Source organism: Ostrea edulis, chromosome 6 (genome assembly GCF_947568905.1).
Source record: "Ostrea edulis chromosome 6, xbOstEdul1.1, whole genome shotgun sequence".
NCBI lineage: Eukaryota > Metazoa > Mollusca > Bivalvia > Ostreida > Ostreidae > Ostrea > Ostrea edulis.
The window spans coordinates 17137100-17198047 of NC_079169.1; the positions used below are offsets into that span (position 1 = coordinate 17137100).

At 36.4% G+C, this 60948-nt stretch overlaps 5 protein-coding genes across 12 annotated transcripts in view; 3 read left to right on the forward strand and 2 right to left on the reverse strand.

Moving 5' to 3' along the window:
* Window positions 1-1028, forward strand: part of LOC125646749 (protein unc-93 homolog A-like) — an 8421-nt gene extending 7393 nt beyond the window's left edge. Inside the window, exon 3 of the mRNA XM_056141715.1 lies at window positions 514-1028. Within this exon, the coding sequence (XP_055997690.1) occupies window positions 514-800 (287 nt within the window). The 3' untranslated portion in view covers window positions 801-1028. The remainder of the gene's footprint in view (window positions 1-513) is intronic.
* Window positions 1029-10878: 9850 nt separating this feature from the next.
* On the forward strand, window positions 10879-33668 carry LOC125646874 (protein unc-93 homolog A-like). Of its 2 annotated transcripts, none has more exons than XM_048873466.2 (4): window positions 10879-11006; window positions 27743-28752; window positions 31083-31350; window positions 33275-33668. In XM_048873466.2, exons 2-4 carry the CDS (start codon window positions 27868-27870, stop codon window positions 33559-33561), a joined length of 1440 nt encoding a protein of 479 aa, XP_048729423.2. In that variant the 5' UTR covers window positions 10879-11006; window positions 27743-27867; the 3' UTR covers window positions 33562-33668. The 2 variants fall into 2 exon arrangements, with proteins under 2 accessions (XP_048729423.2, XP_048729428.1); XM_048873471.1 differs by having other exon boundaries at window positions 10920-11006; window positions 27743-27827.
* Window positions 33323-40501, reverse strand: LOC125657358 (uncharacterized). Of its 2 annotated transcripts, XR_008796212.1 has the most exons (4): window positions 40253-40501; window positions 35245-39843; window positions 34981-35052; window positions 33323-33459 (listed from the first exon to the last, which is right to left on the reverse strand). XR_008796212.1 is itself a non-coding variant. In XM_048887977.2 (2 exons), the coding sequence occupies exon 2, from the start codon at window positions 39838-39840 to the stop codon at window positions 38932-38934; it is 909 nt and encodes a 302-aa protein (XP_048743934.2). In that variant the 5' UTR covers window positions 39841-39843; window positions 40253-40501; the 3' UTR covers window positions 36889-38931. The 2 variants fall into 2 exon arrangements, 1 of the variants encoding a protein (XP_048743934.2); XM_048887977.2 differs by lacking the exons at window positions 33323-33459; window positions 34981-35052 and having other exon boundaries at window positions 36889-39843.
* Window positions 40502-44694: 4193 nt separating this feature from the next.
* LOC125646882 (uncharacterized) lies at window positions 44695-49531 on the forward strand. Its single transcript, XM_048873484.2, has 4 exons — window positions 44695-45045; window positions 46581-46773; window positions 48683-48912; window positions 49189-49531. Exons 1-4 carry the CDS (start codon window positions 44988-44990, stop codon window positions 49431-49433), a joined length of 726 nt encoding a protein of 241 aa, XP_048729441.2. The 5' UTR covers window positions 44695-44987; the 3' UTR covers window positions 49434-49531.
* A 10-nt stretch (window positions 49532-49541) lies between these two features.
* On the reverse strand, window positions 49542-60061 carry LOC125646886 (rac guanine nucleotide exchange factor B-like). Of its 6 annotated transcripts, none has more exons than XM_048873488.2 (6): window positions 59693-60061; window positions 57882-57975; window positions 56125-56211; window positions 53944-54002; window positions 52102-52324; window positions 49542-50029 (listed from the first exon to the last, which is right to left on the reverse strand). In XM_048873488.2, the coding sequence occupies exons 2-6, from the start codon at window positions 57945-57947 to the stop codon at window positions 49964-49966; spliced, it is 501 nt and encodes a 166-aa protein (XP_048729445.2). In that variant the 5' UTR covers window positions 57948-57975; window positions 59693-60061; the 3' UTR covers window positions 49542-49963. The 6 variants fall into 6 exon arrangements, with proteins under 6 accessions (XP_048729445.2, XP_048729448.2, XP_048729447.2 ...); XM_048873491.2 differs by lacking the exon at window positions 57882-57975 and adding an exon at window positions 57356-57469 and having other exon boundaries at window positions 59693-60053; XM_048873490.2 differs by lacking the exon at window positions 57882-57975 and adding an exon at window positions 57736-57822 and having other exon boundaries at window positions 59693-59985.
* Window positions 60062-60948: the final 887 nt, after the last annotated feature.

A 60948-nucleotide genomic window follows, 5' to 3' on the forward strand; every position in this document is an offset into this window, starting at 1 on the left:
AGATATGTTTAACACAGATGTCAAGTGACTTCATGCCACAGAACTGAGAATATGAAATCTACACTAACATTTGAACATTCTCAGAATATTTAAAAGCTACTTTTGATAGATATAATGTATTTCAATCATCTCATTTGCATAGAAATATTTATTTTTAGCCTAAATTCACTTTCATATATATGTATTATGTACACATATTCCTACTACATATTTCTATTCAACATAAAAAAAATACCTGATCAGGATATGGGGCTCAGGGCGAGCGTTACCGGTGGACAGAGATGCTTACGCCTCTTAGGCACCTGATCCCACCTCTGGTGTTTCCAGGGGTCCGTGTTTGCCTAACTCTCTATTTCGTATTGCTTATTGGAGTTATGAGATTGATCACTGTTCGTTATCTTCACCTTTCATGAAGGATACTAGTATTTGAAATCCTGTTGAATATCATGAATAATCACTGTTTGTTATCTTCACCTTTTCATGTTATTATACATAATTATTTTCCACTTTCAGCATTATTGTCATTCATGTACGCAGAAAATACGGACGCCTCTTTCGCCAGCTTCACGACATGGAAAGCATTAGGCAACACAGTCAACATTGGTCTTGCCTACTATTTGTGTGAAAGATCAAGATTATACATCATATTTGCCCTTTGTACACTTTCCATAATCTCCTATGTCGCCCTGGATATACATCTGCAAAAGAAAACAAAATTGACAGAGGTTGATTATGAAGAGGAGAATGAGACCATTAATGTAGAATTAAGGGGTGCAGAGGATTCAAGCGACAAAAAGTAGGAGAGCTTTGGTAGAAATGTCTTTATTACAGTTTTATATCTCGTAGGCACCTAATCCCACCTCTGGTATATCAAGGGGTACGTGTTTGCCCAACTCTCTATTTTGTATTGCTTATAAGAGTTATGAGATTGATCACTGTTCCTTATCTTGGACCTTTCATCTGTAACTCACCTTAGGGTATATTGGTTGTGGAAACTGGAAAATTGAATTAAATGTTTATATCCAAAATAGTGTTTCGTTTTTGTTGCATTTTCGTATTTCCTCGCAATTCAAGATGCTTATGAAGAACGCAAATTGTCCAAAAGAACTTGTATTTTTGGTATCAAAACTAGCTATTTCTTCTGTCCGGTTAGATTGGTTCTCTTCTGTCCGGTTAGATTGGTTTTCTTCTGTCCGGTTAGATTAGTTCTCTTCTGTCAGATTAGATTAGTTCTCTTCTGTCCGGTTAGACTGGTTCTCTTCTGTCAGATTAGATTAGTTCTCTTCTGTCCGGTTAGACTGGTTCTCTTCTGTCAGATTAGATTAGTTCTCTTCTGTCCGGTTAGATTGGTTCTCTTCTGTCAGATTAGATTAGTTCTCTTCTGTCCGGTTAGATTGGTTCTCTTCTGTCCGGTTAGATTGGTTCTCTTCTGTCCGGTTAGATTGGTTCTCTTCTGTCAGATTAGATTAGTTCTCTTCTGTCAGGTAAGACTGGTTCCGTAGGCCTACACATTTGTTGATTTCTCATGTTTACAGAAACACTTTTTGGCATTCCCTACACTTCATTCCGTGGGATATGGAATGTTTTCTTAAAGTCTTTTCTGCTTATATTCCGGTAATCATAGCCACCTTCACATAAAATTTGATCTAACTTTAAATTACTAAAATTGATACATTGAATAATTTATTTCAAATTGGAGGAAATTCCGAATGGAGGGGTAAAAAAGGTTGTTAATATTTGTTTGGTTATTTCTTGTGGTCCTTGAATTTCATTTTCAGGAAAAGTCAAAACATTCATAATAAAAGATAATCTACACAGAATTTGGTTTCGGTCTGTTGATTTTTCACTAAGTTATGACCCTTGGACTTAGAAAAATAGCATAAATTAACCGCTTAACTGATCAAGATATAGGGCTCACGGTGATTGTGACCGGTTGACAGGGGATGCTTACTCCTCCTAGGCACCTGATCCCACCTCTGGTGTGTCCAGGGGTCCGTGCTTGTCCAACTCTCTATTTTGTATTGCTTGTAGGATTTATGAGATTGATCACTGTTCATTATCTTCACTTTTCATCAACACTCCCTACTACAGCAAAACATTTATTACATAAGTCAAATATAGATTGATTCTCATGGCCCATTCCGCGAGATATGCTGATTTACAGATTCATTGACCTTTGGCGGGAGACAGGAATACCTCCCTACCTTGAGAAGATTTTATCTTCACAATGATGTTACTGGTCTATTCCTTTTAATTTATAATGGGGTAAATCACACTGTCAATTTTAGTGTAATGGATGTCACATTACACAACTAAACTCTTGCAGAATTTACATGTATGCCATCAAGTGTTCCTAATATTTAATAAATATTTCATAAGTAAATAGTTAATAAAATCAAGTTTTCTGACACGAAACTTGACATAACTGTTCTGTCCATTATATGAAACACAAATGTACGAGTAAGATTGTATATACAATAATGGTGATCAATTTGCAAAATAAATCGATATTTCTCAGTTTTATCCGTTTACCAGATCAAGATATAGGGCTCACGGCGGTTGTGACCGGTCGACAGGGGATGCTTACTCCTCCTAGGCACCTGATCCCAACTCTGGTATATCCAGGGGTCCGTGTTTGCCCAGCTCTCTATTCTGTATTGTTTATGGGAGTTACGAGATTGATCACTGTTTGTTATCTTCGCCTTTCATCAGGATAATACACATTCAAAAAAACTGAACATGGTGTCAGAAACCAAGTGAAAACGTCCGATCAATTTTAAGTTTGAGATGATTTAATAGCACGAAATAATGCACATATTTGCAGACTGTGTGGGAAGTTTAAGTTAATAAGCTAAAAAGACATGGAAATAAAACCAACATAATGAAAGCATTTTTTGTTGTTGTTCATACAAATTGTTTGACCGCTCTTTATACACCGAATTTGACAATGGATTACTCCCCTTACCTAATCAAGATATATGGCTCAAGCGGGGTATGACCGATGAACTGCGGATGCTTACTCCTCTTATGCACCTCATCCCACCGTTGGTATGTTCAGAGGTCCGTACGTGTTTCCCTTCTCTTTATTTTGTATTTTTATAGGATTTATGAGACTAATCACTAAACATAACCTTTACTTACATCAAAGTAAAGAAGAGTCAAGTGCAGCTTGGGTTTTTATGACATTATTACCATCGACAATCCATGGATTTTGAAGCACCACATGGTAAGTACTGTATATAAATGTTTTACTTTAGTTTAAAAGAGTCACGAAGGGAAGCCATGTGCATTCTTTGAAATTTACATGCACCAAAGGCGACAATGGAAAACATTTCTACATTTAGACGTAGATGCATTTCTTTGAAGTGGGATGCTACCCTCGTATTATTAAAGATTATGTAGTGGATCAGACCTTGAAATTCTCACAGTAGAAAATGAGATGCATTTTTCAAAATGTATAAATCATTTGTCCAACAGGAATATAAAGATTTGTTCTATATAGTTATTCTAGAAGCTGGATTGTATGAAAGCTTGAATGGAATGGACATAACAGCTGACGTATAGCATAAATGGAAAAACAATGGCTTAAGATTCCAGAGTCGTAGGGAAAGATCGTATAGAGTAATTGACTATGCCAATGTCACAAAGTAAGGCTTAAAATCGGTACACAGAAAATATACATGTGTAATGACTTAGTCAACACGGACATCTTTGAACATGCATAATCATGATAAGAAAATTTATGAGAGAAAGAGAGCACAGAGTTACATCCAATCGAAATTATCCTTATCTTGGCTTCAAGAGTGCTTGAAAGGCCTTGACGATTATTTCAAGTGGATCAAGATACAAAGAGTGCCGTATCCGGTCCGACGACTTCTACGATGAAATGGAACCTGTGGCCACACATTTTTACTGGGCAGTCAAGCATTGTGAAAATATATCCACTGAATTCAGAGTTACGTCTGACAACATTGTAAATCACTATCGAGATAATCACCAATGACATCATTTCATCTCGAGATGTAAATTTGTTCCAAATTATGAACCTTCAAAGATTGTGATAAAAAATTCAGTGGATATTGAAGGGTGTCATTAAAAATTCTGTTATTTGTGAATATCTGCTTTCCGTTTAGGACTGTTCTTGATTCAAAGTTTTGACAACACATTAATTATGTATATTGTATGAAGACTTATGAATTGTAATTGGAAGTTAACAGTAAAATATGTGCGCTTTTTTGGGCATGCTTACTTTTCCTAGGCACTTGATTCCACCTTCTGGTATGCTGCAGGGGTCCGCGTTTGCTCTACTCTTAATTTGTTTTATATGAATTATGAGTGATCACTATCTTCACCTTTTCATTTGTACTCTGCATTGGAATGAAAACGGAGAACGTACTTCCGTTTTATTGAACACAAAATCCCCTATCATGGCCTATGAGATTAAGAAGAAAACTGAACTACATAAAGAAAGCATTTCACTTTAAAAATGATATATGGGTGTGTTATATCAAACAAGTGTATTCAAAACGAGGCGTGTTATTGCCTATCTCTGTTTAGCTCGTGGTTGTGGAATGCATGTATATAATAATCGCTCCACTTTGTAGTCGTATTGCCGTTCATGTGGATATCTAAGTAGGTCAGAGTAGCTCTTCAGGGGAATTTAATGTGGTGAAGATAACGAACAGTGATCAAACTCATAACGCCTGTAAATAATACCAAATTAAGAGTAAGGCAAACACGGACCCCGGGACACAACAGACTTCTCCGTCTGTAACGTGCTGTGCGTTTAACTACATTGTATATGACTCATGCAGGTGAATTGCTACTTGGCATCTTAAACTTTGTTATACCTTCAAATCTGCTGTGCTAAAGACTTGAGAAAGTGTGAGAATGTCAATTTAACTTCAAAAGAAAAAACAACAAAATATGTTACATCTTTAAATATTATTTTCACATTGATATCCTGATTTTCTGTGGAAACATTTTAGGAACTAATAAAAGGAGAAACAAACAAACAAAAAACATACGAAAATTCGTCTTTCACATCCCTTCAAATCAACCAGAATTATTGTAAATCCATAGGTATATAACATTGACAATTCATTTCTTATGCTTGAGTTTTCAGTGACTTTACCCTCTCCATATTTCCAAGCTCCGATCATATTACACGTGCAGGGAGCAGGGGGATTTACATATCTTTCTACAGTAACTACTGGAGGGCACCTATTTGTCATATTTTCTCCAATTTCTTCTAAACTTCCACCTTTATTTCACTTGTGTAATTTAGTCGTGACATGTGAACCAATGGGGTGTTTTGAGTAGTTATCGCTTTGTGTAATCTTGGTATTTGGGTTTTTTTAGAAACAGAGTTTGTTCATTCATCCTCAACTCATGAAATCCTTCATTGGTAGCAAAACATATTTAACTTGATAAATTCTAGCAATAGATGAAATTAGCCATGTCCTATTTACAATAAGCATATTTTCTTTGAGGAAAAATGTCTATAGAATGTAGCAAAACTAGCACAATAATTTGAAGGAAAATGCTATCATGATCAGGATTTTATACTATACCATACATTTTGTGCAGCAAGAACAAATGTCTCAAGAGAATTTACTTTATAACTCACTTATAAACATGTTCCGGAATTATTGCCCTATCAAAGTATCAACTTGAAAGAAAAAACGTTCAACAGAGTTTTTTAAATCAAATGAAGATTACTGTTCAAAGCTAGGAAGAAGGACGGTATCATATTGTTACTATTTTTATTTTGCTCTCAATCACTGTCAATTCTTGTCGGCACTCTCTAATCTCTTCGTGTGGACCCTTAATTAAAACGTTTTTTTTTATTAGAACTTTTAATGGAAGGGGATACAATCCCCAACGAAAATCAAAGATGGGGATAAGTTTCTTGTCATTTCGGGGGATTTCTAAGAGTGCCTTGTTTAGATTCGTATCCCCCATAAATCAACAATCTTTACAATTTAAAGTTAATTAAAGGTAGGTATTGATAAGTATTGATTGTTATTCCATAATTTATGATTGTACTCTAAAACGCTTGTGATCTTTTATGGATAAGTGATTTACAGCCCATAAAAGGAGAGAAGAAGCTGATGGTCTTACGTTTAAGGTATTCCATGTATAATGAAAGGATAATGAACAATTTTGAAGGATTTAGATCAACATAAAAGTTTATTATTAAATAATGATGAAAGTGAAGCAGATGAAATTCACATGACTGGTAAATGATTAGAAGCTGACCTTTTTGCACTTAAGACTTTTTGGAAAAGTTGTCTGCCCTTTGTAAAAATAAGAAAAATTTAATTTTCTAAAAATGTATATGGTCAATGATTAATTTTATTTCATATTTTCATAAAAAGAAAGTATATGTAACTTTCTATCAAGAGATAATTATGAAAATATAATTTGTTTTTAAAATATTGTAATAAAACCTGCCTTTTCCATATACTTCAATGTTAAATTCTAGGTGAAATAAATCAGGCAGTAAACAAAATTTTGAAAATTCCTATGGTGGATTATTTTTATTTGAAGGACCCTTCAAAATGATACCATAATTACAAATATTCCACCATCCATTTATTATATATGAAATATGGTGATTATACATTGAATACCTTAAATAATGTATACGCAAGACTTTGTTCTGCTTATGGTCAGTTTCTAAATCGAGACATGCTACTGACAAACAGGTTTATGGTACAAGGGTTTCAACAGTCCTGTTTAAAGTCAGCAATTCGCAAATTCTGTGGTCGTTATAACGATCTAGTTAGCCAATACAACCTATCATTGGGTCAAATGCTGTCTGACGTGTTTCATACCGATTGTTAGGCGGTTCTTGTCACACTGCGTTTGACTATGGATAACTCCGTGATGAATATATAGGACTCACGGCGGGTGTGACCGGTCGACAGGGGATGCTTACTCCTCCTTGGCACCTGATCCCACCTTTGGTGTATCCAGGGGTCCGTGTTTGCCCGACTATCTATATTGTATTGCTTATAGGAGTTATGAGACTGATCACTGTTCGTTATCTTCACCTTTATAGGAGTCATGAGATTGATCACTGTTCGTTATCTTCACCTTTATAGGAGTTATGAGACTGATCACTGTTCGTTATCTTCACCTTTATAGGAGTTATGAGACTGATCACTGTTCGTTATCTTCACCTTTATAGGAGTTATGAGATTGATCACTTCGTTATCTTCACCTTTATAGGAGTTATGAAATTGATCACTGCTCGTTATCTTCACCTTTATAGGAGTTATGAGATTGATCACTGTTCGTTATCTTCACCTTTATAGGAGTTATGAGACTGATCACTGTTCGTTATCTTCACCTTTATAGGAGTTATGAGATTGATCACTGTTCGTTATCTTCACCTTTATAGGAGTTATGAGATTGATCACTGTTCGTTATCTTCACCTTTATAGGAGTTATGAGACTGATCACTGTTCGTTATCTTCACCTTTATAGGAGTTATGAGATTGATCACTGTTCGTTATCTTCACCTTTATAGGAGTTATGAGATTGATCACTGTTCGTTATCTTCACCTTTATAGGAGTTATGAGATTGATCACTGTTCGTTATCTTCACCTTTACAGGAGTTATGAGATTGATCACTGTTCGTTATCTTCACCTTTACAGGAGTTATGAGATTGATCACTGTTCGTTATCTTCACCTTTACAGGAGTTATGAGATTGATCACTGTTCGTTATCTTCACCTTTATAGGAGTTATGAGATTGATCACTGTTCGTTATCTTCACCTTTATAGGAGTTATGAGACTGATCACTGTTCGTTATCTTCACCTTTATAGGAGTTATGAGACTGATCACTGTTCGTTATCTTCACCTTTATAGGAGTTATGAGACTGATCACTGTTCGTTATCTTCACCTTTGATACTGTTACTACAACTGTAACGTATCTAAGGAGTGTTGTGTTGAGAACGGCTACATACATTATCCAAACTTAATACGTTAACAATGTATTCGTTAACACAATTTCCTTCTGTAGAGACGTTTCAATATTCAATGATTGGATGCCATATATGACAGTCGTTGGGAGCTAATATTTTCTTTATAACGTTTTAAACTAATCAGTGTTACACATATACTGCTCCCCCTTCTCCATTGAAAGGGCTTATTGGCAGCTAGTTAGTGCTGCTACATGTACCTTCAACGTGTTTTCTTCATGACATCGACATATATTTTACGGGAAAGGAAGAGAGAGGGGGAGAGAGAAAACATATAAAGGGATAGTATAAGGGAGGGAATTGAGAAAGAAGAGAGGGACCCCTGTACAAATATTGATATCACTACAAACACTGCACAGCCACTGTCCTGGACCCAGTTGCACGAAGGTTAGTTAACTTTAACTAACAGTTAACTTGTAATTAACTTTTACATTTATATATTGATAACTAGACGTTAACTGTCAGTTAAGCTTAACTCACTTTTGTGCAACTGGGTCCTGTTTTATAAAGTTTAGGTTTTAATGTATATATTATCTATGCCTTATGCCAAACTGATACATGTGAACTACGCCCCTGTGATATTGTATTATTCGCTGTGCATTCTACAGAAGTCCCACTCCAGTACATCTACTACGTTTTATATTCACTTTTGCCTATACCCGAGCTGTCGAAGTACATAGAACATCCACATGACTGATAATCTTATTATTGTCTTCACCTTAAAACGAAATGTGTTCATTAAAGTGCATCGCACCCGGAAATAATCTGTCTGGAAAAGAGAGACGAACTGCTATAACATTATCAATTATCTTTGTAGCTGTTTTCAGTGGGTTTATTGACATTCAAAACTTGCAGAGCACCCTTAACAACGAGTCAGGACGAGGAATTATTTCTCTTTCCGTCGTTTATGTGTGCTTTTCAACATCCTCGTGTTTTGCATCAACATTCATCCGGGTTCTGGGACCTATGGTTTGTTTAATTATATGCTGTATAGTTCATGTTTTGTATGTACCTACCCGATTTGTCAGTCTAGCTGTCAGTGTATACCAGCCTAGCTATCAGTATATACCAGCCTAGCTATCAGTATATACCAGTCTAGTTGTCAGTGTATACAAGCTTAACTATCAGTGTATACCAGACTAGCTATCAGTGTATACCAGCCTAGCTATCAGTATATACCAGCCTAGCTATCAGTGTATACAAGCTTAACTATCAGTGTATACCAGACTAGCTATCAGTGTATACCAGCCTAGCTATCAGTATATACCAGCCTAGCTATCAGTGTATACAAGCTTAACTATCAGTGTATACCAGCCTAGCTATCAGTGTATACCAGTATAGCTATCAGTGTATACCAGTCTAGTTGTCAGTGTATACCAGTCTAGTTATCAGTGTATACCAGCCTATCTATCAGTGTATACAAGCTTAAATATCAGTGTATACCAGCCTAGCTATCAGTGTATACCAATCTAGCTATCAGTGTATACCAGCCTAGCTATCAGTGTATACAAGCTTAACTATCAGTGTATACCAGCCTAGCTATCAGTGTATACCAGTCTAGTTATCAGTGTATACCAGCCTAGCTATCAGTATATACCAGCCTAGCTATCAGTGTATACCAGTCTAGTTATCAGTGTATACCAGCCTAGCTATCAGTGTATACAAGTCCAGCTATCAGTGTATACCAGCCTAGCTATCAGTATATACCAGCCTAGCTATCAGTGTATACCAGTCTAGTTATCAGTGTATACCAGCCTAGCTATCAGTGTATACCAGTCTAGCTATCAGTGTATACCAGTCTAGTTATCAGTGTATACCAGCCTAGCTATCAGTGTATACCAGTCTAGTTATCAGTGTATACCAGCCTAGCAATCAGTGTATACCACCCTAGCTATCACTGTATACCAGTCTAGCTATCAGTGTATACCAGTCTAGCTATCAATGTATACCGACCTAGCTATCAGTATATACAAGCCTACCTATCAGTATATACCAGCCTAGATATCAGTATATACCGGCCTAGCTATAAGTGTATACCAGCCTAGCTATCAGTATATATCAGCCTAGCTATCAGTATATGCCGGCCCAGCTATAAGTGTATACCAGCCTAGCTATCAGTATATACCAGCCTAGCTATCAGTATATACCAGCCTAGCTATCAGTATATACCAGTCTAGTTATCAGTGTATACCAGCTTAGCTATCAGTGTATACAAGCCTAGCTATCAGTGTATACCAGCCTAGCTATCAGTGTATACAAGCTTAGCTATCAGTGTATACAAGCCTAGCTATCAGTGTATACAAGCCTAGCTATCAGTATATACAAGCCTAGCTATCAGTGTATACCAGCCTAGCTATCAGTGTATACCAGCCTAGCTATCAGTGTATACAAGCCTAGCTATCAGTGTATACAAGCCTAGCTATCAGTGTATACCAGCCTAGCTATCAGTGTATACCAGCCTAGCTATCAGTGTATACCAGCTTAGCTATCAGTGTATACCAGTCTATCTATCAGTGTATACCAGTCTAGCTATCAGTGTATACCAGCTTAGCAATCAGTGTATACCAGCCTAGCAATCAGTGTATACCAGCCTAGCTATCAGTATATATTAGCCTAGCTATCAGTGTATACCAGCCTAGCTATCAGTGTATACCAGCTTAGCTATCAGCATATACCAGTCTAGCAATCAGTGTATACCAGCTTAGCTATCAGTATGTACCAGCCTAGCTATCAGTGTATGCCAGCCAAAATGTCGATCTTTAATTTTAGGATGTTTTTCAAGCTTTTATAAGTGCACTACATAATACAAAAGATGTTCTTTCTAATCACTGTCAATTTATATCAGTTTAGAAACAATTTCACGCAAGTTATTGACTGCCGTCTGCTTACTGTCCGTGTCATCGGAGCGCTTGGTGTTACCATATTCTACTCGCGAACTTTCATCACAAATACGCTTCGCACAGAGTTGACATTGAAAATTGTTTCTGATTTTGATCGATGAGATACTTAAGGTATGTTTTAATGCTTATAAGTTACATTATTGATTTTTTAAAAAGAAAATAGCACACCATCTCTCTGTTGCCTTGCTTGGACCACTCGTTCAGTACTGCACGACTATATAAAGATCAGGAATTTATACGTTATAGGAAATGAAAAGTACTTCCGTGTTTATATCTGAAATCATTTGCTGTTGTGATGGCCTCTGTCAGCTGTCATTTCTGTATGTACCTTGAAGTGTACCTTTAGAAAGGGTGTTGAAAAATCTTTATAGACCTATTTGTAAATGTAATTTGACGCAATCTGCATATTAGCTATATTTATGGCATTTGTCCGTTTTGATTTTAATTACCAAGGATACATACATTTATCATAAAGCAATATTTGCAAAACACTTATTTATCGTATTAGCCAATGGCATCTATATGAAGCAGAAATAACAGGGGAGGGGGGGGGGGGCGAAGACACCCACCAGCAGTGTCGGAAGGTATCTAAGATAATGCTTGAAATATTTTGCATTCGAATGCAAATAACTGATAAATTGGGAAAAGGAGCATTAACCAACTATATGGACCAAGAGCTATCTGGGGTGGGGTGAGAAAAATAGTATCTGAATGGGGAAGCCCCCCCCCCCCCTAAAAAAATTGTATGGTTCATGCTCTTCAGAAGGGTCATCAACAGTTTGGGGCAACTTTGAAAATATTACAGGGCTCCAAATAATTGACGGCCCGATGGTCAAGAGCAAGTAAGTTATGGATTTGGGCTAGTGCTTTGAGAATAACACATGCCCTGGGGGGGCATTCATCATCAATCAGGCAAGTAAATATTAGATGTGTGTGTCTCCGGGGTTTATCGCATGCTAAATAATTTCTTGATTGCACTTTTGTTAAGTTGTATCATGGAGTAACACAATGTAGATTAATTCATGAATGTTTCTAAGAGAGTTGTCTTAAGTGGGATATATATTGATGTTTGAAATATGAATGCGTCAATCTCGGCTATAAATGACATATGTACATATCTTACAATGTCTGTGATTTGTCGATTTTTTTACTGTAGTGAAAGAAATTTTTGCTACTGGTGTAGATATTTCTTGTTGGTAGCTTTCGACAGTATTTCATTTTTATCGGTGGTAAAATTAATTTTACTGGTATTACAATTATTTTTACTGGTATTACAATTAATTTTACTAGTATCAAAAGCAATTTTACTGGTATTGAAATTAATTTTACTGGTAGTATAAATAAATATTTGTGGATTGGATGGCCACTCATGCATTGTTATTGTAGTAAAATTATTAATTATTTTTAATGGCAGAATAAATAATTATGCCACCAGTGAAATTGTCTTTACTACAGTGATTTGATTTGAACATATGTTATTGTATATATAATATACAACAGGTTTGAACACAAGCTCTCACCTCTGTTGTGCCCATGGGTCCGTGTTTGCCCATATATCTATTTTGTATTGCTTATAGGAGTTATGAGATTAATCACTGTTCGTTATATTCACCTTTCTTGCAGCTTACGAGGTTCTCACCTAAGATTAATTGATAACAATTGTCATAAAACATATGTATAGACAAAATAAATACATGTACGTAGAGCATTAGGTGAATCACTACCATTAGAATCTGCTTGAATTCAATATAAATTTGTGAACAGCATTAAAGATTTTGCTGTTAGTTTCATACTCCAAATTATCACTGCCCCAAAGTAAAATCTGTGTATCAATAATAGATCAATCTTGTATTTGAAAGAGTTGGTTAAACATAAAATTTCTTCCTAATGAAAATCTTTTACAAAGAAAACAAGATATCCATCTTCTCTCATTCCACACACACGGTTAGGAGAATCGACAATGGGGGTGTTTTTTCGGTGTAAATCATAGTTAGGCAAACAGTTATGTCTTAATTTAGTTTGAATGATATCTTCTATTCTTTTGCCAAGAAGAAAATGTTTAGACACTTTTGAAATACTGATATTATCAGAAATATTTCGGCGGAACTGACAGATACAGGTTGCATAAATTTTTAAAAGAATTCTAGCAGCAACAACAACCAAACAAGCTTATTCAACATGAAGTCTGAACATATTTCTTCTTAAATAACCCTCCTTGTTTTTTGATGATTACAGTTTCACCTTATACAAAGTCACACTCGAGGAGTCGTCACTGTGGATCACGAGGGCGCGGCTCCGAAGCGGAGAAAACGCAATATCATTTAATTTTACATGTTACAACGCTTTTTCATTGATTGAAAAATTATTGGAATATCGTATCCAATGAAAAAAAATGAATAAAATGCCGGAACTACTTTCTATTGGAATGTTGGGGATTCCTCTGGATGCTTCGTATTTATATATCTATTTATACATAGGGAATCCTGAAAAGAAAACTCACAGGCAATTGCATCGCTTGGGGTCGAATTTACTATATAAAGAGTACTCTTTACATAGTAAATTCGACCCCAAGCGATGCAATTGCCTGTGGAAAAACTTAACAATTCTATCGATCTATATAAATTTATTAAACAAAAACAAACAAATATCAAATATAAATAAAAATTAATTATGCAAAATGAAATAAACATGGCTATTTGAGGACCCCCCTCACCCCAAATATAACAACACACGTCTGCTTCTGCATCCTGGTTGAGAGTTAAATGTATTCAACCGGGGATGACAATAGTCCAGTTTGTACCTTGCGACAACTTCCTTCATGTCACGAACCCAAATACTAGATACACCGCACACTGCCTCAGAGATACTGCAATATCGTAGCCCCTAACGACGAGGCTTCCATACGACGTTACAACAGCTGTGACACCTTAGGAAACCACTGACAAAACTTTAAAAACCCTCTGTAACACTTACTTGTCAACCTGGAAGCCATGACAACCCTCAATAGAACCCTACCTGGCATCCCACGTCATGATTATGCACGTGTACCACGCTTTCCGTTAGTACCGACATCGAACTTTGCACTTAATTTCAGTTCCACTCAACAAAATTCCAGTAAATTTCTCTCAACAGGACTTATCTCTAACTCATCCTTTTAAAACTGCATTCTTCAGTCCACAAGAAACCTGTTTGCTCAACAGTAAACAACAGTTTGTGGAAGTCACCATTAGGCCAAACGGATTTTTTTTAAAGTTGTGTATTCACAAATTACTACGCCCATCTCGAAATGACATAGAATGTAGTCCAAGAATAACTCGTTAATTCAACTCATCATATAATGTTTTATCATATAAACTCAATATTTAAATTATTAAATGATAAAGAATGAATTTATTATTTTTTCGTTGGATGGAGGTATACCACGAAAAAAAAAGACGGAAAACTTTTGCCTCATGCGCTACGAGCAATGATGAAGTTTTCCGTCTATTTTTTCGCGGTATACCTCCATCCAACGAAAAAAAAAATAATTAATTTCTTAAATAACCGAGTATAAGATCGTTTTTCTCATAAAATACATCATATTTCTGCACACATCTTATAGCATAGAGTGTGGTAGATATATCTTGATCAGTCAAATTTGTCACCGAATTTCATAAATTCGTCCTTACCTCAAACACTAGGTCTGTACAGCGTTAAAATTGATGATTTAAGGTAGCTCCATTCTCATGTGACTTATCAATATTAATGGTTAAAAGTGGAAAAACTTTATTAATTTACACTCAGTATAGTTTAATTTAATTAACAACCAAAGAAAATGTATATGTTACCACCTTTTTAAAGATGTCAGACAAACAAAAACAGAAGTATACATCAACATCAGAAAATCACACATTTTCGTCAAACAGAATAATAAAAATAGATAAAAACTTGTTCAAATGACAAAATTTAGATATCAACAGTTTTAAGAAACTGCTAATTCATAAATACGTACAGATTAATTGTGGAAATTAGGGAAACCAATGTATAATAGACATCCAGTAGAGGAAATTTCAGCATAGGAGTTATTGCCCTTGACAACATTTTTAAAATCCTAAATAATTGATTATCTATGGAAAATATAAACTTTTCAGTATTATTAGTTTACCAGATATTTTATTGTATCCAGTGAATAACATTCCTCAGAAAAATATATTTCTATCATGTACAAAGTTTAATTTATTAAGATTTTTGCAAAAGCCTATGACATCACATGAGGATCGATCGACCTTAAACCCATCTTTCTCGGGCAATTCATCTCCTTGTCTTTGATTTTTTTTTTTAGCATGTGCTTTTAGTTTGTCTGTCCACACTCAATTTCAACCTTCCACGTAGCTTTCGAATCAATCTATAGACTTTCTTTTTTTTCAAGAAAATATTGAACAGATTTTTTAACACATCTGTCATTTTGATTCCTGTTCTGCAGACACAACTGAAACTTTGATGTAAAAATAATTCACCAGATACTTAATTAGATATATTGTCTTGTCCACGGTGGTCTAGAGGAAGAGTGTTTGCCCCGCATGCGGAAGGTCGGAGTTCGAAAAATCCAGATCGAAGTAGTTTGCAACAAACATGCATTCATTGTCGCAGATGAAAGCAATGTCAATTTCAAAAGAAATATGAGAGAAAAGATTCGGTGAATGTAAATATTATCTGATAAAAGTATCGAAAGTGTATTTATTTCAATTCATTGGAGTTAAAACTAATAAATCATTAAACAAAATAAACAAGGCATCACACTTTTGAAGATGAGAGCGAGACACTCATGAACAGAATCATATATCGTCAAAAAATTGCATTTTTCTATCAACTGCAAAATTTCACAAAACTAGAGTGATTCACAAAGAATTTCCCTCAACTCCACCTCCATTCATGTTGACCATGAACAGTTCAAAAGTGATGTTCATTTCTTATATTAATATTCATTTACTTCGTCTTTCACTGCCTTTTATCAGCATTGCACGGTGCACTGTATTTTGGATTACCACAAGATTGGGATGATAATCCACGTAAGTTCACAATCTTAATCCGAGGTGTGACTTTGCGACATCTTTGTTACACATGTTGTATTTTTTCGAATCATTACGCTCTCTCAGTCGCGTGCTTTAAACTAGTTCATAATCCGTTCATAATCAATATGAAGGGATTGTGCCGCGTGCTGAAATTGTTTGGTTCATAGAGGAAAATGCAATTTGTAATATAAATAAAACAATATAATAGGTATTCATGAAACTTTTTCTTTTTCAAAAATATATAAAACGTTTGTGAAAAATAAAGGAAATCTATCGCATGATTAGCTTGATAAGGAGTTCAATGAAAACCGGGTTGTTGCCCTTGGATTCAATATTTTGAGGCATATCATTATAATTATGTGCGGGGTTCTTTGGCGGTAGGTTTGGAATGGGCTGTTTGCTTTGGTCACGTGGTTAAGACGGCAATCTAAGCACGCTCGTTAGTTTAGAAGTGTTATACATTAGACACGTACTGGTAAATTTACTAAAACTGTAAGGCGGACAGTGATTATAGTATCAAATAGAATGTATGGCGGACAGTGATTATAGTATCAAATAGAATGTATGGCGGACAGTGATTATAGTATCAAATAGAATGTATGGCGGACAGTGATTATAGTATCAAATAGAATGTATGGCGGACAGTGATTATAGTATCAAATAGAATGTATGGCGGACAGTGATTATAGTATCAAATAGAATGTATGGCGGATAGTGATTATAGTAACAAATAGAATGTATGGCGGACAGTGATTATAGTATCAAATAGAATGTATGGCGGACAGTGATTATAGTATCAAATAGAATGTATGGCGGACAGTGATTATAGTATCAAATAGAATGTATATGAACAGTTTCTGTTTTGTTTAATTTGAAAATTTGATGTGTTTATGTTTGTAAAGAATAACGTGCTAGCGAGCTGCTACCCTACTGATAACATGGTTTTTCTTATTTTATGGAAATCAGCATTTAATTAATATATATTCGGACGAACGAAGTGAGGGAGAATATAATTGATTTTTCATATTTAAAATCCACCTATGACGTCATTCTTTTGTTCAAACACTCCATTATTTTTCAGGAATGGAGAGTTCGGAAAGTAGGTCAACCTTTAAACAAGTAGATATAAATGCATGCAACAAAAGAATGAAAAACGTAAGACATGATTAAAGTTAAATTAAAATTTAGTTTTTATTAATGTTTACAGTGGATTTTAAGTGTGTCAATGTACTCGTATCACTCCATTCCTTAGAAGTAATGGCGCGATACTCGTACGTTAACCCTTACGTAACACCAACTTTTGAAATATTTCATGTTTAACAAATTTTTTTACAATAACTATTGGAAAAGACTTCAACAAAGTTTATGTTTCTATCGTGTATGAATTTAAATAAATCATTGATTTTGCCAGCTGTTCATCTTCACAAGTCAAGGGTTATTGATCTTGTATAATGATAACAAGCAACAGATTGTACATCAACATCACAACACAATGATTATCAAATAAAATGATTACGTATATGATGTACTTACACATGTAGTCGGGTGTGTGTTTATATATCTACGTTTTGTGCAAATGCATCACATATAATGAATTTTGATGGGTAAATCATCTTCACAAGTCAAAGGTTATTGATTCGTTACCTCGTACTATAAAACTTTTGATTGAAGTAATTGCAACGTGGCCTCGTTGGGTGTTAAATTAATATATTTCATGTTTAGTTTGTTAATCATTGTTATCCTTTAAAGGGACATGTTAACATTGGTTAAATTTTTTAAGTTAAACATTAAAATTATAACACATTTAAAGTTGACAATCAAAAGTTGGACCTTTTTAATGCAATGATGAAAACAATATTGTATGTATACAACGCTCCAAGCTTTGTTGATGTGTACAAACAAGTGAAGTGTGAACTATGAAATTTAAAGCATCAAAGTTTTGCACAGACACATCTTTAGTTTTTAAATGACACCTTTTGCCTTAAGAATATTTAAAATGTCATATTAACGGCGAAAATAACGAACAGTGAAATCTCACAACTCCTATAAGCAATACACTTTAAATAGTTGGGCAAGCACAGACCCCTGGACACAACAGAGGTGGGATCAGGTGCCTAGTAGGAGTAAGCATCCCCTGTTGACCGTTCACATCCGCTGTGAGCCCTATATCCCGATCAGGTAAACGGAGTTATCCGTAGTCAAAATCAGTGTGCCAAGAACGGTCTAACAATCGGTATGAAACACGTCAGACAGCACTTGACCCAATGATGGGTTGGTAACGGTATATCAAAATTCATTGAGACACTTCAAGTCTTTGCCGTTATTTACTAGTATCTAATATTTGAAATAGTGAAGTTGGGAAGAGGTAACAAGTCGGCATAGCTATTAAATAATAATTTTTTTAAAAATAAAAGTAAATTGTTTCATTTATCTGCAGAATCAACGCTGTATTCGATATATCTATATTTAGAGCGGGGATTCACAAGGTACAGGGTGTGTACGAAAGTGGACTTCGCGTATTGAAAGAAATTATTTATGAATTTTTCTACACTAGAGTAAGGCAGAAAAATTTTAAACTAATTAACTGAACATAGAGATATTGATAACATTTTATTAGCTTGTGCTAAAACTTATTAATTATTATTGATAAATTGTAAGGTTTTTAATTAGTTGGCTATATAAATTCTATAGTGGTGTTCACTGCGATCACCTATCGTTTGATATTTGTTCACTGCGAACAAGCTCTGTTGTAGAGGCTTGAGAAGGATCTGGTGCATTTCCTGAAGTGTAGGCCTCTAGTGGTACCACAAGAAGAAGTACAGAGCATACCTATGTTAGTCTCTGATAGCAAAGGGGTACGTTTATAACGAGAAGAAAATACAATACCCATTGTCTTCCTTTGCAAGAAGGGAGCCACACCAAGGGAATTAGTAGCTCTACTTATAGAGGAAGTCCCTCGTCTCGTGCAGAGATACATAAAAGAGGTGACAGTTTACTTTTGGAGTGGAACTTGTGTTATAACAAGAAAACAAGGGAAATACATAAACGTTCGAGACCACACTGGTAACACTATTCCTTCAGTTTTGCAAGAGCTATATCGTGCAAAAGACTTTGTTCTTAGCAGGAATTGCAGAATAAAATTTGTAGGAATTCTTATCTATTTAGTTTTCCTGTACAACGACATTAAGGGACATCGAAACCCCACAGTGTTCTTGGATTCGGAAAAAACGGTAGAGATACAATTAACAAGTTTAACCAGAATATAGAACAGATTAACCAACAACTTGGTCGTAACACCCTTAAGTTTAACGCTGATCTGCGTAATACTCGTCGAGGCAGGAAGAGGTACTATTTTGAGTTGTTGTCTGATGGACTACATCCTGGTTACCTTTTGGCAAAAAAGTGGTTACGTCGCCTAGAACTGGATATCGTACGCGAGTGCTACACACCAAGTGATACATTAGAGGTAGATGAGCAGGAATACTTAGCATTTCAACAGAATGATGGAAGAACATCATGAAAGTGAAGAAATCTTGTTGAGTGGCAATGTCCTCTCTGGAGAAGCAACAGATAGTGGGGTTGTTTCAGGTCAGGAGAAAGAGAGATGGAAGTTGGCTTCAAAAGACCCTGAAATCCTTCAGGGTGTCATTTGACAGGCAGCAACAGATACACCAGGAGGCTTTCACAAGGACTTTACGGGAAATGAAGGAATCTACAACAGAGGAAATTGGCAGACAGCGCACCCAATTTGAATGCTTCTTTGTAGAATCTAGAGAATAACTCCTCCATGCCTGCCGAAATCCCATGTTTGCATTAACCCCGAGACCACATGCGGACTTGGGGTTTGGTCAAACTGACCAGCATATGTTCCTTGGTCCTCAAGACTACACTTCTATTCCTGGACCACATGTGGCCTTGGGGCAGAGACAGCAGAATCCAAACACTTTTCAAGCTACGGACAATCTTCAACAGCGCAGAGGTGCTGACAGACCATTTGAAGATACCTTGCGTGTTATTGAGGCCAGACAATAGCAAAGACCCACTCCTTATGGACCAAATCGAAACAACGCTAGATCTATGGAATATTGTGTGCTTAGGAAGGGCCCGCAGACTAAGTTACCCACTTACGAGGGCCATGACGACATAGAAGTCTTCTTTGTCCCATTTGAGAGGTTATCTGAACGTTATGTTTGGACGGAGGCTGAAAAGATAGATAGACTGTACGAAAGCTTAAAGGGTAAAGCCATGTGGTATGTGTGCTCATTACCAAGGGCCTTGACAGCTGATTACAATTCTCTCAGTGACAGTCTTATCAAACGTTTTGGGAGAAAGGACCCCCCCCCCCCCCCCCCCCCGGCTATGGTTCGCAGAAAATTGGCGGAAATTCTCCAAAGAGTGAGTCGAATGATGAATTTGGGGAAGAAGTACGTCGCCTTGTCACCCAAGCGTATCCCGCCACAGATCTAGGAATGCAAGATCAACTTGCCACAGAGGCATTCCTTAAGGAATATCGTAACTCAAGGATTGCCTATGATGTATTAAAGAGGGGTCCAACATCTTTGAATGAGGCGATAGAACTTGTTACATACCAGGAATATAATTATCGGGCGACCGTTGGTAGAGATTACGACCAGCAATGAAGAGAGAGGACCAGACGGGTTGCTTGGACAGATGCTTCTTTAGAGGAAAATCAAGAGGTTCTTGGGACACGGAGAGTACAAAGACCTACTTATCTCTCCCTGGAACAATTTGATAATAGACTGAAACAGATCGAGTTACAGCTCCAGAGAAGTCAAGAAAAGGATATGGGAAACGTGATCAAATATTCAAAGAGTTAGATTCTCGTTGTTTTCAGTGTGGGCAAACTGGGCATTACAAGAATGAATGCAGGTTAAAAACTTCACAAGCCAAGCTGCCAGATCAAAAGCTGCAGTTGGTGAAAGATGACAAGATAAACTGCACAAGACTTCACTCAACTGGTAAAGGAATTATTGTTCCGATTGCTATTAATTGTGTCAAGACAAGTGGTATGATAGACACTGGGGCTGACGCGACTGTGATCTCTTCAAGAGTTGCTGCGGAAGCAGGAATTAAAACTGAGTGTTGCAGAAAAGTGTGTATCCTTAATGCGGAAAATGGAGCAGAAATGACTGCATTTGGAGGGGTCACTGCGACCATTCAAATTGGTAGTCATAAAGTCTGTTGACAAGTCTATGTGGCTCCTATACGGGATTCGGTCTTAATTGGGGTGGATATCCTGAAGTCTTTAAGTGCTGTCATATTTGCTGGACAATGCAACCTCCGTATTGGGAAGGAGGTTATCATGAGGACTGCTCAATTGAATTAAGGTGTCCCATACAAAAATAAAGTAGAACAGATGCATAAAATGGCCTTTCGTGTTTTATATGGAAAATATTTAATTGAAAATATCCGAGAACGAAACGACGTTTAAACCGATATCCAGTAGGCTTCCATATATTTTCATCGAGACATGTTTTTAACATCACGAGACTATCACGTGACATTATATATTTAGAACCAACAAAAATTATTGTGATAATTACAAAAGTGCAACGATATCGGTTACATGCAGGCCGACCCTTTTAATATTGAAAAACAGAGCCTCCTTTACATTAACTGAAACGTTTTGGGAGCAAGTTCTCCGATAGAAGGAAGGAAGTTTAAAATGCATCTAATGCAGCATATTTCTTAATTTTCGAGAGTATGCAAGAGTTTATCAGATGCGAAAAGGGGTTTCTTTTTGTGTCAGAAGTTGCTCTCAACACTTCTCTGATATATCAATGTAATAAGAATATGAATATATAAACATCAAGCACCACAATACATTGTACATCGTTGCAGTTTTACATTTACTGCAGTTGGTCGCAATAATTATGTAAATTAAACGCAGTGCTAATCCGAATCAGGAGAATATGTAGGGGCGATTTCAAGGTAACAATAAAAAATGAGCATCACCTTCGTGCAAACTAGATATGATAAATGCAGAGTGATTTGATATGAAAAAGAAATAATACATGATTATATGATAAGCATTTGACAAGAAAATTTTTCATGTATACTGCTTATCACTTGATAACGGTAGTAAATAACGACATACTATTATGACACTTTCCCCGCGATACAACTGTAAGAACTTGTACGTCGTGACGTACGTTTTCATTGTGACGTCATGTGGTGCGAAGTGCACTGAGGTACATTTAAATACAGCACTGTAATACGGGACTTTCGGGATGTGCCGGAACGACCGATTAGAATCGACATTTATACACCGCGGTCACGTGATAGTAACCAATTGTAGGGCAAAGTTGACATCGATACAAAATGACGTTCCGATTGTAGCAGACGGTCTTTTAAGATATGCGTAGCCCTAGAAAGAGAAAAAGCGCTGACCACCTGAGTCACTACTGGTGCTCAGTACCTGGTTGCAGATCTGATGGAAGAAAGAGAGTGCATCTAGACGACCATCCTTGGATGCAAGGCGTTAAGTTTTACCCGTATCCAACATTTCTCCGCTTTTTATCCATGTCGGCATAATCACCTTTCATTTCCACGTCCTCGAGGTCTATTTCTCTTGCCAACTCACATAGTTTGATTAAATGCGTTTTCCTATATATGCTTGTAGCAATTCCTTTCTTGGAAAGATAGCATTTTAATGCGGGAACTTGATAACAATTGAAGTCTTCCATGCTTGTTTACCTAGTTAAACCGGAAGTGACATGCCCTACAATTGAGTTCGACGCGCGATAAAAGTCAGAGTGGATCCGTATCTCGAAAGTCCCGTATTGTTCTCGGGAAGCCTTAACTGAACTGAGTGTGAGCTATGATGGTGGAAGTTCCATTTGCAGTGCAGTTGTGGTTGATGAAAATTGTTGGTTGCCACCAGAAAGCGAAAAGGTCATTATAGGTCGTGTACAAAATACTCATGCAGGAACTCTAGCTGATCTTGATGCTTGTGATGATGGGTCCCCTAGAGGAATCCTAATTGGGTCTTGCTTGGTAAACATGAAAACAAAAGTACCTGTTAGAGTACTAAACGTCCGAGATGAAAAAATCCGTCTTGTGAAGGGAACTCATCTATGTAAACTTTGTTAGACAGAAAGTGAAGTCCAAATAATGTCAACATGCACTGAAGGGAAGCCGGAAGTTGGAGATATCCGTCATACAAATTATTACCGGAGATTCATAAGAGGTTACGCTGAAATTGCGCAGCATCTGCACAACCTCACACGAAAAGGTGTTGTATTCCATTGGGACCATGAACAAGACTTTGCTTTTAATGCCCTTAAAAGACTCTAACGTCTGCACCTATATTGGCGTGTCCCCTTGCAGAAGGAAAAATGTTCTTGGACACGGATGCTTCGAATGTTTGTATTGGGGCAGTGCTTTCACAGGAGCAAGATGGCGTTGAGAGAATAATTTCTTTTTCCAGTAGACGTCTTGGACCAGCGCAGGAGCGTTACTGAGTCACGCGACGTGAGCTGATGACTGTAGTTGCGTTCTGCCACCAATACAAACATTATTTACTTGGGAGGCAGTTCTTGTTGCGAACGGATCATAGCAGTCTTGCCTGGTTGTTCCGCTTCAAAGCACCACAAGGTCAACTAGCAAAATGGTTGGAAGAACTTGGCCAATTCTCCTTTGTGATTCAACACAGCGCGGGTAAGTTTCATGGTAATGCAGATGCTTTGTCAAGAAGGGAAGAAGATACATGCAATTGTTACCAGGCTGATGCATGCTTTGGAGATGGCCCATGATGTTGCCAAGAAAACTCTTCAACAAGCCCAAAGGAAATAGAAATGTTTGTATGACATGCGTGTTCTCGAAAAACAGTATGAAACTGGAGATTTGGTATACGTAAACAAATTGTCTAAGCAGGTAGGAAAGTTTCCAAAATTGCAACCTGTCTGGGAAGGTCCGTTTATCATTTAAAAAAAGTTTGGACCTGTTTTGTACGAGATGCAGGGGAGAATGAAATCTGCTGTAATTCACCATGACCGCCTGAAATTGTACCAGTCAGATTGTGTTCCAGGATGGGTATCTCGGTTTCAAGCTGACGAAATTGTACCTCTGGGAGCCATTGATAAAAAAGAAGACACAGGAGAACAGGCAGAGGATATCAGTAGCCATCTAACAGACAAGCCGACCTACCACTGCATGCTATGTGAGGACACTAATTTAGGTGAGAAAGAGGGTGTCCCAAACCATCAGCCACCAAACCCGGGGCCACTGCGGACCCGAACGGGGCGGAAGGTAGTTAAACCAGATCGGCTCAACCTTTAACGGGATTTAAAGGAGCCTGGAGGGGGACAGTGTGATGCATTGGATGCTGTTTTTGGCTATATTTAGCTCTAAAACTTCATTGTTATTTCGGATTTCAAACATTTGGGTTGAGCATCACTGAAGAGACATTATTTGTCGAAATGCGCATCTGGTGCATCAAAATTGCTACCGTATAAGTTTTACATTATGACCCCTGGATCGAGGGCTCGAGGCCTCTGCTGGTGGACTGTTAGTCCCCGAGGGTCTCTACAGCCCAGTAGCTAAGTACTTCGTTACCGGTACTAGCTTGAAAATACGGATGTATATTTAATTGCTATTATAAAATTTAGAAATTCATTTCAAAATTAAGGATTATCTCCATGCATAGCTCTTATCCGTAGACGAATTTGACTCCACTTTTTGGCACGCTGATTTTGGTTATATTTAGCTCTAAAATTTCATTGTTATTTCGGATTTCAAACATTTGGGTTGAGCATCACTGAAGAGACATTATTTGTCGAAATGCGCATCTGGTGCATTAAAATTGCTACCGCATAAGTTTTACATTGGACTAGCTTTACATAACGCTTGAATTCTATTTTTACCCTGTTTTTGTTAATCTGTGCAGAATTTTCATGGGCTGTTTCACAGAATACACTTCTTAATAGCCAGCCCGCGTCTAGTTGTTGTTTTTTCGGTCATATTGGCCGATATTTGTAGTGCTGCCATCGAAAGTACTACAGTATTATATTGTATTCGATTGTTGTTACGGGCGCCACTTGGGACTTTATCTTTTTGTAATCAAAATCAAATCAAAATCGTGTTGCCCAACTCTCTATTTTGTATTGCTTATAGGAGTTATGAGATTGATAACTGTTCGTTATCTTCACCTTTCATTCTATAGTAAATGTTTAAAGATGTGAATGAAGGCCTCCGTGGCGGAGTGGTTAGAGCATCGCTCTCAAATTCACACGGCCTCTCACCTCTGCTTGTGGCGCGGGTTCAAATCCCGCTCGCCCCGGTAAGTGAGAAAGTTTCCCAGCTATTTACTTTCGGAGGGTCGGTGGTCACTTCCCAAGGACATTGTATCTAGGTTCTCTCTTCCGTCAATAAAAACTGGGCGCCACCATATAACTGAAAAATTGTTGTGTGTAGCGGAAAACATCAATCAATCAATCTAAATCAGCCGATTTCCTTTACGATACTGGTTTACCAATTAATTAGAGTGTATAAGTTTCTAAGTGAAAGGTATTGTATTATATGAATATCATCACCATTTAGATGCCATGTTTAAGGTACATAATAATCATTACAAAGGAACACGGCTCCTTCATTTACCCTTCCTTGGGGTATATATAAAGTTGTCAATTACCTATATATGATGTCACATGTATCTAATCATTTTTTTAAACAAAATATTTTTGAACATGTATTGAAAAGTGAAATGAATAATAACATTTTTAAAAGTGATTATGGAAAACCATTTGTGTAATTTTAAATTTTTATAAGAAATTATGAGATTAAGAGGGAGAAATGCTGTAGCGTTTCCAAGTGAAAGGTGAAGATAACGAATAGTGATAAATCTCATAACTCCTACAAGCAATACAAAATAGAGAGTTGGGCAAACACGGACCCCTGGACACACCAGAGGTGGATCAGCTGCCTAGGAGGAGTAAGCATCCCCTGTCGACCGGTCACACCCGCCGTGATCCCTATATCCTGTTCAGGTAAACGCGCTGTTTAATGTAAATTAGTATAATGCAAGGTGAAGATAACGATCAGTGATCAATCTCATAACTCCTACAAGCAATACAAAATAGATAATGTAAATTATCACGATAAATACTTTATGTATTTAGGCACCATATATTGGCATCCATAGTCCATTGTTCATCACCATCATACAAATATTATACACCAATAAAGACTTTAACTTAACCTTGTCGTGTTGCAAAGGGGTTGTTAAATTCTTCAAAATTTGAAAATAATGAGTTCAAGGGAATAGACCTGTCATTTTCATTATCTAGCCTAGTTATCGTCTCGACAAAATGAAACATCCTGCAGCTCGGTGTTGCACACAACTCCTGGTCATGTTTTTTATCAATCGTAAAATTTTCACATTGATCAAGGAAACAAAAATACATTGACAGTAAAAAAAAAATTGGCGACATGAAATCATTTTTCTTGAAACTCAAAAACCTACCCCCTACACACACACACACACACACACACACACACACACACACACACTGTCAGAACTGAATGACGTATTGTGTAAATCTCTGAGTGTTAGAAAACCCGGTAGTTCACAACTCTATGCTCCGAAGGAACCTAGGATACGCCACATTCAACTACACACAAAACAATTTCATCATAAATACAGATGTAAGAAACACAGGTATATCTAACAATGAAAGCTCCACGACCCTCCATGTTACAGGAAAGATCAGCATATCTAACAATAAAAGTTCCACGACCCTCCGTGTTACAGGGAAGATCAGCATATCTAACAATAAAAGTTCCACGACCCTCCGTGTTACAGGAAAGATCAGGAAAGATAACAATGAAAGTTCCACGACCCTCCGTGTTACAGGAAAGATCAGCATATCTAACAATAAAAGTTCCACGACCCTCCGTGTTACAGGAAAGATCAGGAAAGATAACAAAAAATCTCAATAGCTGTTTACATAGTGGAAAATTCATCGTCAACATTTACACAACAAATCCAAAAGAGACCACGAGTCATAATTGACAAATGTTTGGATATTTCAGTGTGAAACGTCATCAAATGTAAATGTTTTCTCATTCAAAATGGTCATTTATGAATTAAACATTGTAATACTCGATATTCATTTTTTATTTATATTTCCCAACGAACTATTTGTAATGTGAACGTTACGAATGTAGTTCGGGTTAAACAAAAGAGAATTTTTGAAATGTAAATTCAATAGTCTGTTGGATTCTTGCATCGCCGTCTCATAAATTCAATAAAAAACAATCCTAACATATCTTCCTCTTATAATACTTGTGTCCAGACATACTCGCCCCACACGAACCGAAAACCCATTTTCAAATTGTTTCGTTTGTTGACGCAGCATTGAGAGTTTTCATATTCAAAAAAGGAGATAAGTGAAACGCAGTCGGTTAGCAACCAGTCCTGACGATCCTTAAGTGCAAATAAATCATCATCGCTAGGTGTTGAATGATTTCGACAAGCATGATACAAATAACACCGTATTATACCGTTCTTTACACACTGGTTTTAAATATGGATTAATCCATATATAGGGCTCAAAGTGGGTGTGACCTGTCGACAGGGGATGCTTACTCCTCCTAGGCACCTGATTTCACTTCTGGTATATCCAGGGCTTTGCGTTTGCCCAGCTCTTAATTCTGAATTATTTATAGAAGTTATGAGATTGATCACTGTTCGTTATCTCTACATTTTCATCAAGCTGTTTCTTATGTAAAGTTGATACCAGTGAGGAATATTTATGTTCGTTCTCTGTTTTACAGATGTCCCACTCCAGTAGATCCACCAACGTGTATGTTCACGTTTACCGAAACACAATCTGCTAACACACGTAGACCAACTGATAAGGTTAACTTGATATGGTTATTCAGCTATACCTTTATACGACATGTGTTCACCAAACTGTTTAAAACCGGGCAGTAATCTGTCTGGAAAAGAAAGACAAACTGTTATAACATTATCGATTATTTTTGTGGTTGTTTTTAGTGGTTTTATTGCCATTCAAAACTTACAGAGTACCCTTAACAACGAGTCAGGACGAGGAGTGATTTCTCTTTCCGTCGTTTATGGATGTTTTGTGTTCTCCTCATTTTTTGCCCCACCCTTCATCCGGGTTCTGACGGCCAAGGGTTGTTTAATTATATGTTGTGTATCTCATGTGGTGTATGCAGCTAGTAATATATACCCTGTGTTCTGGACGCTATTATCAGCCTCTGCTTTTGTTGGATTAACTTCCGGTCCATTATGGACGTCACAAGGGATGTATATATCTCAGTGTGCAATATCTTTCTCTCAAACCAAAAACGTTCCAGTGAAGGAGATATTTGGAAAATTCCATGGTTTATTTTACTTCAGTTTTGCATTTCCTAGAGTACTTGGAAACTCTCTTTCTTCTATTATATTGATGCAAGGCCATTACAATGAAACCACTACTAATTCCTCCGAGTCTGGAGAGATAATGACGTGTGGGGTGGAATTATGTCCAGAAATGTCAATTACACAGGTATCACTCGAGGAACCAGATCCTTTGATTGTCAAAATACTCATGGCTGCTTTCACAACGTTAAGTATCATCGGTCTCCTCTTGTGCGTTTTCTTATTGCCACCACTTCCAATTACTGTGACGTCATCACAGAAGAGTATCTGTATAAAAATGATCTCTTCTTCCTGTTCATGTCTTGTGGTGAACATAGAAATAGCGATGATCCTTTATATACCGTCTGTTGTGCTGTTTTCATTTGTGGAATCCTTTAGTTGGATTGACATTCCTAAGGTACTTATTTATTTATTTATTTATTTTACAAATGTATAAGTTAAATATACAAATTGCTTGCTGCTTATCAGAATTTGTATTTGATGTATGATGTGAGGAACATAAATTATTTCCTATGTAGAAGAATTGAAATATATATATACATGGGATGCTTACTCCTGCACCTGATCCCACCTCTGGTGTGTCCAGGGGTCCGTGTTTGCTTAACTATCTATTTTATATTGCTTATAAGAGTTATGAGATTGATCACTGTTCGTTATCTTCACCTTTCATTAGCGCATTCGGTGTTCAGATGCTCTTTTAGGTTAATAACAACTTAGATGTGATTGTATATCAATCTGACTGTCTCTGTCTCTCATCCTAGCTGTCAATGTATTAAACAAAAATGTTCTTTCAGTGTGTACCATCGTAATTGTCATTGTATATCATCTAAGTTGTCAATGTAATCTCCAGTGTAATTTTAGTGTTTCTTAACACACTATTTGCAGTATATTTACACTAACACAAAATTCTAGAGTTCTATTGTACGAATCATAAACAGGCAACTTATTTACCTTCCCAAACAACGCTCTAGAAATAGTTCACAAGTTTATAACTAGACCACCACAACATAATAATACCAGTCTAGGTGACATTGTATAATATATATTGTATTTGCAAATAAGATCATTGTAACGACTATAAAATTTGCAAAATGCTGATTTTAAACGAGACTGTTGAACATCAACTTATTTGTCAGTAGCTGTCTTCTATTTAACATAACACATGCAGAACGTGCTCTCACGTATCGAATCAGTTAGGACACATACACACCATATGCAAGTGATAATGAAATATTGCTATATAAATATGGGAAGTTAAAAATTGAGAAGCTGACGTCATGCTGCGTATAATGAGCCGAGTTGTTTCCCATTAATGTATTTGAAGCAGATCCTTTATTTGGAGTTCAACGGCACAATGTACATATCAAATTGATATACGAATGCAAGTGAGGGTTGTTAATAGATAACCCTAAATATCTATTTGAAGGCCACAACAAAACATTTTTTATTCTTATGTATGAGTTTTTGAGTAAATACTGCCTCATAAGAATACAACAAACTGGTCTGCAGAAACATCTTAATTGAATATTGTTTAACGTCCCTCTCGAGAATGTTTCACTCATATGTAGACGTCACCACCGCCGGTGAAGGGCTGCAAAATTTAGGCCTATGCTCGGCGCTTATGGCCATTGAGGAGGGAGGGATCTTTATCGTGCCACACCTGCTGTGACATGGGACCTCGGTTTTTGCGGTCTCATCCGAAGAACCGCATCATTTAGTCGCCCCTTACGACAAGCAAGGGGGTACTGAGGACTTATTCTATCACGGATCCCCACGGGGAGCAGAAACAGAAAAACAATTCGTGTCATGGGAATTCCAATAGATTATTGAAAGCCCTGATTTCCAAAGAATACGTAGAGATAGTGTCAACGATTAACTTCAACATCTTTATATATAAACTTAAGGGTGACGTTCTATGTTTTTGGATGACTGATCACAAGCTATTAATATTTCCAAATTCCATTTTTATTGAAGAAGCAGCTGCCTATAATGTCATAAAGCCTAGTCTTTGATTTATCGTGAGGTGGTGAAAAATCGTATGTTTTTGGAAAAGTTCACTTATTTCAAAGTTCTTCGGAATTTTTGAGAATCCATATTTGATTAACACCACTTCTTGCATGTACTGTTTCACAATAGTTTTAAATTCCTCATTCATAATAGCAGTTTAAAATATTTCTATGAGATAGAGGCTAGTAGAACTGGCTTCCTGAATGTATCTTTCTGTTTGTCAGCTTCTATTACCCAAACTGCTCACCGTATCTCGTTTTTGCTGTCATTAAAAATCTGAACAAAAGAATGATTGAGATTGAAAAATTGTCATTTATTACAATACCAAATGACGAAAGAAATCTTCAACATGAGATTTTGGGGGAAATCAGCTCATACATTCTACATCAAAGTACCTGCAAAGCTAAATTACTCAAAGTCTGATTTCCTCCAAAGAAGACAAAATAACTTAAATAATGCTACGCTATAAGATGACAAATAAAAATTCATCAAAACAAACCCAGAGCAAAAAGATGGTGAACAAATAAGGCCGTGAAGTTTTGGAATCAAATATAGGTATGATGCAAAAGGTTTTCTTACACACCCATATCAGCTTAGGGTTTGTATTCCATCATATCTCAATGCATATCAAACTATCTACCGAAATCTACATGCCTAAAATTGAGTGAAAAATTGTCGAAGGTATGTAAAACAAACTTACATTCAGTGCTTTATTCTTAGGCCTATATCAGCTGCCCCTTTGGTGTAGAGTTTGTTGGATTTTCCATGGCCTTGAAAGGTGTTATGAATGGGATTTCGTCCTTCCTTCTTCCAAGACTGGCCAATCTTATCGGCAGAAAGTACGTAATGACGTCTCTAATTATTGGCATCACTGCTTCGTACGTTGGTTTCTTGGTATGGACGCCTACTGATGATGGACTACCACAAATCATGGGGATCATTGCCGTGCAAGGACTGTTCGAAGGGGGATTCTACACCCTTCTAGCTGGTAAGCAAAATGAGTATCGAATTCAATGTACCGGTATAGTTTGCATTTCACATCAGATACACAGCTCTAAAACTTCATTGTTATTTCGGATTTCAAACATTTCGGTTGAGCATCACTGAAGAGACATTATTTGTCGAAATGCGCATCTGGTGCATCAAAATTGGAACCGTATAAGTTTTACATACAGTATTTAATGTACCGATAAGTTGACTGTAAGATTAAAAGTTTGGATGACATTCCAATTCGTCATTGGGTCAAGTGCTGTATGCCGTGTTTTATACCAATTGTTAAACTGTTCTTTGCACAGATTTTGAGTACGAATTACTCTGTTTACCTACTCGAGATATAGGACTCACGGCTGGCGTGACGGTTCAACAGGGGATGTTTACTCCTCGGAACTAGATCCCACCTCTGGTATATCCAGGGGTCTGTATATGCCCAAATCTCTATTTTGTATTCCTTGTAGAAGTTACGTGATTGATCAATGATCCTTGTATTCACTGCTACTTAAACTAAGCTTTCCATACATATATCCGATACATGTACATATGTATGATGTGTGTTACATCAGCTCAGAATGTACAGTGTCTACTACATTTGTAAGTTAAGGTCCGTTACAGTCGTTTTCATGCAAATGAGAATCTAAAAGACACAGATTTTTAAAATTCATTTTTTTTTTTAAATCAATAAATTGTCAAGAAACATTTTTAACACAGATGGCAAGGGACTTCACGCCACAGGATGACGGACTCAAACCCACGCAGTACATGTCCCATACAAACAATACTTATATGAACATTCTCGGAATATTGAAATGGATAGTATGTATTTCAATCATCACATTTCCATAGAAATGTCCATTCTTAGCCTTAAATCACTTTCATATATATGTACATTTGTATTATGTAGATATATTCCTAATACATATTTATATTCAACGTACTCGGAAATATGCATATTTAGGGATTAGTAATCCAAAAAGTTACTTTGTTAAACACGACTCTGATTCCACGCACAATTACTCTGAAGATGAAATAAAAAATACGCTAGAGCTCCTCATTGACAATATTTTCGTGGTCTTTGGTGATCAATTCTTCCAACAGTCTGTTGGAATTCCCATGGGCACGAATTGTGCTCCTTTGTTAGCTGACCTATTTTCATATTCCTATGAAGCAGAATTTATTCAAAAACTTCTACGTGAGAAGAAAAAATATCTTGCTGTGGCCTTCAATTCGACATTCAGATATATCGACAACGTTTTGTCTATTAACAATAAGAAGTTTCATTCATATGTCGATTCGATATATCCCTGTGAGATCGAAATAAAAGACACCACAGAGTTGTCCACTTCTGCTTCATACTTAGATATTTTATTGAAAGTAGACATTAACAGCAAAATGACAACTTAACTGTATGACAAACGAAATGATTTCAGCTTCTCCATCGTGAACTTCCCATATTTATGTAGCAATATTCCATTATCACCTGCATATGGTGTTTATATCTCTCACCTGATTTGATACCCAAGAACTTGTTCTGCATATGGTCAGTGTTTAAAACGAGGCAACCTACTGACAAACAAGTTGATGGTGCAGGGGTTTCAACGCCTCTCGATTAAAGTCAGCATTTCGCAAATTATATGATCGTTATAACGATCTAGTTTGCTAATACAACCTATCATTGGGTCAAATACTACCTGACGTGTTTCATACCGATTGTTAGACTACTCTTGACACACTGATTTTGACTACGGATAACTCCGTTTACCTGATCAGGATGTAGGGCTATTTTGTATTGCTTATAGGAGTTATGAGATCGATCACTGTTCGTTATCTTCACCTTTCACTCAGTTACATAAATGATACTAGTATGCGATATCCTGTTGAATGTTTTACCATTTTAATTAATTACTTCCTATTTTCAGCGTTATTGTCGTTCATGTACGCTAAAAAGACGGAAGCCGCTTTCGCCAGTTTGACGACTTGGAAAGCATTAGGCAACACAGTCAACATTGGCCTTGCCTACTATTTGTGTGAAAGATCAAGATTGTACATTATGTTTGCCCTCTGTACACTTTCCATAATCTCATATGTCGCCCTGGAGATACATCTGCAAAAGAAAACAAAATTGACAGAGGTTGATTATGAAGAGGAGAATGAGACTATTAATGTAGAATTAAGGGGTGCAGAGGATTCAAGCGACACAAAGTAGGACGGCTTTGGTAGAAACATCTTTATCGTAGTATTATACCTGTAATTCAGCTTGGATCATATTCTTTGTGGAAATTGGAAAATTGAATTAAATGTACATATCTAAAATATACTGTTATGAGTTTTGTTTTTGTTGCATTCTCGTATTTACTCGCACTCCGAAATTCTTATGGCAATAAACATTCAATTATCTGACGTAAGAATTTCGTACGTTTTAATTTAAGATACGATGCTTCTGTTTTACTAACGTGTTCTTAAGTTTCCATCGTAAACTTAATTTACGAAATATTCGCAACTTACGATCCGCTGCGCAAGCGCATTTGTCACTTTCGCTTTCAGTATTTCATTAGTACACGTATATTCAATATGGATGTTCAGCAGCTGATGAGGTCCTCATTTGAGATTTAACAATTTTAAAGCAAATAAAGTTCAAAAATGTATTTGTTTTTTATGATTGCATACGAAATATCAATCGTATTCATATTCTTATTCTTTTTAAAATACATTTATATAGGCATATATATATATATATATATATATATATATATATATATATATATATATATGAAAACGAAAATACATTTAAACTGTCGCCGACGCCGCGTTGGCCTAGAGGTAGAGCGTTTGCCCCGCATGCGGAAGGTCGGGGTTCGAATACCGGCCACGACAGACCTAAGTCGTTAAAACAGAGTGACAGTTCCATCGCTAAACGCTCGGCATCAGGTGTGAATGTCACGGGTCCTCGGAGATGACCTTATTTTTTTTATAACGGATGTCCCGTGTCACAGTAAGATGGCACGCTAAAGAACCCTTATTGTGTACCCCTATCTCTATATGTAGACCGATATAACTATTCATTTTCTTTCAAGCTCGGGGGACGGTCGTTCTGACCCTGGCCTACACATTATTGTTGAATCGGTATATAGCAAAAAAAGGGCAAAATCTCTGTTTAATAGCAAGTCCGGCTGTGATAATCCTGAAATTTTATAAATGTAAAATAATCCAAGTGTAGCGTTGGAGTATTTTTTTCAAAGAATAAATTAGAACAACACCATAATTTACCAACTACGAATGAAACAGGGTTGGTTAGTACTGATTGTCACAAGCAAAACACCAAACTCCTGAATTAGGTTCATCCATTTATTTATCGATGCAATCTGATGCTGATATATACACTTAAAATGTATCTTTTCTACCCTATAACAAATTAAACATACACAAATATCGTTTCATAATAATGTACATTATGTCATGCATAACTTATCAGTCACAATGAAATGATTTGATATTAAGAGTTTTCTCCCTTAATCTTGATAATCTAAATATGTACATTTATGCTTACATCTCACAATATTTCATTATGAGTACTAAGAAACTAATAAATGTCATAATATATGTAATAGGCAATATATTCCATTACCTCTCTATGGGAGAGAGCCCAGTGCATATACTAGCTATGATTTGATATCAATTGGATGTTCCAGAAATAAATCTGTCAATAAAAATACACGTACATAATCTTAGGACCATTATCTGTTTTATCAGTATAAAACCACATATTTCAAATTCTTTGACTTTAATATAAATTACAAGGTTTTACTTTTATTTGATAATTTAAACTTGCACCCTTCTTTCAAAGTGAAATTAATTATACAGACATGTTAATAGAGAAGTTAATACTTACTGTCCAGTCCGTATAAAGTCTAAAATATCATAAACATGTCTTGTCAGCAAACTAGAACTTTTTGTCAACTTTTTACTTCAAAATCTCTGGTAAAAGTACCTGAATAAAACTCAGTCACAAGAACCAATGAAAGTTCAATACAAGCCCTTTATACTTGACCACATGACTACAAACTTTCATGGGGTGGATCTATCAGTTAAAACGTGAACATTTTGCATGATAGTTTTTTTTAATTAAGATAAAAACACACTACTACACGAATATCTAATACAATGATTAAATTATATTAGGCCTACAGCATTCGCATATAATAAATAATTTGCTTTATGTAGACCTACCATATTAGGATCTCTCCCCTCATTTACTGAGACTCATTCAAAAGCCTCAGTAGAATTTGATATACAGAGTTTGTTAGCATGTATAGTAGCAAGGCTCATTTTTGGCGTGCAGGCACACAAATTGGGCCCGGGAGAGGGTCACGTAAATTAATATATAGCCTATATGTTATTTTGTATATGAAATTTACGCAAAATTGACATCGTCACGTTAAAAAATGTCAAACAGTAACACACACACACACAGAGAGAGAGAGAGAGAGAGAGAGAGAGAGAGAGAGAGCACCCTGTCCCCGACTGATTCTACGTATTTTTGCTAGATTTAAATAACATTATTTAAACCAAACTCCCAATTGGGATTGAAATTGAATACCTCAAGTGAGCGGTATTTTATGTTGCACAGAGCAGTCTCTTCAATATTAGATCCGCCACTTCATCATTTGCATTATATATGATGTCAAAACATAGAACATGACGTCACATGTCATTGTTTATAAATTGTGGGCTGTAAAACTCAGTCCTGGTTATTATTTCGATAGAATAAAGCAACAATGTTTTGGCAGTTTTTGTCATGGCTTTACTTTGAGATAAATTGAGAAATTAATAATAATACAATGCATACAAGTATCAATGACTGTTCAGTGGTACAATGCAATGAATATATACAATGATCAATGACTGTTCAATGGTTCAATACTGTATAGGAATAAAATTGTCAACATGCAGTTGAGACGCAAATATCAATGATCATCAACGAGTTCACACACAATGGTCTACATCGACTTTATCAATAGTATATGATGTAGAATGTTCAATGACAATGAAACAATGACGGAAGCACAATTATTGGCCGCAGACTCTGGAAGATAACAGAACCTGCAGCGGCGCTTCAAGCAAAATTCGGCAGACACCGTCAAGCAGCACAATGAGTAAAGCCATAACGTGGAACGTCGATGTCGTTAACATGGTACAGGAGTTAAACATCATCCTAAGAAATATAAAAGGAGACAGCAGAAACAAACCAAAAGATAAATACGTGAAAATTATTCAAAAACTGCAATTATAGTAAAAATTGGGTGGGAGGGAGGGATTGCTTGTTCACGTTGTTCTAGAATTTCCCAAAAGGAAGGAGGTTTTGCGCATGCTTCGTGGCAACCAGGGTTGCGGAAAGTGACGACATTTACCGAAGCGAAACTAATAGGAATGCATACGAGTTATCCTTCTTGGTCTTGCTCAATTCATCTCAATAACATGACTTAACTCATAAGCGAGTTAAGTCGGATTATTTCGATAGAATAAAGCAACAATGTTTTGGCAGTTTTTGTCATGGCTTTACTTTGAGATAAATTGAGAAATTAATAATAATACAATGCATACAAGTATCAATGACTGTTCAGTGGTACAATGCAATGAATATATACAATGATCAATGACTGTTCAATGGTTCAATACTGTATAGGAATAAAATTGTCAACATGCAGTTGAGACGCAAATATCAATGATCATCAACGAGTTCACACACAATGGTCTACATCGACTTTATCAATAGTATATGATGTAGAATGTTCAATGACAATGAAACAATGACGGAAGCACAATTATTGGCCGCAGACTCTGGAAGATAACAGAACCTGCAGCGGCGCTTCAAGCAAAATTCGGCCATATGTCGACATGCAACTGCAGCAGTAGCAAAGATGCAAGAAGACATCCGCCAAAAACGGGTTAATTTTGCCCATGCCACGACAAAACTGCATTACAAAGGGGGTGGGTAGATCTGGACGTTTTTACGAATAATACTGTACAAGCCACCCTGTATGCCATTCAAAAATAGATTTTGTGCTACATCAGACAAATGGGTACCATCTGGAAACAATTTTAGTGTACATTGCTTTAAGTCTGGGTAATTAATATAACCTCCATTTCTTGCCAAAATGAAATTTGACAGGGAAGTGTTTATTCGAACCCGTGCTTTTTCAGCAGCTTCAGGTGAAAACATATGTCTATAATATTTTCAGGGAAGGATTTGAGACCATATTATTCTACAATTAGGTAGCATGTTTTGAATATTGACAATTGTAAGTTTCATGAACTTTTGGAGATGGCGCAATGACATAGTACCAATGCTATTCCCCCCACAATGTAACATTAAAACATTGGGATATCCAAACTGACCAATGAGTTCACGTAACTTGGGCTCCACGTCCTCCCAAATCATGCCTCTCTTACCAAACCATTTTAATGAGATGTTGTGGGCCTGTAGATGCAAGTGCTGGTCCGCATAAATGGTGAAAGCATGATGATGTGCGTAATGAATTAAGGATGATGCAATTATCCATACTTTGATATTTGCACCTGCAAACTTTGTATACTTGTTAGCATAAAGTATTTTGACGTTGCTAGGTGCATTATACAAACAACAATTATATCCGTATGTAAGAATACATTGCATTTGATTTCCATCTACCTTTGATCTTAATGTCTTCTTCAGGAACCCCCGTTAGGTACAATGAGTAGCCCCACCTAATCTGAACGAATGCGATTTAAAAGTTGAAGTGCCGAGCCCAATAAATTTGATTGATTTGTGTAGAATTGCAGTAAACTGATATGAAGTGAGAGGTTACCATTGAGATGGCAGAAAAACAGACCTTCATCATGGGGCCTTACAGAGAAATATTGGTGCATGTGATTAAATAAGGTAGATGTTTCACTACTGAATGCAATTTGTATTGTTGCACCTTTGCACAGTTGATCCGTTTTGGAACCCTTTAAGAGCAACTGAATTTCTGAAATGGATACTCTGACATCACGAAATGATAGCACTGTTGCCTTCTTGCTAGAAACTGTCAATTCACTAACTCTAAGTAACCCAAAAAATGCCAATTCAAATGCAGATGCAAATAGTGTAGCTTCATACAAATTTGAGCAAACAGTTGGCAGTGCAGCAATAATTTGATTTAACATGGGTAATGTTATTGGTGCCCGAACATCTTTAGATGGTTTTAATCTATGCAAGCCCACAAGCATTTTCTTAACTATAAACGTTTTTGTATTATCTTCTTTCCCCTGTATTTGAAGTTGATAGCTAATGCCACTCAAGTAGCACCTAGCGGTAGAATATGATACTGAATTTGAAGAAAGATATGCTATATAATTGACAAATTGGTGGACTGGTGGAGGCCAGAGCAAAGGGAGAGCATATTTATTTCTAAATAAAGCAAAGGAATCCAAGCCCCTTTGGTAAGTTATAGCAGTATTTTGTGAAACTGTTGCTGCTAAAATGTCCTCTACCTGAGGTTTAAGATATTCAATAATGCTGGAGGGATTTGTGCCGAAAAGTTGTCTGCATTGGGAGCTAGAGTTGTGAATTTGATTGGCCTGTCTGTGGTGTATTTGGTCTGAAGTTAGATGATGCAATGGTTTGATTTGACCAGCAGTGTATGCGTGGATGATTTTTGTGACAGTACATGCACACATGCTGATATAAGCAAGGATTTTTTGCACACGAGCCCTTATAATTATAGTCATAGCATTTGGGTGTCGACTGAGTTGGTTGTGAGATTTGGTGGTTTGACATATAAAGTAACCACAATTCTGCATCGATTGACCCCCACGCTATAAACGTGTTTTTTGACATTTTTAATCTAAACTGTTTGTCATATTCCAACCATGCACAGGTTGGGTTACGACTAGCTCCAAGGCGAATGGTTTGTACATATTTTAGAATGCCCTGTATGTCTGCAGGGTGTCTTGACAGGTATATGCTCGCAAAAACTAAGAAGGCGTCGGTCCACGAATCAATAGACGTAATTTTTTTAGTATTACTTTTTGGTTGCATAACTAATTGTCCTTCGACAATAGAAAATTTTTGACCCCTCTCCGAGTCTAACTCGGACTCTAAAACCTTTCCTAGTTCTATATACTCTTTCCCCCATATTTTGTGTTTAATTGTTTGGGGCACGTGAAGTCCCAACTCATCTGACACACTGATGAGAGGAATTGGATTGTCTAAGGGCGAGACAGATATTGCAACGTTTGTTGCAAGAGAAGCAGTACCTGATGTACTGGATGTCTCAGGAGTAGACCTCGCGGCAGAACTGGAGACCAGTGTGGCAGTTGATCCGGAGGCCATTGTATGGGAAGGACAGGATGCGCTTGGATCCTGTGTGGTACTTGTAGTTATCTGTTGGTAGGTCCTCTTTGTTCTAGTCCCTTGGTGTGCATATGGTGATGCCGTTTTCCGTTTTGATTTAGCGCGCAGCATTTCCTTGGAATAAGATATGCAGATTTAATTATTATATATATTGATATATCAATTTCCCTGAAATGAGACATGCGGGTGTTAAAATAATATATATTCATAAATTAACCCCCACAGACACATTTCGTTATAACAACGCAAAGGCGTAGGTCTAAATGCTCACGGGTAAAGGCAAGCTAAGTGGACTCGTTGGTCTCAACAATTTATATCGCGTAAAATGTGACTGCGTTGACACTGTTTTATTGTATGAATGAGCTAGATAAAGAGCCGTTATATATATGTAAATAAATATATATAAATATATATACATTTTTAAACTGTTTACATGATTTGCATAAAATACTCACGGGCATAAATATGCAACATCTGTCATCTGAGTAGAAAATATTGAAAATAAATGGAAGTAAATACTCACCGCAATTGAACGTAAAATTACTTAGCCAAAATCTGCACTGATGTACAGAATAAAAAGGATATGATATTGGATTGAGTAGCTGGTCTGCTTGTTCACGTTGTTCTAGAATTTCCCAAAAGGAAGGAGGTTTTGCGCATGCTTCGTGGCAACCAGGGTTGCGGAAAGTGACGACATTTACCGAAGCGAAACTAATAGGAATGCATACGAGTTATCCTTCTTGGTCTTGCTCAATTCATCTCAATAACATGACTTAACTCATAAGCGAGTTAAGTCGGATTATGTTGACAACGTAAGACTTTAAACCACACTGATCCAGTCTGATATCTTCAGTTTGACTGGGAGGCAATACTTGTTACAGAAGGTGATCCAGTCTGATATCTTCAGTTTCACTGGAAGGCAATACTTGTTACAGAAGGTGATCCAGTCTGATATCTTCAGTTTGACTGGGAGGCAGTACTTGTTACAGAAGGGGATCCAGTCTGATATCTTCAGTTTGAATGGGAGGCAATACTTGTTACAGAAGGTGCGCTGCGTTTGAATGAAAGAGAACACTACAAGATCAACATCATGTAGTAAAGAAAAGGATTTCGTTGACGTTTCAATTCAGACGGTGTTTTGACAGACAAGGAACTATAGGTATTTTTACTCCTCCATTAGTGTCGCTGTACTTCGTCCATCAAATAATTCCATGCTAGGCCTCACGGCGGGTGTGACCGGTCGACAGGGGATGCTTACTCCTCCTAGGCACCTGATCCCACCTTTGGTAGATGTATATCCAGGGGTCTGTGTTTGCCCAACTCTCTATTTTGTATTGCTTATAGGAGTTATGAGATTGATCACTGTTCGTTCTCTGCACCTTTCATCTTCATATTTGTCGAATGTGTCATACCATGAAATCAATTGATCAATCTATATGTAAACAAAAACATGGCACGAGCCTTGTTTACATAACAAAGAATCGTGAATATTGTATCTCACTTGTTACTAAATTACTGGCATTCAAATTTTGCTGACAATTAGAAATACCTTAGTTAAACATTAAAAAAAAAAATAGAATTTTAAATTTTTCAGTTCAAATCGTGCCCATGTCCCTTTAAAGCTCAGCTCGCTGCACAAGCTATTCTCATTGAATTATGAAACAATTAGGATGTCACTTTCAAATTGCTTATATGAAAGGTGAAGATAACGAACAGTGATCAATCTCATAACTCCTATAAGTAATACAAAATAGATAGTTGGGCAAACATGGACCCCTGGACACACCAGAGGTGGGATCAGGTGCCTAGGAGGAGTAAGCATCCCCTGTCGACCAGTTACACCCGCCGTGAGCCCTATATCCTGATCAGGTAAACGGAGTTATTTTCTCCCTCAGTGCCCTCGTCCGAAAATAAATATTTTCTTGACTATTTGATAATAAAACAACAGAAAAAGTGAATAGGTTGGTTGCGTTCGTTACAAGATCGTTTTTAATAAGCAAGCATTAAATCGACAAAGCTGGAAAATCACTAATGAAAACATATGAATCCAAACCTGAAAATGGGCTGGGTGGGAGAGAAGGCTAAGGCACAGAAATATAAAAGCGACCTTTGTTGCTTGTAACGAACCTCGCACTGCCCGAACACTGACCAGTAGTAGTATATATACTAAGCGCAAAAGCGCTCGTGCATGAGCTCAAAAACCCGCGAAATGTATTTACGAAAAATGACGAAATGTAAAACGTAAAGAAATTAATTTATCCGTAGTCAAAATCAGTGTGCCATCAACGGCCTAACAATCGGTATGAAACACGGCACACAACATTCGACCTAATGATAGGTTGTATTGACGAACTATATCGTTATAACGACCATAGAATTTGCTGAATGCTGACTTCAATCGAGACTGTTGAAACCCCTGTACCATCAACTTGTTTTTCAGTGCCTCGATTTAAAAACTGACTATACGCAGAACAAGCTCTTGCGTATCAAATCAGTTGAGAGACATAAACACCATATGCGGGTGATAATGGAATATTGCTAGATAAATATGGGAAAATGACGATGGAAAAGCTTAAATCACCCCGTTTGTCATAGAGTTGAGTTGTTAGTTTATCATTAATATTTATTTTGAATAAAATATCCTAGTACGAAGCAGATTAGAATGCATGAGCATATAAACTAAAAGAAAATACTGAAAATTAGTTAAAATTCAACGTCTAACACAACTTGTTGAGATTTATTTTTTTTTACGATTGTCACACATATTCCTGCATTTTAATTGAATGGCAGGATTAACAAGTAGCAGTAAACCTGATTATCTCTATTTTCTAAGCGTTGTTTCGGCAAGAAGAATCCAGAATTGCGTTCTTTCAACCCATCTTGGTTACATTATGACGAAGTATCAAAATATTTTATCTACTCTATGATATTTTAAAAGGAAACAAATTGTAAGTATTACATGTATTGAAATCATCGGATCGAATACATTAATTACACTAAACACGATATTTGTGAAAATATTTCTTTCAATCTTCATTTTTTTTCCTATATTTTTTTCTAGGCAAAAGATCATGAAATACCTTAAGCTTAATTCAAAATCTGAATATAGCGATAAAATAATTGATAAGTCAATGATTCCAAAATGAAATAGTTAATCAATATTTCTTCATCAAATTTCTACTAGTGTCTGCAAATTAAGAGTTCTAGTCCAAAAGTAATGAACATCTTACAAGTGATTGGAATTAAAGTTTGTTACATGATACTGGGGCCTGGCTTATACATGTAAGTATTATCAGGCGGTGTCTTTAAGATATTGACAGAATAGGAAAAAAAATATGAAGATTCGGGTGGAAATCTGAATTTAAGACAAAACATGTTAGTTAGACCCCCTCCCCTTTTTCGACCCAGTTCGCCTCCCCAATGTCAACTACTTGCCGACGCCCCTGATACTCTTGCTTCATAAGAATATAAAAACATGAATATGTTGTTAATGAGGAACTCCAGCATATTTTTTATTTCAACTTCAGAGTACTTGTGAGTGGAATCATAGTGGTGTTTAACGAAGTAATTTTTTGGATGACCAATCACCAGTGGCGGATTTAAAGGGGGCGCAGCCGGCGCCCCCCCCCCCCTAAAATTTTCAAATTTAAGGTAAATCTTGGTATCTTGTTTCGGAAAATGTACTAAACGATAAAAGAAGCAATGATTTCTTCCACTCCTGGAGAAATAAATGACAAAATCCTTTGATTTCTTGAATTACTTTATTGGGAGAACCTAATTTTTTCCAAAACCCCTTAAAATTTGGGTCATTTTATTAATTTCACCTTATTAAAATGATAGAAAATAGTACAAATGGCTTAATAGGAGAAATATTTTAAGCCCCATAAAATTGTAAAATTTATGAGCTTCCGGGGGCTTCGCCCCCTGCACTCTCACCAGGGCTTCGCCCTGGACCCACTGCCTCATAAAGTGGCGCCCCACGTAACCACATTTCCTGGATCCGCCCCTGATCATTACATACGAATATTTCCTTTTTCAATTTTTGTTGAAGAAGCAACTGTCTATGATGTCATAAAGTCTAGTCTTTGATTTATCGTGAGGAATGGTGTTGTTCTTGAACGCTAGTCAGTGGGAAATTCTGGGAACAAATTATGCATGTGCTTTACGGAGACGCGTCTTGCATCAAACACGTGCCTCGAACGAATGGCGTGAAGTTTTGGCAGGAATACGTGACCATGTGTTAATTACACTGTACGGGAATTTATATCATTACAGTTAATGGCTGTCAAATAAATATCATTACAATTAATGCCTGTCAAATATTCAGATTTCTCGTTAAAATCTATGGTATACTTAAATGTATCTCATATGTATATTTTGTATGGGGTGAAAATTACTTCTTTACTCCGCTGCACCCGCTCCTTGTATCCGTTCTCCATCACGCCCTCCATCACCTTTGTTGTCCTCAGTCCATACTACATTTTACCACCTCATAAAAAAGTTCTAATCGCCATCTGAAGGACTTCAATGTTTGACATCCAATAAACATCTACCAATCTTAAGACCCATTTTGCTGTTAAATTCGCATCAGATCGTAAACTATTCGTTTCTAATATACATGTATGCATCAGTGCTTTGTTTAGTTGATTTCATCCAGTGATTAGCTGAATGAGTCTGAAGTGTTTTCGATCATAAATCAGAAATGTATCATCACCCTCCCTTTGTATCTTAATAACATCCTCTAGGAAAACAATTTTAATCGCCTCTTATACATTGATGTATTGGAATAAAAACAAGACTTTTTACTCCGATACTATTCATTAATCTCAAGGGATGAAAACAAATTGGAATCAACATTTACTTGAACAACTCATCCGAGAAAGGCCCTACATGTAACATTAAGTAAATAAAAACTTCCCCGTCCAAGCGGATATTTGGTCTAGGGCTCAAAACTTAGCATGCATTGAACACATTGTCATTCTACCCGACTTATAACCTGCGCTAATTAATACTCACGTGAAATTAAGATACGTATTGGATGATTGAGACATGGACTGAAAGATTCCGCAATATGATTTTTACGCCTGCATAATTTTTTTTCATTCGCTCATAAGAGAATAAATATTACCAGCGAAGTGTGATTAAGGGGATTATAAGAACGGTGTATAAATGAAAATTATTCAATAATGACTGTTGGACTAATGGATTTGATACAAGACTCTTAGTTGTATAAATTTTTGTGCAACACAATTCAAAGGATGGCCAATCTTTCCGTGTTGTTTGTATTGGTTCATCTTTCTATCATCAGAATTCAAGGTAAGATTGATTTATAGTACACTAGTGTCAATTTTCATTTCTTATTTCATCGATTGATTGATTCAACATCGATTTCCTCTTGCAAATTATACACAATCATTTGCTCATAACTATTTTCAAAATCAAGATGATTTTTTTTTTTTTTTACAACAATCGAAACACTACATTGCATTTTTGTATCTTAAATTGTTTATGATCATTTGATCTCTCTCTCTCTCTCTCTCTCTCTCTCTCTCTCTCTCTCTCTCTCTGTCGGGGCATGGACACGATTTGAGATGAAAATTTTCAAATTTAATTTTTCCATTTTTAATGTTTAGAATGCATAAATAAGATATTTCTAATGGTCAGCAAAAATTTGAATGTCAGTTGTCGAGATACATGGGAGATGCAGAGCTCAGAATTATTTGTATGTAAATAAGTTTGTAGTGCTTGGCACACCTTATTTTGTTTTAAACGCGATATTTTCTACTTAGCAATCAATGTATATGTAAACAAAAACACGGCACGAGCCATAAGTACCATATCCAAGATATTTCTTGCAAATATGACATTGTTTGTATGTTTCCACTTCGGTAAAACATTTCTTTCGATAGTATTTAGTATTTCCCACATTTACATATTTAAAGAGAAGCCACTTTTAATACATTTCATCGTCTTCCTCGTTGGCTGTATATCCACTCTGTCCCACTTAGGCATTCAAAGTTCCACTAAATGCACCTCCTATACAGAAGAGTTCGTATCTCGAAACTGGCGTATTGTAAGTGATGTATCTCACTTATAACTCAACAACTGATATTCAAATTTTGGTTGACCATTAGAAATACTTTAGTTAAGCATTATAAACAATAAAAGTGGAAAAATAAAATTTCAAAATATTAAGCTCAAATCGTGTTCATGCCCCTTTAATCTATTACGGAAAATTATATTAGTCTTCTAACAAAATTTAGATTGTCCGCTCACCTGGTAGATATAATGGAACAGCAATACAAGATTGGTTGTGTGAATTTTGGAAATTGAAGGAAATAGAGGACGAATATCATTTTATTTTGATATGTCCATTGTACAAAAAACTCAGATCTGCATGTATTAAAAAGTATTATTAGTCGCATGCTTCTATATCAATTCAAAATAGAAAACAACTCTGTAACCTGGGTAAATTTTTAAAAAGTGCTTTACTCTTACGATCTAATCAAACTATCATTTAGAATATATGGTATGTAGACTTTACTTATAACTCTTCATATCCGTACTCTAACATTCACTCCACTATAATTCTAATAATGATAATAATAATAATAATAATAATATATATATATATATATATACCCACTTCCGCCTCTACCCGGGGTTGAACTCACGACCTGCGGAACCAAATCTCCAAGCAGCATATATAATGTTAGACATTTTATAATTCAATATCAAAGCGCACACTTAATTCTAATAGTTAATCACTTCTTTATTTTGTTTACATAAGCCTTTAAATGGTACCCCCCCCCCCTCCACAAAATCTAAAGAGATAAATGTGAATATTTCAGTTGCAGACTTGGCAGTTTGCAGTGGCATTTTCCGCCCCTTGACAGGATTGTATGAGTATTGTTACTGGATGACAGCAACCATGCAAAACAGCACTGAAAGTAGCGAGCTGTGTGGACAAGATGGCGGAACGCTTGCTTGGGTGAATAGTCAAGAGGCGCAGGAATTTGTAAAGAGTATCTTTACGGGAAAGCTGTATGTATACACACACACACACACACACACACAGAGAGAGAGAGAGAGAGAGAGAGAGAGAGAGACAGAGAGAGCTGATATTGATTTTGCTACAGAAAACACCTTTTGGTCTACTGTGCCCTTGATCATAAGAAGATGGGTGAACTTGGCGAACAATAAGCCTATTCATGATTGGGCACCGGTCGCGAATCGGGAGTTTAAAATCCGCATTGATGGTACCCGTAGTTACAATAGATAGAGTACCGTACTAAAACGCCGTCCAAAATATTTAGAATTCAAAGTAAATATATAGGTCATACTTCAAAGAATGATATTTAATCAAAATCATCATCAGAATTTGTTTCACAGGCAGCATCATGTATATCAGACATCAAACGGTTTTGAACACACACATAATTACACTGATGCCTGGAGTACCTAAGGTACCAAATGACATTACATATATGCTCGCAACATCCAACAGTATGTTTTCCGCATTTCCATTGACATATCAACTGATGTGAATGAGAAACCTCGCATGTTTTGTGGTGTAAATCAAATGTGGAATAGCGTTTTTCTGCATGGTGCAGTATTAATGCTTTGATTTGGATTCATTTTTTCCCAACAAATGTTTTTGAACAGTATTTACAACCTACTGGTACTAATATACCGAATATAATAAAAGCATCAGTTCTCGCCTCTTTTGGTACAACTCTGAGGCCGTTATTACAGTTACAGAATTAAGAATGTATGCTACACCAGAGAAATTTGATGTAGATGAAAAGTGGAGGATATGTACAACAATATTTTGAAGTTGAAACTTTTCGAATTTACTTCATTTTGTCAAAAAATACAGTTTTAGTAGAAGGTAATCTGAAAAAAATTTAAAACCCCTGCTGGACTCGAACCTGCGAGGTACAGTTCAGCAGTCGGTATTCTAACCTACTGAGCTACTCTGCTAGGTATTTAAATGGAAAAGGAAAAGTCAAATATTGCTGATATCGATTTTTCATCCATGTTTTCAAAGGAAGTCAGCCATTATGACGATGTAGAGTACTACCTTAAATTTGGCTTTTTTCATGATCTCTTCAAGTAACTTCTTAAGCATTGTTGAAATTGTTCTCTTTAACTTTCCTTTAAGTTGTCGTTTACATAAACAGCATCCATGCTTCACAGGAGGCCCCATACTTGTGTACATTTATTCACTAGCTGTATGTTGTAATCTATTACTTGTGATCGTCATTAAGACTGCATAAACTTAGCATAAAATGCCAGAGACAAATAATTATGGGAAGTCTATTCATTAATAAGAAAAAAAATAGGTAGGGAAAATTGGTATTCGAACAACAGATATGCAATCTGGGCTTGTCCAAGACGTCAATGAGACTGTCACTATACCACCTCGGCTATCCATCCCATGAAGAATTTCTGAGTTTCAAGCTATCTAAAGTCACCCGTCGTGGACAGAAATTTTCTAGATAATACGACAAAAGTTATACAGAAGAAGTAAGGTTTTTTCATAGAGTGGGTGAAGTCTCCATACTTTTATTTACAAAACGTGTCACACCTGAACATCTACTAACATATTTTACCTAGTTCACAATGGAGACTTGGCCCACTCCATATGAAAATTTGCTTGGAAAAGTCAAATTTACTGTTATTTTGTGCGTTTTTCACGTTTAGGTGATTTTAAGTAGGATTTTCTCAATGTTCCTTTGAAATGGGCATATCGAAATAGCATTTTTGGAAACTATGGATTGATTGTTTTAAGTAGACTGCAAATTTTTCTTTTTCTGGAGAGTTTCAATTTTATCTTTGATATTTGTCCCTCTGTGGGTTCTCGGCTCGATAAAGTCACCCATCTTCTTTATACCAGTAGTTTTCAAAGCGGGTTTTTTTTTTTGCATCACCACAATGTTCGTTTACACAGGGCCCCTGGGAGCCAGTTTTACATCGGCGTCCAAGATCGCGATGTAAGTGGGGACTATTATACGTACACGAAGGAGAAACAGCATTACTTTAACTGGGACACCATTGTGTATCATCCTCCTGGCCAACCTGCATGGCAGTGCGTCATGGTTGTCTATGACACCTTTAAATGGCGGGAAGTGAGGTGCTTATTTCCTAAACTGGCACTATGTTCAAAGGCGATACAAAGAGGTAGGGAGAGAGTACACCTCTATTATTGATATTAACTGTTTAGGTGTAAATTTTTGTATATGTCCCAATATGGTGTCTGTTTTCGTAAGAACAATGAAGAGAAACAATTTGTTACATGAATGGAAACAGTAAAAAAAAATTATGCTGCAAACGATTAATAAGTGAAAATTCTTTTGGATGGTATGATTCTTTTACATTCTGATTTACCCAATGAATGTACCCATACTTTCGAGACAATGGGCGAGTTCTTTACTTGAAACATTTCTTCCTTTACAGAATATTTATCCTCCTATCTTAACCGAGTTCATTACGGGAAAGCCTTGTCAGGCTATGAAGTCTTTGTGTTGGAAGACGTTAGTTTCATTCGCTGTGCTTTTGCTTGCCAGATGAACGTCAGATGCAGGTCCATCAACCATGACGTGACGAGCAGACGATGTACCGTCAACAGCGAAACAGCCACTAGTTACCCCGCTCAATTAACAGCGGCCCCCGGTGTCAGTTATTATACCGTGTTTATATGAGTCCGCTCGACTATTAAAGGACCGAATCACCCGTATTAGATTATGAAGATTCGGTATAACATCTACGCCTATTAAAATAAAAGTATCTACTTCATTAATGATAGAGGATTTTGCATTGTTTTAGATAATTTATTAAGCATTTACATTCATAAATATGACATGTAACATTTATGACATCCAATACAAATTTCTTTCCCTTCAAAATAAATATTACAAATCGGTATTTAATAGCTACTTAAGTACTCTGGTAAGTATTCAAAAAATAAAATGTTCACTACGAATAGTTGATATACATAGACATTTCCGAGATAAATTATTGCATGTATATAATCCTCAGAGAAGGACGAAAATATTCTAAAATCTTCATACTGAAAATACATATAGATAGATATATATATAATGTTGCAAGTGTCCCTAATTTGGCAACTCAGCATTTAAAAAAAATCGGAAACCGATAAAAATGATTAACAACAATGACCATGTTATATATCACGTGTATCTTATTAAGGCTGATGTGATTAGCTAGATCTTTAATCCCTGTCCAGGTACTTTGTGACCTCGCCTTGGTAACATGGCATCACTTTTTTGGAATTGGCCTGTCAAACGAAAAAGAGACAATTTGTATTATTTTCTCACTCAGTACGTTCGTCAGAATATAAAACGATTACCGTATAGCGGGTTTTTTGTTCATGGGGTGATCAATTTGGCTTATTTTAGCGGTTAGATGGCTTTCCGCCAAAATTTCACTCGCCAAATATGCACCCAATTGCGACTTCAGTATTTGCATGAGAGATAACTCCTCTTTGTCCGCCAAAATTATTAGCATACCTTTGAACCAGCAACTCACAAAATATTAGTCCCGCGGGAAAAAACAACCGGCATGCAGTATATTCTAAATATAGGAACAAGAAATCAACTTGACGCAAGCGTCAACGATATCAGGCCGCTGAAGATGAAAATCATTTTATTTAAATTTTATGATTTTTTTCATAGATCGGACCATATTGGCGATATACATATGAACTCGTTCGTTGGAATTGTTGCAGTCTAATACTTTTAAAGTTAATTACATATTCTCATTACTTTGATAAGTATCATTATTTACAATTAGATCAGGGAAATATGATATTTTTTAAAGTTATGTAAGGGTCTTATTCACAGGCAAACGGCATTTAAACTTGCCAATATGTTGCCAATAGTTTTACATGAAAGGTGAGGATAACAAACAGTGATCAATCTCATATAAACAAAATAGAGAGTTTAGCAAACACGGATCCCTGGATATACCAGAGGTGGGATCAGGTGCCTAGGAGGAGTAAGCATCCCCTGTCGACCGGTCACACCCGCCGTGAACCCTATATCTTGATCAAGGAAACGGAGTTATCTGTAGTTAAAATCAGTGTGCCAAGAACGGCCTAACAATCGGTATGAAATACGCCAGACAGCATTTGACCTAATGATAGGTTGTATTTGCAAACTAGATCGTTAATTTGTATCTTGAATTAGAAAAAATAGCCCACACTACATATCTGGTCGGTTGGTTGTATATTGTTTAACGTCCCTCTTGAGAATCTTTCACTCATATGGAGACGTCACCATTGCCGGTGAAGGGCTGCAAAATTTAGGCCTATGCTCGGCGCTTACGGGCTTTGAGCAGGGGGTGATTTTTTTTCGTGCTACACCTGTTGTGACACGGGAACTCGGTTTTTTCAATCTCATCTGAAGGATCTCCCCATTTAGTCGCCTCTTACGAAAAGCAGTGGGTACTGAGGACCTATTCTAACCCGGATCCCCATGGGATCTACGTATCTAAATATATCGTATTTCAATATTTTTAAAATGATTAGTGTTAAGTTAAAAAATAACTCTGGAACACAGTAGTTGGCATCGTCGGAAACCCACGGTCGGTCTTTCTTCTTTTACACAGCGCCGCTATTTTCGCATATGCCATTAAAATCCATGACCTTATGTGACCTATCGAGGACCAATGGGAATCGCCGTAAGTATTCCCGGAACTCTAAGTGTCAACAGTTCGGGCGGCGCCCATGAGAGTGTATGTGTGTTTTGTAGTGCCACTATCAAAGATCGGTGTTACGGGGCTCTGTCGTCAAAACCTTCGCTTGAACAGTACACCTATGCTTTAGAGTGCCTAAACTTTTATCCAACAGACGCATAATTGCGTACAACCTTTGTACGAATAAATTAAATCGGGTATGCAAACTCAACGAGTCAATGGTCACGAAAGTGGATCAGATGAAGGAGGAAAGAGATAAGTTGTTAGGTATGTCTATATTTTGAGTAAAATTACTTTCAAAACAAACTGACAAAATAGTGGTAAAGCATATCGCCGAAGGCTTTGTAACTTGTCCAACTTAAACGTAGTCAAAATCTTCGCTTCGAAAGCTGTTTTTCTATACTCCTCATCACTGGAAATATGGGAATTGTTCATTGTTTAAATAGTGCAATAAGGAATGGTAATGCGACCAATCGCATAAAGAAGCCGAGACACACCTTCCATCGAAAATATCGGCATTGTGTCCCACAGGAGGTAAATGAAGTGCGACCGATCGTGGGGTTCCGACGATGAGTAGTTAGTAGTGTATCATATTTGGAGACAGATATGCACAGATATAAGTTCATCAGATCATATAATAGCTTTGTCACTTACAACAAATCCCAGGCTGTGGATGCAGTTGATGACGTTAAGGAAGGGTCCCTTTCGTACTTCCCACAGATCTCCGCTTTGGAATTCAAATTCTTTGGCAAGTCCATAGTCAAGACATCCTTTGTTAAAGTTCTCAATATTTGTCATGGCTACGAAAGGTGACATGACTTTTTTCTGGAATTGCACGGGACCTCTGCCCTCTTTTACTAAAAGCTTGTTAATGAGCCTATGAAAAATAGTTGTGGATAGATAATTCATTACTATGAATGAATTTTAACAATAAATACGAACAATATGATCTGATTACAATCTAAAATTGATTTATAGTTCTTGAAATTTGATATCTATATCAGTTAGAATTTATTTTACATGAATACATATGGATACCGCTGAATGCAAAACTGGAAATTCCATTTTTAGTACCAATCAAAAATAGCTATATTTTCTTTAATGATTATGAGAAAGTTAGAAATGCATGCATATGGGATAAGGGCAAACCTACTACTTCTAATAGCAATTGCAGGGGTCCATTGATAGTTTCGGGTGTGTAAATAGCTACTAAGGACTATGGATTGTTTGCTAAGTGGAAAGCAAATGTGTTTCATCCATCCCTCTTATTATAATGATGTACCAGGTTTTCAATAAATCTCACTCCACAAAGGACCAATCGTGATTTTCATTAAATTTTCACATCGGTCATATGCCAAAATACTTTAACAGGGTCTATGATACATGAAAGGCGAAGATAACGAACAGTGATCAATCTCATAACTCCTATAAGCAATACAAAATAGAAAGTTGGGCAAACACGGGACCCCTGGACACACCAGGGGTGGGATCAGGTGCCTAGGAGGAGTAAACATCCCCTGTCGACCGGTCACACCCGCCGTGAGCCCTGTATCTTGATCAGGTAAACGGAGTTATCCGTAGTACAATATACTGATATATTGAAACCTATGGATAAAGAGTTTACAAGTTCATATGCTTATTTAATATGGTCTAATAAGGCAATACACATTTTACAATATTTCACTTTAAAAGTAATTCAACTAAAACGAAGCTCGTTTTGAATTTTCTTAGAGATTTAAATCATTCCCCCCAAAGGGGAATAACTCGTATGATCGGTCGTGCAATGCTGCATTTCACACTTTTTGCACTAGGCAAACTGTAGGGATTAACAAAGGATGGCGAGGTGCAAGATATACACGTGATCAAACTAACAAACCTTACACTAGTCGACTTCTAACTCTCATCTAAAAATTTTTGATAAACACAAAGCTGTGAAAGAAACTTTATATTTACTGATAATTATCTATTCAGTCTTTTAAATTTAACCTTTAATAAACGCATGAAAAATCCACTCATTTAAATAACCACAATGTTCAGAAAAATACGTCTTATTTTCGCAAATGCAGTGGCTTTTTTAAAATTTCCTACCATAAAGAAAAAAAATGAAAATAACTGCTCAGCAAACACTATAGGTTTTTAATTATTTTCCATACAAAAAATGCAAGGCTAACATATGCTACACTATGCTTCACAAAAGCTAGCGCGATTGAAATCAGTAACCAAATAATTATGAAAGACAATTTAAGTACACATAAAGAAGAGAACTAAATCCAAATTACGAAAACGCAGCCGAAACTGATTCCAATGATACGAATTAAAGCAAATATCACTGATTTCAATGATACGAATTAAAGCAAATATCACTGATTTCAATAATACGAATTAAAGCAAATATCACTGATTTCAATAATACGAATTAAAGCAAATATCACTGATTTCAATAATACGAATTAAAGCAAATATCACTGACGCGACTGCTTCACATGTAACACTTACTTGCAAAGAGCTACTCCATCTCTGAGGTAAGTGCATATCGATTTCCAGTCGGTGCCCGCCTGTAATGAAAGGTGAAGATAACGAACAGTGATCAATCTCATTACTCCTATAAGCAATACAAAATAGATAGTTGGGCAAACACGGACCCCTGGACACACCAGAGGTGGAATCAGGTGCCTAGGAGGAGTAAGAATCCCCTGTCGACCGGTCACACCCGCTGTGAGCCCTATATCCTGATCAGGTAAACGGAGTTATTCGTAGTTAAAAACAGTGTGCCAAGAATGGCCTAACAATCGGTATGAAACATGTCAGACAGCATTGGACTCAATGATAGGTTGTATTAGCAAACTAGATCGTTATAATAGAGCAAATAATGTACTGTGAAGGCGGGAGTTGTTATCAACACATCGGTGTACAGTGTACATTCCAGTCAGTGCCCCCCCCCCCCTCCTGTAATAGAGCAAATAATGTACTGTGAAGGCGGGGGTTATTATCAACACATCGGTGTACAGTGTACATTCCAGTCAGTGCCCCCCTGTTAAAGAGCAAACAATGTACTGTGAAGGCGGGAGTTATTATCAACACATCGGTGTACAGCGTACATGTCTTGGGGGAGAATATTTCACTCATGTCTGGACAACATCAGTTGAAAGGTAAGTACCGAATCCACTTATGTTATACATGTATTTCATCGCATGCAACATGAATACCGGATGTGGTGGTGATGAGTTTGCAAAGCAAACAGGTCTCCACTCTCTTCGGTATCATGATTCGTTAGATGAAATGTAATTCAATTTCTTGATATTAGAAGTTCTGGCACGATAAAAAAAAAACTGTACAATAACTTCCTAGTTTTATCGATGTTTGGAGGTAAGCATTTCTAGGATAACTAGTTTTATTGATGTTTGGGAGTTAAGCGTTTCCAGGATAACTTGTTTTATCGATGTTTGGGAGTTAAGCGTTTCCAGGATAACTTGTTTTATCGATGTTTGGAGTTAAGCGTGTCCAGGATAACTTGTTTTATCGATGTTTGGGAGTTAAGCGGAAGGAAGGATATCAACTGTTTCTTGAAGCTGCGATCAAAACTTCTCAAAATGCAGTCTTTAAAATCGTCCCTAGTCCTGCCTATCAGACAATTAAATTACATAATGTATGTGCATAACTTTATTGAACATGGAGCTATCTAAATCCGTGGTCCCTGGGTGAGGAATCGGACCTTGATTAAGGAAGGGTACATCGAGAACATATTTACATACTCAAAATGCATTTACATCTTTAGATCTGAACTTTGAACAAACTGGATGCTCAATTATAATGAGAAAGAAACTTCTATCAAAATCGTGAAATTCATAACAAATCTTTACACTGTCAAATTTGCAAATTCATATATGGTCCCTGGGGTGGGGGTGGGGGTGGGGGACAGGACTACAAGGATCATAAAATAAAATCTGTTATAACTCTTTTTTCTTTTCACCAGGACATCAGACAAGCAGTTTGTATAATTCTATACCGGTATGCAAGTATACACTCAAAATTGTAGTGCTCACAACCAAGTAGCCTTGCTACAAACTGTGTCTGGGTAATAAATGCGATCTATAAAAAGCAATAACAGCGTAGACGTGATCCAGAAATTCCATTTTACCTTAGGGAGTAATGTGACAATAACTTATGTCCATTATTCAAGGTAAATCAATGGATGGGAAAATGTTTTGATCTCGGCTGTTTTCTTGACAATATAAACACTATAGTTAGAGTCTTGCCCCCATGCTTTAAATAAAAGACTGTTATTGACCTGAAAGGATGACTTGAATCATCCAAAGTCATCTGGACAAGTCATTAGCTGAATATATGATGATATTATAAATTGGTATCGACCAAAATGTCTTTTAATGTTACAGAACTTGTGGGTCATGGCCTATGAGTTCATGATATTCATATCATTGAAGAAGTAAGATGACCTTGGTAAACATAGCGGTCCATGGTCCTCTTCTCTCAGTCAGTAAAAACAACACTGGTGGGAGACATTCAAATAATAGTCTCATATAGAGATTTCCGTGTGTTTTGTTAGTGCGTGCTTTCTTTAAATTGTTGAAAAATAAACCATTCACTAAATCATCTAAATTGATTGTTCGAAAATTCTTTGGCGGATACGGATTCTGGGTGTGCCCGATCTATACTTACACATTGTTCATGTTCTCCGTTAAGCACGTCGTTCAGCCAGTTGACAATATGCACCGGAGTGCCGGCCTCCTCCTCCCGATCATAATTCTACAAGAAATCTGGAGTTATATCCTGGTCATGGCACCAAAAATCAAAGTACATGTATATCGCTGAAATTTAATACCTATATCATACCAACATTTATAATATTATGGATATAGCCGTATCTAATGTATTTGATATTTGATTCATTGATAAAATGTACACATTTCTTTTCTTTTCAAATTCTCCAATAAATTTAAAAATTCATTGACGATAATTTTCAAAGTTAGTAAGATGGCTGATAGCCATATCCAAGTAATCTGCGTTGGTTGCTAAAGTGAGAGCTCATAAGCAAGGCAAAAACGTAAATTTTTTGACAGGAATAAGCATGAAAACTGAAAAAATATGATGTTATACATGCAATCTTATGCATGCTTTTCAACCAGGAAAATCACTTAGAGACGTTGTCTACTGGTAAAAAATATTTCTAAGACACTAAAAACTAAGTTGTATTTACGATAAGAAGGCATGCCGATGGTTTTTATAGTATAAATCCAATATAATCTGTATATATCGCCAGCAAGACAATGCTATCGCTTGAGATGGTAATGAAAACAGGCCACTCGGTGCGATGATGTTTGTTGACAAAACGAAACCATCACCAACAACAATGGGTTGAATGATTAAGAAAGACAATAAGTAGCACGATTCACATTGACATAATGAATTTATGTGTATAATAAATGTCTTTTATTACTACATGTGAAACATGTTTCTAACAAATATTGCAGTAATAAAACCGCTATGTCACTTTAATGAGAAGAACAGGTATTGCAGGAAGAGGAGAACGAAGCTCTTTATCAGTTATTGGTTTCTTCCCCACACAGGTTACGATACAGTACACAACATTGTATATCGAAAAGCAGTGGTATCTTAAATATTGCTGTCCCAAAATACACGTTAATTCACGTTAAATCTATGAACAATTGTATGAATTCCATACAACAACAAATCCGTAACTCATCACAGCCTTTGGAGCGAGCGTGATAACAAGCTTAGCTTCATGCTGGCCAATATAGCAATAGTAGTTTTATTTGTGTGTACATGCAGCGATAGCATTGTCTTGTCTGTCAGGTACTGTGTCACTATATAAATAGAGATCTAACATCTGATCTAAATACAAGGTTATAAGTCTTTGGCAGAATCTTACGGCTTCCATTTTCTTTTGAACTTCATAGCCAAACCCCGATTTGGAGGCTCTAAAGGACATCGTTGGCCCTCAATTTTTATATTTTTTTCAAGTACCTGTGGTATTTACCGGTTTCTGTGGAGAAATGTTCATGGAAATTAAATTTAAATGATTCAAAACATTTCACGTGGGTTAGTCATCTCCTTTTGTGTCTCGCAGTCAATGAGAGTAAGAAATTGCATTCATATATTAAATGAAGTTTTTTAAAGTTTCTTCCGAATAATTCATGAGTAATTCAATTCCAAACCAAATTCAAAAATTCTCGTAATATGGGAGCAATTAGAATTTGACTCCGAGACAAAAAGGACCAAACATTAGGGTATTTAGGTCACTCCGCTTACAGATTCCATTTTCTTTTCAACTTCATATCCTAAGCCAGACTTTTTTGCGCGATCACCCATGTTTTTGGTCTTTTCCTGGTTATGACACTAAATATGAAAATGAAAATGTGCAAAAAAAAAAAAAAATTGTTAAACGGTCAGCTTACTAATTCCATTTTGTGATCGACGTCACGGCCGAAACCTGACTTGCTGGCGCGCAATTTTTCAGACATCTTGAATTATAGTCTTGCACCAAACGGGCTGAAATTTATCATTGAAAAACAGAATTGTTTACATAATAGTGCCTCTCTCTCTCTCTCTCAAGTATTGAACCAACTATGGAGGACAACATGTTCCCCTAATTTCTTTGAAATTCTAGATTCCTGTACATAATGAAATAATGGACACAGCTGGACAGGTAATATTGTACATTCTGTCATGTACGATGAAAGTAAATACAAACGATATCTGGCTTAGATTTCTCGAAAAAATCTCGAACTTAAGTTTGCGTTTTCTTTTCATTTCAAAATTTGAGTAAAAGTCTAAGTTTCGACTTATTTCGAGAAATCCTGGCCAGGTGCACGTTTCACATTAACCCTAATTACATCGAGTTTCTTTGCTTACGACAGTACATTCAATGTTTGTGTTGTGATTACTTCACGTTTATCGACAGTATTTCAATTCCATGAAAATGCAAGAGGGAAAAAGACGTCATTTTCATTCTGGTTTTGTGTATGCTAACTAATTATACACAATAACAGATAAAGGTTTTGAACATGTTGCAAACAGTTAAGTTTGTATTATTTTTGTTGTTTATCAAATTTCCGAGAGAAAAAAATCACAATCTCAAAACCAACGTCATAGATTCTACTTGCTTAACCCACTATTTGATTAATTCAACGTCATAGCATTATTAGACCTCACAGCGTCTATGTTGCGTATAGCCCCGGAATCTCTACACATTAAAGAAATAAGTAAAGATGCAGAATTAATTGATTAATGGTTTTTTTTTCTCTCTTTTTCCAATATTCAAGTTCATTTTATCTGTGGTTTATTAATCACGTCTGGATTTTTTTAAGAGCACGATTTGGCAGCTTGCTGAATTATGACTCATGGTGTTTTGTGATAAGATTTTTAACTCCGTTCTTAATGCATCTTAGGGAATCCAATTCAAAAATATTTGAGTTATAGAATCGGCTTTGATAGATCAAAAAATCTATTTGCATTAAATAGATGAATATTACTTTTAAAATAATACATATAAAATACTCAACAATCAAAGAAGAAATAATTATCCAACATACCCCTGTCCTTTTGGATATTTAATTCGAATGAAAATGTTACAAGAATTGGTGGCTAAGCATTCATTCTTTTATCGTACAGGAATGCTAAATGGAGTCGTCAGCGATGTATCTCTCCTCCAATCGCAACGCAACGACCTTCACCTTACCACAGATTAACAAGATAGGTGGGAATTCTTCCATATACACTGTACACACACAAACATAGCGGGCTGACTCATGATTTCCTCAAATTTTTGTCAGCATATTTTGCATTTCCAGCCACTTAGTTAAAATGTATTTGTTATTAATCTTTTTCTTTTTTTTTTTAATTTCTATCTATTTTCACCGATAGTTCTGCGAAAAATCCGAAATCTTATATCTTAGACTCAATAATTAGATTAAATATTTCACAGAATGACATGGGTTTAAATAGGTTGATTAATTATTAATTATGAAAATGATATCACATCCTTTTGCATAGAATTTCATTAAACAAAATGAAGGCAATGGATAAATTGATTATAATCATTTTACAGAAACATGATTATAGTTTCTATTAGAATACATGTATCTTAACATGATTGCTAAATCAATTATTTTTTTACATATATATTTGCAATTTATGCAAATCTAAATTAATCTCATTCTAAATTTTGAGATATTGATTAAAATAAATGAAAAGTAAATCTACTCACATGAGGAAACAAAAAAAACACAACCGGTACGCCTGGAACACTATTAGAGCACACGGAAGCGAAGAAGCGCCTGTCTCACGATAAAATTCTCGTTTTCAACCTCAGCAGCCCGCAACATTGGAACTCCATTTATAGACACGCCTGCTAACGGCACGCGCGCATCTCGACTGCTCACAGCGATGAGTAACCTGAGATCTTGAGAGGTCTGATTGTAACTTTTACCTATCTGAAAACGCAAGAAAATCAACCGACTGATCCTGTGATAGGCTGTTATGCTCACCGAAAAACGGATAAAAATAACCATTCCCCAAAACACATTGTTGGGAAAACTTTCTTCCAAGTCAAACTCATTCTTTATTCGTATTTTAAGCATTGTGTGTTTTGTGAGTAATAATATTGCCGTCTGCTTTCAACATTCTGGAAATGTTTTAGATACTTACTAATTTTCAACCTAGCATGCATGCACCTCTTGTTTTTGCGATTATGAGAAAGTTTCATGGAGAAAAATGCATTTCTTCCATTGTAATATCGTCTGCCTTCAAAAGAAATTGAAACAGCGGGGAACACTAAGATGCGGTAAATGAATTCCATCTAAAAACTGTTTAAATAAGCATTTTCTAAAAATGCGTTTATATATATATATATATATATATATATATATATATATATATATATATATATATACATATATATATATATACGATATTAATGTAATTTCTGTCTCAGAAATACTTCAAGATTTTTGGTTCTCACAGACGTATGGTGAACTTTAGCCGGATACACATGAGAGTACGTACGACAAAAGGCGGTTGTGATGTATAACCTGTGTCATTTATTCTTATAAAATCAAAACTATCACATTAAAGTTATTTCAATCAACCAGATGAATATTGTTCGATATCCATGCATGAACTACAACTAGTCTTTAAAAAAAAAAAACCAAGTGCAAATTCCAAGAAACACTTCTCGACATGCTCAAGGCCGACTAACGCAGGAGAAATGCAATAAAGTGCTACGTAAGGGCGGATTTGATGCTAGATATGCGAGGGGGAACATACATGTTGCCGGGTTCATCTAAGTACATCTCTTGTACTCTTATGACAACTTACAAGTGATGTATATATTTCCACTACTACCAGCAGACGAAAGGCACGAGTCGCATGGGCGGTGTGAATTTCGTACAATGGTAACTCGGTGTCAGCATCTACGTTATCTTTTCCCGCCATAAAAGAACCGAGTTAATCCTTTCAAAAAGA

What these genes read in the sequence shown, in the direction of transcription:
- LOC125646886 (XM_048873488.2), bottom strand. Translation starts at nt 57,947, where the DNA reads ATGTCTGAAAAATTGCGCGCCAGCAAGTCAGGTTTCGGCCGTGACGTC. An exon ending in TCGATCACAAAATGGAATTA is followed by an intron (nt 56,212 to 57,881) that starts GTAAGCTGACCG and finishes GATTTCTTGTAG; the next exon opens with AATTATGATCGGGAGGAGGA. An exon ending in GATGGAGTAGCTCTTTGCAA is followed by an intron (nt 52,325 to 53,943) that starts GTAAGTGTTACA and finishes TATTTTTCATAG; the next exon opens with GCTCATTAACAAGCTTTTAG.
- LOC125646882 (XM_048873484.2), top strand. Translation starts at nt 44,988, where the DNA reads ATGGCCAATCTTTCCGTGTTGTTTGTATTGGTTCATCTTTCTATCATC. An exon ending in AGTATCTTTACGGGAAAGCT is followed by an intron (nt 46,774 to 48,682) that starts GTATGTATACAC and finishes TCGTTTACACAG; the next exon opens with GGCCCCTGGGAGCCAGTTTT. An exon ending in TTCAAAGGCGATACAAAGAG is followed by an intron (nt 48,913 to 49,188) that starts GTAGGGAGAGAG and finishes CTTCCTTTACAG; the next exon opens with AATATTTATCCTCCTATCTT.
- LOC125646874 (XM_048873466.2), top strand. Translation starts at nt 27,868, where the DNA reads ATGTGTTCACCAAACTGTTTAAAACCGGGCAGTAATCTGTCTGGAAAA. An exon ending in GTTGGATTGACATTCCTAAG is followed by an intron (nt 28,753 to 31,082) that starts GTACTTATTTAT and finishes CTTTATTCTTAG; the next exon opens with GCCTATATCAGCTGCCCCTT. An exon ending in ATTCTACACCCTTCTAGCTG is followed by an intron (nt 31,351 to 33,274) that starts GTAAGCAAAATG and finishes TCCTATTTTCAG; the next exon opens with CGTTATTGTCGTTCATGTAC.
- LOC125657358 (XM_048887977.2), bottom strand. Translation starts at nt 39,840, where the DNA reads ATGCTGCGCGCTAAATCAAAACGGAAAACGGCATCACCATATGCACAC.